Source organism: Primulina huaijiensis, chromosome 10 (assembly GCF_012295235.1).
Source record: "Primulina huaijiensis isolate GDHJ02 chromosome 10, ASM1229523v2, whole genome shotgun sequence".
NCBI lineage: Eukaryota > Viridiplantae > Streptophyta > Magnoliopsida > Lamiales > Gesneriaceae > Primulina > Primulina huaijiensis.
This window is the reverse complement of record NC_133315.1, coordinates 13,294,428-13,349,563: the sequence shown is the minus strand read 5'-3', so window position 1 is coordinate 13,349,563 and position 55,136 is coordinate 13,294,428. Positions and strand designations below refer to the sequence as shown.

At 36.9% G+C, this 55,136-nt stretch overlaps 2 protein-coding genes across 2 annotated transcripts; one reads left to right on the top strand and one right to left on the bottom strand.

Moving 5' to 3' along the window:
* Window positions 1-15,985: 15,985 nt before the first annotated feature.
* LOC140986206 (uncharacterized) lies at window positions 15,986-44,461 on the top strand. The gene is made up of 15 exons (XM_073454276.1): window positions 15,986-16,345; window positions 17,233-17,375; window positions 17,919-18,008; window positions 19,942-20,004; window positions 20,765-20,851; window positions 20,985-21,134; window positions 21,225-21,385; window positions 26,811-27,045; window positions 28,526-28,636; window positions 29,006-30,064; window positions 30,180-30,443; window positions 34,713-34,898; window positions 35,019-36,173; window positions 42,391-42,741; window positions 43,426-44,461. Exons 1-15 carry the CDS (start codon window positions 16,081-16,083, stop codon window positions 43,765-43,767), a joined length of 4,662 nt encoding a protein of 1,553 aa, XP_073310377.1. The 5' UTR covers window positions 15,986-16,080; the 3' UTR covers window positions 43,768-44,461.
* Window positions 44,462-47,953: 3,492 nt separating this feature from the next.
* Window positions 47,954-48,860, bottom strand: LOC140986372 (small ribosomal subunit protein bS1m-like). Its single transcript, XM_073454586.1, has one exon. The coding sequence runs from the start codon at window positions 48,757-48,759 to the stop codon at window positions 48,151-48,153; it is 609 nt and encodes a 202-aa protein (XP_073310687.1). The 5' UTR covers window positions 48,760-48,860; the 3' UTR covers window positions 47,954-48,150.
* Window positions 48,861-55,136: the final 6,276 nt, after the last annotated feature.

Genomic DNA, 55,136 nt, shown 5'->3' with positions numbered 1-55,136 from the left:
AAATTAAATAAAGGTGTTTATTTAATTTATTAAATTATTTAATAATTGTGGTGGTTAGTGATAAATTATTAGATATATGATTTATCAGTTAATTAAATTTGTTTAATTAATTGATGTTAATATTTGATATTAAATGCATGAAGGATGATTGAGAGCCTTGACCAATGTATTGGTGTATGTTAGGATATTTTACTGTTTTATTCGTTTTGTCAATATTTGATATTATTAAAGTGGGCCTGGTTTATGGCCCGTTCCCACCCCCATGAGATGTATCCCTTATGTGCCATGACTATTTAAATGTAATTTTTAGAAATAGTGGGAGATCAAGACTGGAAGATGGTGGACCCGATGCTCAAGATGAAGACATGTAAAATATTGGAAGCACTTGTAATAGTTGCATTTGCATCTCTGCATTCACCTAGGTTTTGGACCTGGATCCATGTATGGCTCACATGGATCTAATAGAGTTGGCGATCGATCATCCTTAATTATTGTTGAATGTCATATTATGATATATGCGATATATAGTAGTATGCATGTATGTATATTATTAAATAATATAGTTGCATGAATTCGACAAACATACAAACTCGTGGCACGCGATTTTTAAATTAAAACGATGAGACAATTTTAAAATTGAAATCCCTCATTTTGAATATGATTCAAAATTTATATCAAATCGTAAAAGTAAAAATTAAAAGAGTTTAATTTTTCCGTGTCTTCCATCAACCGTGGTTGCATGTTGATCGCTACCCGCGGACAGTGTCTGGCTCATATTATTGGGGAGGCTTGAACGCCGGAAAGCTGTGACTTCCACTGGACATATGATATGAATTGAGTGGAACTCCCATAATTTCGGCTCATATTATTGGGGGAACTCGTGGCGACCGTCCACTACAATTCAATATTGATGGGTTGGTTTGACACGTGAAAATAAACGGCGTCATATTATTGGGTCTTTATTAAACGTGAGGCAAAACACGCAGAGGTTGCATAGGGATGCAATTGGACTCTACCTTTTAGAAATTATAATTGGCTGATATTATTCGAGATTATAATTGGCTAATTGGACTCTACGTGCCCACTAAGAAAATATGATTTCCCTCTTTCATCAGAGGGTGGTGGAAATGTCAAAATAGTGGGAGGGAAAGTTATAAAATAAAAAATCCATATTTTATATCTTAAAATTATTTTAAAATAATCAGCAACCATTATTCTGTTTCCATATCAGTATATTTTTTATTTCGTCACATAATCCAATTTTGTTATTAACAAGCTAACCGAATCTAATTTTCAAGACTGGTTGGGAAAGTTGTTCTAAATTCGGAGAAAATGAAATACACACTAGTGTCAGTCCTGCTGAACTGACAAAACATGCAAAATGGTAGGACCATAGTATGTAAGCTAAAATGTCACATGCTCGCTTCTATGTCAAATGAACTATATGAACAGTTTGAGGAAATGTTGAATGCTGCTGACATTCGAATACACATGCAAAAGTTGCATGGTGCATGAAACTCGTACAGTGATGCACACCACTTTTAAAAGCTCATGACTACACGCATGCAAGATGGGGCTCTGGCCCATGAGCGTGGTGTACATATGACTGGGCTTATTGAGAATGTGGTGGGCCTGGAATATGTGATTCCTAACGAGTTACTTGATGACATTAATTTGTTGTTTTCTATTCCTCATTTGACGGGGTTATGGTGAACTTCAATTTGAATAAGATAGATGATAACCTTGAAGAGCTAGTCGATACGCTTATAACTTATGAGATCACCATAAAACAGAAAATTGTTGTTTTTCTAATGGGCCTCTCGTCAGACGAAAAATGACCCACAAGGTAAGGGAAAGAAATGTTCTGCCCCTCACAAGAAAAACAATTCCAATAAGAGGCAAACTCTGAAGGACACTTAAAGGGCCAACAAATCCTGATAAGTCAGAACATATTTATTTCACTGCAAGAATTCCGGACATAAGAAATTGTATGCGCCAGAAATATTCTGGAAATGATAAGTGAATGTCCAAGCAAACAAGATTTCAACAACAAACAAAAGAAAATTAGATGATCCAAATCCCGCACAAATATGGCACGCTAGACTAGGTCATATTTCTCAAAGAAAGATACACAAACTAGTGGGAGAAGACATGTTTGACAAGTCAGACATAAATTCTCTACTTACTTGTGAGTTCTGTCTAAAAGGAAAATGACCAAGATTCCATTCAATGGAAACTGGAACGTGCACATGGTCTACTGGATTTGATCCACACAGACGTTTGTGGCCCGCTAAGTGTTAGCACAAAATATGGGAAATCCTACTTCATTATCTTTACTGATGACCATTCGAGGTATTGGTAAGTTTATTTGATGAAACACAAATCTGAAGCATTTGAAAGGTTCAAAGAATTTAGATATGAAGTAGAAAATCAGCTAGAAAGAAGTATAAAAGCACTTTGATCTGATTGAGGTGGAGAATACTTAAGTGCTGAATTTTTGGGTTATCTAAAAGTGAATGTGATTCTCTCACAGTGGACTCCACCAGCAACACCACAATTGAATGGTGTTTTTGAACGTCGAAATCGAACATTGATGGACATGGTTCGATCCATGATGGGATTCACTGAATTACCTACATTGTTTTGGGGCTTTGCGCTTGAAACTGCGGCAATGTTGTTAAATAATGTCCATAATAAAGCAGTGATAAAACATCATATGAGATAGGGATGGAAAAAACTCCCAAATATTCTTACATGAGAATATGGGGGTGTCCTGCTTACGTGAAGTAGACAGTGGGAGACAAATTGGATAGTAGATCTACTTTGTGATACTTTGTAGGATATCCAAAGAATTCTGTTGGATATTATTTCTATCATCCCAATGAAGCAAAAGTGTTTATTTCAAGAAATGCAACCTTTTTGTAAAAAGAGTTTCTATTAGATAGAAAAGACAAGATGATAGAACTTAAAGAAATTAAAGATACTATGTAACGCCTCATATTCGACGACTGTCCTCACTGTACCAAGACGAGTCTTTCCAGCGTGCTTATGTCCTCACTCACACGCACCCTAGGAAACTTCTCAGGAGGTCACCCATCTCAAAATTGCCCCAAGTCAAGCACGCTTAACTTTGGAGTTCTTATGTGATGAGCTACCGAAAAGAAGATGCACCTTCGTGGTATGAGTAGTACATATCAAACCTTTTAAGCCCTCTTCAACTGTACAGTCCATTACATTGAACAGTCTCGGAATCCATCTCCTTCCGGTGTAAGATCGGTTCATTCATGTTCCCTCCTCCTAGAAGCCTGCCAGGAGCCGCTCATTGTCCGTGCAACCTCATGGCACCGGCGATCACTCCCTGCCCTCTTCGGCCCCGGGGTGATCGCCGGTGCCATGAGGTTGCACGGACAATGAGCGGCTCCAGGCAGGCTTCTAGGCGGAGGGAACATGAATGAACCGATCTTACACCAGAAGAACGGGGATTCCGTAACTGTTCAATGTAATGGACTGTACAGTTGAAGAGGGCTTAAAAGATTTGATATGTACTACTCATACCAATAAGATGCATCTTCTTTTCGTTAGCTCATCACATGAGAACTCCAAAGTTAAGCGTGCTTGATTTGGGGTAATTATGGGATGGGTGACCTCCTGGGAAGTTTCCTAGGGTGTGTGTGAGTGAGGACATAAGCACGCTGGAAAGACTCGTATTGGTACAGTGAGGACAGTCGTCGAATCTGGGGCGTTACAGTTGGTATCAGAGCCGACCTCTCCTAGTACGGTGTGGGTTCGGGGGCGAACCAAGCGGAAGCTGCTGGGCATGTGAGGCCCGGGGCCGAAGAGGGCAGGGGGTGATCGCCGGTGCCATGAGGTTGCACGGACAATGAGCGGCTCCTGGCAGGCTTTTAGGCGGAGGGAACATGAATGAACCAATCTTACACCGAAAGGAGATGGATTCTGATACTGTTCAATGTAATGGACTGTACAGTTGAAGAGGGCTTTAAAAGATTTGATATGTACTACTCATACCACGAAGGTGCATCTTCTTTTCGGTAGCTCATCGCATAAAAACTCCAAAGTTAAGCGTGCTTGACTTGGGGCAATTCTGGGATGGGTGACCTCCTGGGAAGTTTCCTAAGGTGTGTGTGAGTGAGGACATAAGCACGCTGGAAAGACTCGTATTGGTACAGTGAGGACAGTCGTCGAATCTGGGGCGTTACAGTTGGTATCAGAGCCGACCTCTCCTAGTACGGTGTGGGTTCGGGGGCGAACCAAGCGGAAGCTGCTGGGCATGTGAGGCCCGGGGCCGAAGAGGGCAGGGGGTGATCGCCGGTGCCATGAGGTTGCACGGACAATGAGCGGCTCCTGGCAGGCTTTTAGGCGGAGGGAACATGAATGAACCAATCTTACACCGGAAGGAGATGGATTCTAATACTGTTCAATGTAATGGACTGTACAGTTGAAGAGGGCTTAAAAGATTTGATATGTACTACTCATACCACGAAGGTGCATCTTCTTTTCGGTAGCTCATCGCATAAAAACTCCAAAGTTAAGCGTGCTTGACTTGGGGCAATTCTGGGATGGATGACCTCCTAGGAAGTTTCCTAGGGTCAGTGTAACTGAGGACATAAGCACGCTGGAAAGACTCGTCTTGGTACAGTGAGGACAGTCGTCGAATCTGGGGCGTTACAGTTGGTATCAGAGCTGACCTCTCCTAGTACGGTGTGTTTCGAGGACGAACAAAGCGGAAGCTGGTGGGCATGTGAGGCCCGGGGCCGAAGAGGGCGGGAGGTGATCGCCGGTGCCATGAGGTTGCACGGACAATGAGAGGCTCCTGGCAGGCTTCTAGGCGGAGGGAACATGAATGAACCGATCTTACACCGGAAGGACGGGGATTCCGAAACTGTTCAATGTAATGGACTGTACAGTTGAATAGGGCTTAATAGATTTGATATGTACTACTCATACCAATAAGATGCATCTTCTTTTCGGTAGCTCATCACATAAGAACTCCAAATTTAAGCGTGCTTGACTTGGGGCAATTATGGGATGGGTGACCTCCTGGGAAGTTTCCTAGGGTGCGTGTGAGTGAGGACATAAGCACGTTGAAAAGACTCGTATTGGTACAGTGAGGACAGTCGTCGAATCTGGGGCGTTACATACTCCCTCAACTATAGAAGTTGAACACATTTCCCAACAACCAGTAGTTGAAGTACAAGCTCCTAGAAAATCTGATAGGGTTATTAGACCACCTGCAAGATATACAATTCTTCATGAACAAGGCCATGATGAGCCTTGTGTTAGATGTGATCCAATGAATTTCAAAGAAGTAATATCTGATACTGATTCAACCAAATGGCTTGAAGCCATGCATGCAGTCAGAAATGGACTCTATGTATTCAAACCAAGTCTGGACATTAGTAGATCCACCTGAGGGAATCGTTCCCATATGATGTAAATGGATCTACAAAAGAAAGCTTGGGGCGGATGGGAAGGTAGTGACCTTCAAAGCAAGATTGGTTGCAAAAGGTTATACTCAAAGGCAAGGAGTTGACTATGAGGAAACTTTTTACCCACTTGCTATGTTTAAGTCCATTAGAATACTACTAGCCTTAGCAGCATGGTACGACTATGAGATATGGCAAATGGATGTCCAAGAAAGGATACTTACCAATGTGTCATGGTGTTACTCTATCTAAAGCCATGTGTCCCAAAACTGATGAAGAGATAGAGATGATGACACGTATTCCATATGCGTCAGCCATTGGTAGTATCATGTATGGTATGATATCGACTCATCCTGATGTTGCTTACGTTTTGAGTGTTACAAGCAGATATCAGGCGAACCCTGGTCCAATTCATTGGAAGGCCGTGAAAGACATTCTTAAGTACCTGAGAAGGACTAAGAACTTGTTCATGGTCTATAGGGGTGGAGAATTAAAATTGGAAGGCTACACTGATTCTAGCTTCCAATGTGATGTAGATGATTAGAAATCGACCTCTGGTTTTGTATTCATGCTTAATGGTGCAGCTGTCTTTTGGAAAAGTTTCAAGCAAGACACCGTTGCGGATTCCACCACTGAAGTTGAATACGTTGCTGCATCAGCTGCAGCCAAAGAGGCAGTTTGGATGAGGAATTTTGTCCAAGAGTTGGGCGTTATTCCTAATGGAGTTGATCCAGTCCCGGTGTAGTGTGACAACACTGGTGCTGTTGCGCAAGCAAAGGAACCAATGTCTCATCAAAGATCCAAATATATGCTGAGGAAGTTCCACATCATTGGAGAGATTGTGGGAAGAGGAGATATATCGGTTGAAAGAGTCTCATCTGCAGATAATGTTGCTGATCCACTTACATAGCCTTTGCCAGAACCATTGTTTGAGTAGCAACGCGAAACAATGGGATTAAAGTTTATGGGTGGTTGGTTCTAGGGCAAGTGAGAGATTGTTAGAGTAGATGCCCTGCAAGCCAAGGGTTGGCTAGGGAACTTATTGACTCAAGTGTAATAAACAATCTTTATTTTAATATAATTTACTGTTTAATTGTTTCGTTATACTTTATCTGTATACCCATGCAAACAGCATATATAAAGTCTTTGATTATGTTTTAATACAAATTAATCGTAATTCGATGTTGAAACTCATTTGTAAACACTGCATATTCTAAATTCGTTCCTAGTCGATTCAGCCGCCTAAAACATGGATAAATGTCGCTTGAGCTCGAGACTAGCATCTGTGATGTTGTGTACTGCGTTTCTTGGTAAGGGATAGAGATGTCCAAACATACAGATGGGTAGTTGCGACACATATAGGAGCCAGTGCATTGTAGTCGGGGATTCACTGCTCACCTACGGGTGTGGATATCCTATGTGATCTGATGTAATAATAGTGCATGGAATCTCTGGCCAGAGTATGAGATTTACGTTGGAAAAGAATGGGGATATCCACTTACATAGCCTTTGCCTGAACCATTGAGGGTCACACAAATACTGGATTATTTTGTCCCCGTTGAGATAATAAATTCAATGAGTTGAATTTATAGAGAACATTGAGAGAATAAATTCAAGGAGTTGAATTTATATTATGATATAGTAAATTCAAGAAGTTTAATTTATGATAATTAAATTTTAAGAAAATAAATTCAAGGAGTTGATATTTATGAGATAGTAAATTCAAGAAGTTGAATTTATGAAATTTGGAGAGAATAAATTCAAGGAGTTGAATTTATAAAATTTAAGGATTTAATTTATTAAACTCAAAAGTTGAGTTTATTAAATATTAAATTAAATATAGTGAGAAGTATGTTTAATGGGCTCGTAGGAGTACAAGTCCAACATACTAAATAATTAAAGTTGTTAATGGACTTTGATTAATTAATTAAATTAGTTGGACTAACCCAATTAATTAATCAAGCCTATTAATGTTAATTATGATAATTAGGTCATGGAATTTTTTTTATTTAAAAATTTTTGACCTAAAATCATAGCCTCCACAAAAATTGGATTGTGAGATTTTCGAGACTTATAGGATGCAATTTTTTGGAATCATTAATTAACTTAATTAATTTGATTAATTAAGTAAAGTAATGATTAGAAATAATAATAAGGATTTTTTTCTTATTAACCAAGAGGCATCCGAAAAGTTTAGAAGTGAATTTCAATTTTTTCGGCTTCTTCCCAATTTCAAAAGGCGCTCTCAAAATCCTTTTTCTTTTTCAAGAAAAATTCGGCTTATAGTACTGAGTCAATTTCTTTTGTGTTCTATATATACGCAAAACATCTTCTAATTTTCTAGTGCAAATTAGAAGAATAACAAATAATCCGATCATGGACCTGATTCGAAAATCGAAGAACGTTCGTAGGGATTTACAACAAGAGCTACGTCCGCTAATACCGGTGTAGTTGGAGCCAAGTGATTTAATTCACAAATGTATAATTTTCTAACTCCTTATGATTATTTATTTAATCTAAACCATACGAGTGCTCAAACATATATTTTGATTGTCAAAATAAAATAAAATTTTAAACTTCCGCTGCGTTTAGGCACGTAGAAAACCGAGATCCGACATAAGATCCATGTAATCTACTACATGCCTTGGATTTGTCTTGTATACGGTTTTGTGCACCTTTAGCGTTATAGGATATGTGTTTCTCATTGAACAGGATGCTTGAATCGTTTTATCCATCCATTTCGAACAGTCCACTCACTTCCCTCCCCAAAAATCCAACCTACTTTTGCTCGACTGAAGCTTTATCGACTTATTTACATTTTTTTGTACTCTGTTTTCAGCTGCAAGTTTCATTTATTTTAGCTACTATATTTTTCGTGTAACAATATTTCCATTGCTCTATGCTCATTCTGGGAGGGAGAGGAAAAATGGCCGAGGGGCATAGAAGTAACCACATCTTTTAGTAAATGTGGCTAATTGTCAGAAATTTAGGCCAACGAGAGAGATGGCAGGTTCCCACAAAAAAAGGCCAACTAAGAAAGGATTATCACTTACTAAGCCCAGGGTGGGTTGGACTCAGCCATGGGACCGCCTCAATTAAACTACATTAATCTTGTAATAAATCAGGTAAATATGAAATGCCTGAATTTACCATGAGATTTTCCCTAGTCTTTGCCACAATATGCTAGTTTTGTAAACTAAAGAAAACAAGATATTATCGATAAAATAAAACACATAACCAAGAATATACAGGAATAGGTTCAACATAATTTATTCCAGTTGAATAAGGCCAGAAACCCGCATCCAAGAATTGGCAAAAACAAAAAACAAAACGAAAAAAAGTGGGCTAACTCACCCGAATTTAAAGAGCCTTAGGAAGACAAATGAAACATCCACTACTCGTTTTCTTAAAAAGTACTAGAATTTTTTTAAAACCCTCATGAATTGGCCGAACCATACATATATATATAAAATATTTTTGACATCATTTTAAAAATAAAACATACCAACCAATATTAAAAATCCAAAGGACAATAGTTCAAAACGTAAAATCGTCCAACATTTTACAAACCTAAAAGCAATATTTGAAAATAAAGCCAATACTATCAACCTCTCAAAACCCTCTCAAAAGCATAAATAAAAGTCGTAAAAAATTTTAACATAAATCATAAACGTAAGTTTAGCGCGGAAAACTAGCGCTGGTCCTCGGGTTATGTGCATCTTCTGAAACGTCTGCCTTTCTTTTTCTTAAAATGTGCTAAAAATTTTTTTTTTTTTTTAAAACCTCCCTAGCATCGGCCGAACCACAAAAATTACATAAAATATTTTGGACATCATTTTAAAATAAACACAACCAACTATATATTTGAGAAATACAGCCCATACTATAATCTCTCAAAAATCACTCGAAAGCATAAATATAAAGTCGTAAAAAAATCTTTAACATAAATCATAATCGTAAATGCGGAAAGCTAGAAACGCTGGTCCTCGGGTCGTGTGCACCTTCAGTCCAGCAAAATCAACCATCAAGACCTCTCATCACATTAATATCATAAACACCTGCATCAATCACACCTAGTGAGTCTAAAGACTCAACACACCATAATCTTGATAACAAGTAATACGTATAATATCACATGCAACAGTGAAAAATACTTGTACTTAAAATATCGTTTTCATGAAGATGCATAAACTTCAAACATGACATTTTCGTAAACATTTTCATGATGCATAAAATTTAAATAAAAACATTTTCATGACATGCATAACATAAACCTTAACCTTTTCCTTTTTTTCCTCAACATGACATACCATAAAACATTTTTCATGATCATAAATATTTTCCTTTTCTTTTTTCCTTTGTTGAATTCAGATCGTTAATTGTGACTTTCCTGACATGACATGACATGATCGATGGATCCATCTACATATAACCACAGTACTGGGCAGCGGGGACATCAGCGACGCTCTCACCGGTCAACTGAGCCTTGGCTTAACATGATCGAATAGAAATACGATCGTCGGGGCTCCCTCTGGGGTCTTCTCCTATAAATGGGCTCCCTCTGGGGCCTTCTCCCCTCACGATATTCCCATTCTTCCTCAAACCTCATAACCTCATATTCGCAATAATGGAAACACGATCGTCGGGCTCTCACTGGGACCATCACCCTCACGACATCGCCATTATTAACGAATTAGTCACAATCACTTCACTTCCTTCAACATTTTTCATTCACATCACTTTATGAAAATCATGACTAACATAACATTTTTCATTTTTTGAAACCAAGCATGCAACATGTATTTTAAATGTCAATCTTTAAATCATAAAAATCCATGGACATTTAAAAATCATAATTTAATCATGAACATTTCATAAACATTTAAAAATAATCATAAGATCATAAAAACAGCATTTAGGGCACTGCCATGACGTTTACTAATTTCTAGGTATAAAATGACAGTTTTACCCCTGGACGTAAAATTTCCCGTTTTTGACTTTTTCTTCATTTCATTGACTCTAACATGTCCCAAATATTTATTTAAGCTTACATGAATTTTCTCATATTTTTATTTAGCCTAAATCGAGGACTTTTAAATTAATTTTTAAATGTGACATATTAATGCGTTTTAATCCCGAATTAAACCAAACCTTAATATAAAATTCTCAAATTAAAATATTAGACTTATAATAATTATTTAAGCTTAACCCTAATTTTTCATAATTTTATAAAGCCTAAAACTAGGCGTTTCAATTAACTCGTTAATTAGCGTTTCGTGCGCCGATTAAATCCCGAATAAATCCAAAACTCGTTATTTTGATCCCAAATTTTTAACATAACATTTTTAAGATTTATTCTACCCTTCCAAGTCATGAGCCACCCCCGTGGACCCATGAATTCAATTTTAGCCTTTAAATTTTCATTTTTGACACCTTATCGAACACACCGAGCCATCTCCTAATTTACCCGAGCCACGCCCGAGCCACCTTGAGCCAAAACTTAGCCAACCCATCTAGGGACCCTACTATGAAAGCCCAGCCCATAAAACAAGCCCTAGCCAGACCCAAACAATTCTGAAACTTGACCCATGTTCTGTACGTGTGTGTGAGTGTGCTTCCTTGCATGTTTAGGACTCCTAACCCAACTAGGACTCTCCCAGCCGAGTCACCACCGAGCCCACCTAACCTTGACCATCCCTGGACCACTCCCAGACCAAGCCCAGACCAACCCAACCCCTGGACCGCGAGCACGAGCCGCCTGAAGCCAACAGAAGTTGCGCGCCACTTTTGTTCTCTCATGGGTTCCACTTTTCCCTCGAGCCAGCAGAGACCCAAGCCACTCCAGCCCCTACCCCAACCATTGACCATCTCCATTAGACCCTATAGGACCCACCTAGCTCGCCCTTTAGGCCAGCCGCAGGCCCCCTTCTTCCCGATCAGTTTCTGTGCGTGCCATGGGGGAGAGTCCCACTTCACGTGGACTCTTCCCCAGCCCATAGCTCGAGCCATAACCCTCCTAGGACTCTTCTTAGGACCTAACCACGACCCTAGCCCAGCCCCAAGCAGCTCTGGTCGAGCCCCAGCCCCCATGAACAGTAATCAACTCCTACAACAAGCCATGCATGAACTTGTTCTAAAAGACCCTCGGCCCTCTCCTGCTTTCTTCCCCTTCGGTTCCAGCTTGTTTTGGTGTATTAGGACTCCATAAAACATGTAAAAACACCCCCTAACCCTTCCTAATCATGGCAGCCCCTTTAGCAATACAAAAACATGATTTTGGCAATAAAAAACACAAGTTTAGGACACCTGTGCATGAAGTTACGAAAATTCCACTTGTGTGCCATGTTTTTCTTTTTAAAAATATGCTTAAACAATTATTATGGTGTGATGATGTTTGAAGGGAAGAAATATGCGTGCCTTTGCATTTTAAACACACGATTATTTGTTGACGATTGACGAAGAACGGGGCAAGAACCTTGGCTTGAACTCTACCTTGAAATTCTCGATTTTCTTCTTTAAATTGTGGTGTGTGTGAGCCGTGCACTTTGAGGAGTTTTGGGAGAGAAAAATATAAGATTTGAGGCGTGTAGCAAAGTGTAGGGTTGGGGGTGATTATCTTATTTAAATACTAATTAATTCCCTAAATAAGGCTTAGGCCTATTAAGCTAATAAATTAGGCCCAATAGTAATTAATTAAAATATTTAAAAGATTTAAAAATAATTTTGATTAATAAACCTTGTGAATTTATTAGCCGGGTTGTCAAAACGTTCGTATTTTTGTTGAAAATCCAACACCGATAAAAATTACGGCCCGGCGTATAAAATCACCTAAAAACCCCTTATTTTCAAAAATAAGAAAAAGTATCACCCATATTTTAAATAATTAAAAACAATTATTTAATAAAATCATTTTCTATTTTTCAGCCATCGGTCTCCGTTCCTCGATCGCAACTTGAATATTCCTTAAAAAATACATTTTAATGCAACCATGTAAAAAAATATAATTTTAAACATGCAATTATGCACAACATAATTAATTAATACAATTAAAACATTTAATTAAAATACAAAATAATTTAATAACTCAAATGCATGTGGTTCGTGTGGACCTTAAAATTTTCGGGGCGTTACACCTTCATTTCAGTCAGATCAACCATCAAGACTTCCACTACCATCAACATCAAACTCACCTGCATCGATCACACCTAGTGAGTCTAAAGACTCAATACACCATAATCTTGATAACAACATAATACATATACAGATCACATGCAACAGTAAAAATACTTGTACTTAAATTAACTTTTTCATAATCATGCATAAACTTAAACATATTCATATCATCATCAACATATTCATATCCATCATAAACATACACATATTCCTTTTCGTTGAATTTAGATCGTGAATTGTGACTTTCGTATTCGTATTGGGGGCGATGGATCCATCTACATGTAACCACAGTACTGGGCGGCGGGGACATCAGCGACACTCTCATTCGTCAACTGAGTCTTGGCCTTACGTATTACCATATCATCGTATTCGTATTAGTCACAATCCCTTCACATCCTTCAACATTTCATATTTTCATCACTTTATAAAATCATGCATACAATAATTGTTTTTTCTTTTAAACCAAGCATGCAACATGTCTTTTAGTGTCCATATTAAATCATAAAAATCCATAAACATTTAAAATACTCATTTTAACGTATAAAAAGCATTCAGAGCACTGCCATGACATTTACTATTTTCTAGGTGTAAAATGATCGTTTTACCCTTAGACGTAAAATTCCTCGAATTTGACTTTTTCTTAATTTCATTGACTCTAGAACATTCCAAATAATTATTTAAGCTTAAATTAAATTTACCACAATTTTATTTAGCTTAAATTCTAAGCTTTCTAATTATTCAATAATTCTTAATTCAAGGAGCGTTTAAATCTTGAATTAAATCAAACTTTAATATAAAATTCTCAAATTAAAAACTTAGACTTTTTATATTTAATTGGCCCTCAAACTTAGACTTTTTATATTTAATTGGCCCTCTTGAACCATGACTCGACCCCCGTTGAGCCATGTTTCAAACTTTAGTCCTTGAAGAAAACCCTAAGTTCGAACCAAGCCCTACCCTCGAGCCATCTTCGATTTTCACCGAGCCATGCTTGAACCATCCTGAGCCGACCCCTGGCCAACCCCTCTAGGAACCATCCTAAACCCTTAGAACCCTTAAGACTTGACCCTAGCCCCAAACCGAAGCCACAAAATCAGAAGAGAAACTGCGGCCGAGAACTCCTCTTGGCATAGGACTCTTCAAACTTGCTAAGACACTAACCAACCGAGCCAGCCCAGACCCAGACCCAGACCCTTGTGCACCTTATTAGGACCCTAGAGACCTAGCCTAGCCCAGCCCTAACCCCCTAGTTGAGCCACAAGACCCCTTGCACAGCCGCTGAACATCCGCGCAGCTTCACGGGTGGAGTCCTAGCTTGCTAGGACTCCTTCCCAGCTTGCTAAGACTCCTTCCCAGCCACTTGACTCAAGTCCTAGCATGGCTAAGACTCCTTTCTTGACCCTACCATGACCCTAGCCCAGCTCTGGTCGCAACCCAGCCAATCCATGCATGGATTTCCCTTGAACCCGAGCCCTATGACATAAAACCGAGAAGATTGGTTCCAGCTTGATCGTTCTTGTGTGCAGCGTGTTTCGTGTGTCCTAGGACTCCCTAACTCGTGTAAAAATGACCCTTGAACATTCCCTAATCATGACAGCCCCTTCATGAAGATATAAATCATGTTTTGGATCAAAACCAATCTTTAAAAATTCATATTGATGCATAAACGAAAATAATAAAAGTGCAACTTGTTTTTCATGAAATTCGTATTCAAATACATATTATGGTGTGATGGCCGAAACTTTTTCCTTCGAAACCCTTGTGTGTGCCGTGAGTTTTGAGTGAAAAGAGTCCTTGTGCAATTGGGGTAGGGGGCGTGTGATTATATGCAAACTGGGTAGGGTTTTAGGCTTTTATTTTTTGATAAAATACTAGTGTGCAAGCTTGGGCCCATTAGTAAACTATACTAGGTCCAATTAGCCCAATTGTGCATATTTAAAATATTTCGCGTAGGAAAGTTTATGAAATTATTAGCCGAGTTGTCAAAACGTTCTTATTTTTGTTGAAAATCAAATACCGATAAAAATTACGTCCCGGCGTGTAAAATCACCTCAAAACTCCTTATTTTCAAAAATAAGAAAAAACATCACCCTTATTTTAAATAATTAAAAACAATTATTTAATAAAAACATTTTTCATTTTTTCAGCCCTCGGTCTCCGTTCCTCGATCGCAACTCGAATAACCGGTAAAAATACATTTTAATGCATTCAAGTAGAAAAACTACTAAAACATCATATAAACATAACAACATAAATAATTTGGCAATTAAAATCAATTAATTAGCTATTTTCCATATTCCCTGATTTGCATGTAGTTTGATTACGTCATCTTAATTTTAGACCTTACAACAAAGACATCAAGGCCACAGTTATCAAGAATCTCCTCTTCGGTAACGCGAAGGCGATGCTAACCCACTCCCTCGACGGCAGAAGTCGTCAGGGGAAGAAGCGACGATGGAAAGACACGTGTTGGTTCTGCGAAAAGCTGCTAGCGTAGTATATGGGAGCATTTTAGGGCTGCTTCTGAGTAATGAAAAACGTGTCCGAATCAACAAAGCTATGACTATTTAATTGAGGCTGAAACCAGCAAGCTCTCCACATTCATCTCTCACTTCCATGCAAAACATCGATACATTGATTTATACTGACCAATATTGTGAGAGAGGAGAGGAGAGGAGAGGGAGGAAACGTGGTGGAATCAGAGGAAGGCCACTCGGCTTGACGTGATTGCATGATCCACGTATGGGCATTTGGCTAACTGTTTTAAAAAATAGAAATTGGGCACCAATATTCTTTATTAATGCGGATGCCAGTGGACGACGGTGCTTGAACACAGTTTTTCCACGTAAGATTTGGGAAATTATATTTTTGGTCATTATATATTTGTATTTTTGTGATTTTAGGTTGTTATAATTTTAAATTTTAATTTTAGTTATGCATATTTCGATTTTTTTAGTAATTTAGTTATTTTTTATAGGAGTTGTAGATTCAACATTATACGTGATGTAATCGTCGTATAAGTTTCAGTTTGTGTCAAATTGAAAAATGATTAAAAAAACAAAGATAACGAACTAAGATTGTATTTTGATAATATATGATTAAAATTACAAAATGGAAAAAAAAAAACGATAACGAACTCCGACTGTATTTGACAACGTAATTGACTAAAATCTCAAAAAGACATGATCAAAATGTAATTTTCAAACAAAATCAATGCCAAAAAGAAAATATGGAAGATAAAATCTGTGAAGATATTTTATATATATAAAGTAATTTGTATGTTCGGTATTAAGAAATTTCATATAACAAAATTTAAAATTGTATTAAAATTTAATTACAAAACATATAACAGCCAAGTGTTCCGATTAGACTTGAATTATCTTCACAGGGTTTATCCCAGAAACCCTAGCCCCACTCGATGCATCTAGATGCAAAATCCTAAAATCTGCTAATTCCTTGTAATATGACGAAGATTTACGGTACGGGGGTGTACGATTTCCGGCGCCACCGGGTGGCGGAGTACCCAGAGTCTGTGGACGCCTCGCAGCCGCACGAGTCCGACAAGGGACCCAACTTGTCTGGTTCCATTACTCTCAGTGAGATACAAAGGGACCGTTTAACCAAAATAGCGGCTGCCAATTGGGCGGTAAACGTGGACTCAGGCCTCAAGAAGCCCTTCAGCGAAGAGCTTGTCAAAGAAATATACTCTTCTGAGTTAACCGTCAAAGGTAATTTGACTCGGTACAGTTCATGCGCGGTTTATTGCTGGCTGTTTCTCATGCAGAGGCATGAAGATTACTTTTTGGGATAACAAAATTTACCGTTTGTAAAAGGGAGCTAGACTGGTATATTATTATGATCATTTTAGCCACGAATGGTTGTAACTTTTTCATTTGGATGCAGTTTCATATAAGACTGCTGAAATATGATATTTTTTGTTTCATGTGTTTCTGTCACTGCTTCAAATACTCTACTTTGTTAACTGACTATTTAGTTTACTCTTTGTTTGTTTTCTTATATATTATAAAAGCACCATGTGTGCTTTTTTTGAGGAAATAGATTAGGTGAAGCAAAAACTAATTGCGAGACATGGAAATTCTTAGAGCAAATACTACTGAGAAGAACCGTAGAATGTGGTCTCTACTTCATTTGGTTGTTTTGCATTTTTAAATGGGTAAAAGGAATTGTTGAGTGCGATCCCAAATTGTACAAAGTATTTGATGAGAATTTGCAATTACCAGTGTTCCATAAAATACATTTTCTTTAAAAGTTTGATTTCGTTTTCTTTCGTTTACGTTTTCAAACATATTTCGTGGCCTTTTAAAAGAAATGTTGTTCAATAATTTGTTGACACATTTCTCATTTCCCAGAGCCCAAAATTTAGGCCTCCTCTGCTGGAACTGTACAATTGAAATATGTTGAACTTCTAACATATTTCACTGTACCCTGGCCCCTGGGGTAGTGTTGTGCCATTTTTATGGATGTTTTAACTTTTAACTTTTAAGTACAAATTATAAGTTTTCCTGTAATCAGATACTCATGTCTGTGCATTGACTAGCCATAGTTATTGTGTTGTTATATAATGATTATAACATTAATTATTTTTTGAACTTAGGAGGTAGAATGCCAGTACCACTGCAGAGAGTTATGGTATTGGAAGTGAGTCAATACTTGGAGAATTATCTGTGGCCAAACTTTGATCCTGAGACTGCTTCTTTTGAGCATGTGATGTCGATGATACTTATGGTTAATGAGAAGGTACATATATAGGGATTTCTTTGTTGATACATCATTTTGGTTAACCATTTGTACAATCATTGAACATTTTTTGCAGACACGTCCTGGATGTAAAACAATTTTAACGAGTTGTGTGTACACGATTCCATTTTAAGAAATAGTGTTAAAATAATATTTTTGCTAGCAGTACATAGGTGAACTTTATTGATGTCCATAGTGCGATGGACATTTACTTTGATAACGGGAATACAAGAGTTAATTTGGAAGAATGTGGCATCTCCGGCAGAAGTGTTTTGGTTGAACTGCAAGTATTGGGTATAATGTATTCACTTGTCCAGATAATTTTTTTCCCTTTCTTTTTTTCCTGGAGCGGGGAATGAGTCTCGACTCTCGAATAAGGTTCTATTTGGCTGCCGGATTATAATTTCATTTGTGACATGCCCCTTTTAACTCTGACATGCATTAGGCCAAGATGAGATTCTTAGGCTTGTAAGAAGGAAAACATGCCTTGTCCATGATCCTTGGTTAGGAAGGACTTGAACATTTTACACTTTAAACTTGCAGTTTCGAGAAAATATGGCTGCTTGGATATGCTTCTATAATAGGAAGGAAATGTTTAAAGCATTCATTGAGAGGGTACTTCGGTTGAAAGAGGTATGCTGCACTTATAACTTAAAAAAAATGTTTTATTTTCCTGATTTTTCATTCATTATACCAATATTTTCAGTGTGATGGTATGTTGATTGATCTTTTAATTTTGTATTTTGTTACTTTTTTCGGCTACATCCAATGAAAATTTAATTCCGTCAATATCTTATACCAAAATGCTGTGAATTTACATGATAGTTATAATCTATAGATTCTTTGTGATTTTTGCATATGATGCACCTACTAGGAGAAAATGTTGGAGATGGTTTTATGTGCTTTATAATATATGTTTACTCAGTTTATTAGCCAATAAAATCCTACAAAACACTTGTATCTTAGTTGGAAATTGGAATAGTGGTTTTTGAAATGAGAGGCAGGAGTATGTACGATGAGTAGGTTGAACAATTGGTCTGAGAAAGACATGGATTTGCATAGAAAGGCACGCTTTTTCTGTCCAACATCTAAAACCTCTCTCCAGACAGTCTAGCCTTTTCTAAGCTAAGTAACAATGACATATTTTCTCCTCTTCAGCAATAGGGGCTATGATGTAAGGATGATGATAAAAAAATCAGAAGACCTATTAGAGAATACCTCACCCCTTCTAATCATCCTCCCAAAACCATCACCCACTGTCCAATTAACATGCTTTTTGAATATGTTGTGTAAAACTCTAATTGCTTTCCAGGAACACGTAAAAGAAATTCTTTGGGAATCCCCAGCCTTCAGTCCCGCAAAAGTCACCCTATATTTTGATGGCTATAATCCTATGTCAAAACGAGTTCTCGTTTGAGGGTAAACTCTACAGCCATTCGCAAAGTAGCGCTTTCCATGAACATGTAAAAGACACTCTTGAATTTGTTGTGTAAAACTCTAACTGCTTTCCGTGAACACGTAAAAGACATTTTTTGGGCATCCCCGGCCTTCAATCCTGCCAAATTCACCCTATATTTTTATGGCTATAATCCTATGCCAAAACGAGTTTTCGTCTGAGGGTAAACTCTACAGCCATTCACAAAGCAGCACTTCAGTGCAAGCATGGAAATTCGTTATACCCAAATCTGAATTCTCCTTGTTTTTTTTTTTTTTTGCTTTGCAAACTTGTCTCCCATTATCCATATTACTGGATTTTGACTCATCTTAGCTTCTCCAAAGAATATTTTCCGTAAAAATTTCTGTTTTAACTATCACACTACAAGGCATCTGAACATGGATCTTCAATTCATCCTCAAACCAACTAACAGTATTAGTTGCAAAACATCATTGAACTATCTCCACATATTGCTTAAATAGTTTGTGAATGAGCCAACGTGTGGTCAAAATGCGTATGTTATTTTGTTACTTTTTATCTGTTGTACTAGTGGACCAGTAGTTTTGAGTGCATGACTTCCAAAATCTGCTGCACTATGGAGAAATTCCTGTAATTGCACCTTCATCATAAAAGCTACTTATCTTGAGGTATAAAGATGCCTTTACCGGTGGTGTTGAAGCTGCATTGTTAGATAGGATAACTTGGTAATTGCGCTATTGAAGTTGCATTGTTAGATAGGATAACTTGGTAATTGCGTTATTGAAGCTGCATCTTTTATAAGCTTTCCTTACCCTCTGTTGGTATCCTTTCTTCTGAAAATGTAGTTTGCCTTTGGAACTGCCAGCTTTTTCTTACCCGACGCTTTTTCATGTTTTTTAGTTGCCTACTCTGGTATCTGCTTCCTTTTTTAGTTGCCTACTCTGGTATCTGCTTCCTTTTCTTTTACTTTTGTGGTCATGAGTCTTTGTGGCCATCATACTGTAGCTGTGCTCGTCTTAATTCCCTAAATTTGGTATGTGGACAAAGAGGCAGTCATCGTAAATGCATTTCTTAATATAAATCTGAAACCTGCAGTTTTTTGCTTCCTGATCAGGTAGAAAAAAGTTATAATATGCTAATGTATGCTTGCAGGGAAGAGTCCTAACTGTTGCAGAGAAGACAAATTATCTACTTTTTATGATAAATGCCTTTCAGGTATTGTGTTCTTTGATATTTTCTTTCCTTCCGAAATCTGCGTTGCAATTCACTTCCTGTTATTTCTGAACTTGATTTCATGCTAATGAGTGAAGTCCTGTTTGAAATGACTTCTTCTCTAATTGTTTCTCACAATTAATTTTTGTTTTATACTTTGATTCTTGAATTTTGGATGTTTTTGTAAATATGATGAGTCGAAATTTATGGTGTTTATTTAATTGAATTTGTGGCTAAGCATTATGAATCGTTTACTTACTCACTTTAAAAGGGGCTGTGTTTTATTTTTTTCTTTTGTTAGATTGCTGTTTTATACCCTACTATGCTTTAAACTACCTGTTCACCATCTTGACTATAAACATATTTTGAACGTCTAAACAAATCTCATATTGCTCTCTCTTATGTCAACCTCAAGGGATGTGTGTAGTATTTAACATTTATCTTTGACCACAATATTACTTTGAACTAAATTTTTCATTATTTCCGAGAAACATGCTATTATTATAATTATGTTATACACTCTAAAATATACAATGATTGAATTTTAAAATGATTTTGTCTAACTATTTCAGACATGATTAGGCATCTACAGTGAAAATATAATTTCCCAAAAATGAAACCAACATATATTATATTTTCCCAAAATATCTTCCGACAGTCTTCTCCCAAAACTCCTAAAACAAAACCAAACATTGTGATTATATTTCTTGTAAAATGAAAATAATTCTAATGCTTGCCATTTTCTGTTGCATAACGATGATAGAGTCTTGAAGATGAAATTGTAAGTGAAAAGATTATGAGATTAGCGAGTCTTGAGTGCTGGCATAGCCTTTCATATGGCCGTTTTCAGGTATGCTCTGTTATATTGTTTTGACTGACTTGGGGAAAGGGGTCACATAAGATTTTCAACTTTTTTAATAAATTCAATGATATTTTATAATTTTATCATGTGTTCTGCTTGTCTGTGTTTCAATGGGCAATAGATGGAACTTTGTCTTAATGAATCTTTAATCAAGAAATGGAGGAGAATTGCAAAGCGGGCAAAGGATGCAGCTAAACGAGGGGAACCTTTTGATCCCACAACAATGGTAGAAGCAAGATTCTTGCGTAACCTCATTGAGGAGTTTCTAGAAGTATGCCTTGCTCTGTATCTTTTGTGATCTTTGATTGAATATTCAAAATACGAGTAATGCAATTGTCTCTTCTGTCAACTTGATTGTCAGGTACTTGATTCTGAGGTTTTTCCTACTAAACAACGAAATGATAAGGATAACGAGCTGGTTGATATAACTGGGATGAATGAAGGGGATGGCGCCAGTATTTTATATTGTGAGAGGTTTATGGAGTTCCTTATTGATCTGTTGAGCCAACTACCAACTAGAAGGTATTGTTTCACAGTGGAATGTTTCTATCATATAAGTTTCCCCCTTCATCAGGCTTGATAGAAATGATTGCGCTGATCTTAATTTAATAGCAACCCGTATTTTCTCCAGTTGGATTGGATGAGTGGACTAAATCAAATAATTGTTTTGAAAACTCCATGTCATTTGTAAAAGAGAATGTAAAAATAATGAATCGTTATTTTATTTCCTATTGTGCTTGATATCGCTAAGACACGTTGGGGGCCAGTACCTTTCAGATTTGAAAACGCGTGGATGACACATCCACAATTCAAAAAACTTGTCGATATTTGGTGGAACAAAGAGGGAAACCAAGGGTGGGAGGGATACAAATTCATGCACAAACTAAAGGTGTTAAAGGCTGAGGTCTCCAAATGGAATAAAGAAGTGTTTGGGAACGTGGGAGTGAGAATTCAAGACTTAAGCGACAAGATTAAACAACTGGATAGGCGTGAGGCAGAGGGATTATGGTCGGGAGAGTTACACGCCGAAAGGAAGGAAGCAAAGTGTGAGCTGGAAGAATTGTCCTTTAAACAATTTCAACTCAACAGCCAAAAAGCAAAATGTTTATGGCTCAAAGATGGGGACCAGAATTCCCATTTTTTCCACTCTTTATTGAACAAAAGAAGGAACAGAGCACTGATAGATAGATTGGAATTAAATGACGGCAGAGTGATTACGGACAGAGGCCAAATTGAACAAGAAATTTTGGAATTCTATGCGGCTTTGTTCAGGAAGATGGGAAGTGATGGAGCGAATTTTGAGGAGGAAGGGAGAGGCCTTCACGGTATAGACTGGAATCCTATACAGAGGACATACGCAGATGAGTTGGAAAAACCATTTGACGAGGCAGAAATTAAGAAGGCTGTGTTCGAATGCGATGGTAATAAAGCTCCGGGACCGGATGGATTCACAATGGCATTTTTTCAGAAAAATTGGGATACAGTGAGGGAGGATTTGTTAAAGGTGTTTGCTGAATTTTTTAATAATGGGATTGTCAATAGAATCACGAATGAAACGTACATATGTATCATCCCAAAAATAAAATATGCAAGACGGATCAAAGATTTCAAACCAATCAGCTTGACTACGAGTTTGTACAAGATTTTGGCTAAGGTTTTGACTACGCGACTGAAAAAGGTCATGTGTGATACCATTGCGGAGAATCAGTCTGCTTTCATTAAAGGTATACAGATATTGGATTGTTGCCTCATAGCGAATGAAATTGTTGAGGAATATCGACGGAACAGAAAAAAGGGTTGGCTCCTCAAAATTGACTTGGAGAAAGCTTACGACAACGTCGACAGCCAATTTTTAGATTTTGTGATGTTTAAAAAAGGATTTGGAGATAGATGGAGGAGGTGGATAAGAGGATGTGTATCTAATGTGAACTTTTCGATTTTTATCAATGGAAAACCACGTGGGAAAATTAAAGGAGAGAGAGGATTACGACAAGGTGATCCATTATCACCATTTCTGTTCAATATTGTCGTTGATGTGCTGGGGAGGATGATAGACAAGGCAAGGGAGGATAAAAAGGTCAGGGGGCTTGAAGTTGGGAAACATAAAATTGAAATATCACATTTACAATTCGCGGATGATACCCTTTTCTTCGCAAAAACCAGAGAAGATGTGATGGCAATTGTGGATTTAATAAAACTATTTGGAACCAACTCAGGGCTGAAAATAAATTTGGGAAAAAGCGTGGTTTTGGGATTGACTTGCTTGGATGATAAAGTAGACGATATAGCAATAACTTGTGGGTGCAAAAAAGGAATCTGGCCAATCAAATATCTTGGATTACCTTTGGGAGGAAATCCCACAAAGCTGGATTTTTGGGAACCGGTTCTTTCTAAAATGCATACCAAATTAGCAAGCTGGAAAAAATCATTCCTATCAAGGGGGGGAAGATTCATCTTGATAAAATCAGTCTTATGCGCTATGCCATCATACTTCATGTCATTGTTTAAGGTTCCGAATAGTGTGGCAAACTCAATGGAAAAAATCATGAGGGACTTTCTATGGGATGGTGCTGACGGTGAAAACCATTGCCATGTGGTTAGATGGAAGCAAGTATGCAAACCAAAGGAAAAAGGAGGGTTGGGGATGGGAAATGTTTGTCTAAGGAATAGGGCTTTACTTGGTAAGTGGTGGTGGAGATGTTCAGTTGAAAAAGAAACATTGTGGAAAAAAGTGATTAGGAGTATATACGGCTTACAGGACAACGGGTGGGATTTGGGTTTGGCGGAGAAGGGGACATTCAGAAGCCCTTGGAAAAGTATATCTCGTTCCTACCAGGCTTTCCATCAACTAGTTAGGGGGGTGCCAAAACGAGGTAATTTAATTCGATTCTGGGAGGATGTTTGGGAGGGTGAGTTATCGTTTAAATTACGTTTTCCATCTTTGTTTCGAATTTCCAGTCTTGTTAACAAACCAATTAGTCATTTCGTACAAATCGTCATTCTTGGGGGTAGTTCAACTTTTATTTGGGATGTGAGATTTCGAAGAGATTTTACAGAGGGTGAGCTTCTTGAGTTTACAAATCTGTTGACAGTTTTAGATAGAGTCAAATTGCAGGAAGGGGCTAATGACATTAGAGTGTGGTTGGGGGACGCTTCGGGGATTTTCTCGGTGAAATCTTTTTACGATTCTTTCTTTCAAAACTCTTGCTCTACATTTTTTAATTTTCACAAAAGCATTTGGAAAGTTCCTGTCCCACAGAAGATCAGGATTTTTTCATGGATCGTTACCTTGGGAAAGTTACCGACATGTGATTACGTGCAGAGAAGGTGGAAGAATTGTGCTTTACGACCACAGTGGTGTTGCCTATGTCGAAAACATGAAGAAAGTCAAGATCATATACTGTTACATTGTTCATTCGCAGCAGGTATTTGGAATAAAGTGCTAACAGAGCTGGAATTTCAATGGGCTGTGCCAAGACAAGCAAAAGATTTATTTCATGACAACTCGTGGTATCCGTTTGAGAGAAAATTCAGAGAGTTTTGGTTTATTATCATTCATGGCATATTGTGGACAATTTGGTTGGAAAGGAACAAGAGGATATTTGAAGATGTTTCGGAGTCAACTGATCAAGTGTGGGAGAGAGTTAAATTGAGGGTCGCCACTTGGACTGTCAATATTCTTCAATATTATCATCTAAGTGTTTCCGATATGTGTAGGGATTGGAAATTAGTATGGTCTTGAGTTTTGTGTTTTGTTGCGATTAAACAGGTTTATTCTAAAACTGTATTGTAAGATTGTAGCGGATTACTCATCCGCACATATGATGTAACTAATTCCTAAATTAATAAAATTTTTTTCTAATAAAAAAAAAAAAATTTAATTTCTGCGCTTAGGGTAGACCCTATTATGCAAATGAATAAAAACCTTGGTACACTCATCGGTCAATTTCAGAATACATTCGATTGCTAGTTCGGGTCATGTGAAGTGAAAAAATGGTGTATGGAAATTCTTTGCTTCTCATCCCAAGTATGTTTCATCTGGATCCTATACTAGCCAAGATATGACTACTGTTAGAGACTAAAACTATTAAATATCAGCACCTTGTGTACAACTAATTTTTATTGTGATGAAGGGGTAAGTTTTCTTGGGTTTTATCTAATGTTCGAGTTACACTTCCCTTCCCCAGAAGATATTTTTTTATAAATCACCTCTTCAACAGCTTACACATCACATGAGGTGATTGTTGACACAATATTAAACCCAATCATCAGTGAAAGTCATAAGTTTGAGTCTCACATCCAGCCATTGATAAAAATGAGTCTAACCTACGCAGTTTTTAAAAAATGGTCTTGTGCATGTCGCAGGCATGTTAGAAACCATAAATGTTGAATTTCTCACCTGTCTGACTGTTGAATCTTTTGGAGGTGGTGGTGGTAGTTCATTAAATCTTGGGCAAGATGGTTCCAATTCACTTTTTGAGATTTGAATGATGATTCTTCATTAATGCACATTGAATTGAGAAAGAATCATTAGTGAAATTCCCAATTTTTATTTAATGGTTGGAACTTGGAAGTTTGTATATAGATGTGAATGGCTGAATAGATTTATAATGACAGATCCACTTAATTTTCTTCCTTGGAAACATCCTGACCTGATTTTGGTGTTTCCTTCAGTTCATGTGTTATTTCCACAATAAAAAAATTAATTATGATGGGTTTGAAAATGATGCCTGGAGTGCTGGTTTATGTATTATTTATTCGATTTTCAGTTGTTTCGATATAAAATCCTTTAGTTGTATGGAAATAGGAGAACAATTACTATACTCTTAGTTATTTGTGAGATATGTTGCATTGGATATTGAGTGTCCTTCCTATGTAAATTTACTCTGATGAGTTAGCTTCATTAATATTCACATTTACTGTATTGATGTGTCACAAGTTAATTTAACCGTTCTAGTGTGTTATGTTTATATTGGGGAATGATGTTTAATATCTTCAAAAGTAGGTGATATCTGGTCTGAGTTCTCCTTATGGCTCTTGTAGGATCAATGTGGGATATGATCAGCAAATGATATCAGATGTGTTATTTTCATTTGTTTACATTTTATGTGTAGGGTACACATTAAAAGTGTGAAAATAAACAATCTTTGTTAATTAGCAGTCTCAGGCAAACGGTTTCTTTTCAACCATCTAAATTATGCTTTCTTGAGGGTTAAATGGCGGGAACTTGGCTTTTATCAATTAATTTTTTGTTGTCTATAGTCAAGCTTGGCACATAAATATTCCATTGTGGTCATACATTGAGCTTGGATAGTCTGGAACTTAGAGCCTAATAGATACCCATCATTTTGTGCTTCCTTGAAATTGATTTTCTGTTGACTAGATCAATGGCTAGCCCATGAGAAACTGCTGGATGTGTTAACTGGCTGACTTGCCTTGATGTCATGAATGCTCTTCAATATTTTATACTGAAGTTGTGGCAGTTTTGTGAGCAGCATGTAAAGTTTTGTGGCAGTTTTTCATAATGATAATAATTTTGTACATTAATATCTTATTCCATCCACAAATCATCTCAATGACAAACTTATGACAATATGTTTAGCTTTTGTTTGTGAGAATGTAAATGTTGCAACGCTGTTCTGATACTATTTTATAATATTTACCGTGTTCTAATGATTTGGATTGAAATTTCCTGTACTACATGATATCTTGCAATTTTGGGACTCCCAACATTAGCTATATATTGCTCTTTAATCTATTACACTCCATTTTCAACATGGTGCTCCTATGTAAGTGGCATTTTGGGCCTTAAATGGCTGAATTTACTTTTTACTGCAGTGTTTCTGTCAAATACTTTTTCAACATCACATGATTTTCATAGTAATGTGTGTCTATTTACTTAGCAGTTCCATTATCCCGTTTTATTCTATTTCTTTTTTATGCTCAGATTAGTCAGGCCACTTGTTGCTGACGTTGCTGTTGTCTCCAAATGCCATTTAAGTACTTTGTATAAACATGAACAAGGGAAGCTCTTTGCGCAGTTGGTTGACTTACTACAGTACTATGAAGGTTTTGAGATTGATGATCAAAAAGGTAGACAAATGACTGACGATGAAGTCCTTCAAGCTCATTATAAGCGCCTTCAGGCTTTCCAAGTTTTTGCATTTAAAAAGATTCCAAAGGTATGCATGCATACTATGTGAATGGAAGGAATTGTTGTTATTTTTTCTGCCCCCAATGAGGCAAGAATAAGAGGGACGTCGCACATACAAATCGTTTGAAAGGAATTGTCATTGTAGGAAAAGTGGTTGAAATGTTTTAAAAAATTTGAGTAGTTGTATTGTCATCAGTTATAATTTTTTGTACTTAGCAATTACTCGATCATACAATTAGTAATAGAAACGGTCAGATGTTCAATATCCACGAGTTATAGGCATGTACAATTATTGAGAAAGGATCGTTGGGGAGCAACAATTGCTCTTATAGAAAGAGCTATCAGAAATTAGAGTTTGGATTATTTTGAAGTTTAAAATATTTGACTTAGACTTTTACCATTAGCTATAACACAAATCATACTAGTGAGTATTGTAATTGTGGAGATTACATGATATCTAATTTGAAAACTGACCTGTTCACGCTTAACACTGCACATCAATGAGATTTTATTGAGTTCCTTGGGTTTAGTAGGATTGCGATTGCGCAAGCCATCCTATTGAACCTCGTTTTTTCAAAGTTTGTTGTGTATAATAAGATTACGAATACAATAAAATTGAAAGTATAAAACTTGCCATTAGACTCTATTTCCAATCACCAAATCCCAATCCCAACATTGAATCAAAAGCAGCAGCAGCATCAATGTTGTGTTCTTTCTTTGTTTCCCTTAATGTGTTGCTGCTGTTTAGAATTTTTTTTTCTTTTTTTTCTTCCCGGGTGTTTTGAAAGGGAAGACAACTTTTTGGTGTTTTATCACTTGTACATGGCTTGAAAGATGCATTTTCCTGAACCATTGTTACATTATTGAGGTCATCATCTTCATGTTTTTTAGATTGTTCTAGAAAGTGACAATCTTTTAATTTCAGCTAAAGCTTATAGTTGATGCAATGTTCCAAAAGTAGAGGAACATCCATTTAATTACGTCTTCAAAATGATTGATCTATATTAACTGATTGAGGAATTGTGTGTTGAATTGAGTCCGGGCTCCTGAAAATTGGACCTGAAAACTTCTTCAAAAAATCTTCGTGAATTGTGAACTATGAGAAAGTGACCTGTTTTGTCTTGTTCCATATAAATAGCATTATCATGCTGATAAGCAACATGCCTTTACAGCTTATAAGAGAAATTCCATTATCCAGTGAAGTCTTTATTCATATCACGAAGATGTGAAATACAATATACAATATATTATGTTGAAGTTCTTTTTGTGCTTAAATTTCATATATTTATGTGTGTTTTGATGATATATTGAATTATAAATTTAAGACCTCAATTCATGTATGTTGTTGTATCTTCTTGTCAACAAATCCTCAAAACAAGTTAAAAACATCTTAATATTGTCAATCCTGATTTGAACATGGATGCTCATGGAAAAAAACAAATCACTTCTTTTTTTATTTTGGGAAGATATACTCTTAAATGAATAAATATTTCATTTTCTTTTTGTAGTTGCGAGAACTTGCATTGGCCAACATCGGTGCTATTGATAGGCGTGCGAACCTGGCAAAAAAGCTCTCAGTACTTTCTCCTGAAGAGCTAAGAGATTTAGTCTGTGGTAAGGTTAGTATGGTTGCCAATCATCTCTCATGTCACATATCACCAAGTACAAGATTATCACTTCTTATTTTGTACAATCATCGGTAAGCTATCATAAAACAGATGGTAGTGTTGTTTATGCATTTTAATATATAAACTGCCCACCCAAGTGGTTTTTTTACATTTTTAACAGAAGTTGATGTTTGAATGAAAAAAGATGCTTCAAAAAGCACTTACACGACAAAAGAGGCTTCCGGGCTTTTTCTTCTCTTTATTTTTATAAAATTGAAAAAGCTCATTTTTCAGTTCATGTGTAATTTTTTCATGCTATTACATTCATTTTAAGTAGTCACTTTCTGATTTTTCTTTTATTTTTTGTTTCTGAAACTGCAGCTCAAGTTGATATCTAAGGATGATCCATGGTCAGAAAGAGTTGACTTCCTGATAGAAGTCATGGTTTCGTTCTTTGAGAAACATCAGTCTCAGCGAGAGGCAATAAATGCTCTTCCGCTATATCCGAATGAACAAATAATGTGGGATGAAAGTCTCGTGCCAAGCATCAACTACTCTGGGGAAGGCTGTTTGGCACTTCCAAAGCTGAATTTACAGTTTTTAACTCTTCATGATTACCTTCTTAGAAATTTCAACCTCTTTCGCCTTGAATCAACTTATGAAATCCGTGAGGATATTCAAGAGGCTGTCCCACACCTTCTTGCTTGCATTAATAATGAAGGAGAGACTGCTTTTCGTGGTTGGTCAAGGATGGCCGTACCTATTAAAGAATTTAAGATAACTGAGGTCAAACAACCAAACATTGGGGAAGTTAAGCCATCGGCGGTTACAGCTGAAGTTACTTTCAGCATTTCCAGCTATAAAGCACAGATAAGATCAGAATGGAATGCGCTTAAGGAGCATGATGTTCTATTTTTGCTGTCCATTCGCCCTTCATTTGAACCTCTAAGTGCTGAGGAAGCAGCCAATGCATCTGTTTTGCAGAGGCTTGGTCTTCAGTATGTGCGTGGATGTGAAATTGTTGAAATACGTGATGAAGAGAGAACTCTCATGAATGATTTTACAGGGAGGATCAAACGCGATGAGTGGAAGCCTCCTAAAGGAGAACTAAGAACCGTGACTATCGCACTGGATACAGCACAATATCATATGGATGTTTCTGATATGGCAGAAAAGGGTATCGAAGATGTGTATGGCACTTTCAACATATTGATGAGGCGGAAACCAAAAGAGAACAATTTCAAAGCAATTTTGGAATCCATAAGGGATCTAATGAATGAATCATGTATTGTTCCTGATTGGTTGCACGACATATTTTTGGGTTACGGAAATCCTTCAGCAGCGAAATGGACTAATATGCCAGACCTCCTGGAAGTTGTAGATTTTAAAGACACCTTCCTTGATGCTGTTCATGTCAAAGATAGTTTTCCGAACTATCAGGTTTTTGTCTTGTACTCCCATGATATGAAGCGCTCTTGTCCATTATAGTAGTAATATTCAATGAACTAGAATGCTAATCGTACCTTTTTCACTTATTCTTGGTAATTGTGTTCAGGTTTGCTTTACAAATTCAGATGGTAGTATGAGCATGCAACCTTGTCCACCCTTCCGTATTAAGTTTCCAAAAAATTTTAACGGCAATCTCCATTCTCTTTCTGGCAACGAGATTGCTAAAGTATCTTCAACGGATTCTGCTGCTTCGGCAGACGCTGATTCTGATAAAGAGAAGCTTCTAGTTGAGGCTTATATTCCTCCTGATCCAGGTCCGTATCCCCAAGATCAACCGAAGCAGAATTCTGTACGGTTTACTCCCACACAGGTGCTTGGATACTTTCGTTGCTATGGTTTATTCTGTTAGTTATTGATCTTGCCTTTTGCCTTTTTTCTCTCTTGTTCTTCCACATGACGTAACCTCTATTTTGAGGTTTTTTCCTTTTATTTTGGTGGTTTCTGAAACTCTTGTTTATTTATGGAATTTTGATATTATTAAGTTGTGTTGTCGTTCTTTGATAAAGATGGACAGCTTTGGAGAAATCTCCATGCTTCTTTGAAGTTTACTGTTACCATGCATGCATCTCATTATTCATGCAGTATGGATTCAGTCATCGTCCATCATTTACTTTTCCTTCTCTTTTTTTTGCTTACGATGTTTGCCTTGTAATTTAGAAATCTTTTAAGGGCTTTTGGTTCTTTGTAAATAAGGCAAGTAAACCATGCTATGTGCTCGTGCTGATTGTCTCCTGCCTTCTCGTCCTTTCCACACAAAAATAAGAGGATGAAAATATTAACGAATGAAGTGGATCAGTGAAGTAAATCAATTTCCTTCTGAAATTTTATTTTACTGAGTTATGTTGACCTAGTTTTGATCAAGTTATGTTGAAACTTTTGAAAGAGTGCCTTCCTCAGTGTTCTTACCCAATGCGAATGGTATTGTCCTTTGATGCTGGGTTTGCTTGAACTTCACATCTTGTGATAATTGATTTTTGGGCTTGTATTGCTATATACACATGCTCATCTGTATAAACTTTTAGATGTATGTCTGAGAATTTTTTTCGTTTTTTCGTGTTCAGCATTAATTTTTTGTCTAGCATATTGTTTGACTTGTACTCACGTTGAAATTTAGAGTTAAGACCTACAACAGCGTTGATCACCAATATTTTCTACTTAAATATGGCATGATTTGGGAACACTGATTAAAAAAAATTATAATTTAGCATCCTAAGCTTCTGTAAGGTTAGCAGGAGCTGTGGTTTTTTTTGTTTCTGGATTTCATATAAGTTGGTGGTTTGATGATATTGTGTTAAAAATTTCTTATTGATACTGTTTATTATAATTTGCGTAATTCACATAATTGGCCTTATCTTTTGATGGGTGACCGACGATTTTCGTTGAGAATAATTCTAGCAAGTGAACTAGGTCAATTAACATGATGAGTTCAAGTATCGTACCTAACGGAGATCAACTTTTAAAATACTAAAATATGAATTATTTTTTTTAATTTAGGCTAATCAAATTCAAGATGAAATAAATTAATTAAAACTAAACTAAACAATTAAAATAAATTAACTAAAGCAAAAAAACTAGAGACGAGAAAAGATTTATACGAAAATTCAAATTCTTAAAAACTAATAAGAGGCACAACGGTACCAGAGTAAAGTTTTTAATCCACGTGTAAAATTCATATTCAAATTCAATAAATTAATTACTTAATTCACGATGAAATTCCGAAAATTATTTATTAAACTATTTCTCGAATTAATAAACCTAATTAAATCCAACTGACCAATTTTTCATAACTGAATTTAATTAGATTCAACCGGATTAAGTCGCTGTGGAATTTCAAACCTAAAGTTTCACATTAAAACCGAATAGCCGAATACTATTTCTAGTTAGTCTAACCATGTGTTGATTGATGTATTGAATCAAATATTAATCTATCGTCTTCCTGTTTTAAATTAACCAACAAATATGCAATTTAATTGGTCATATTAAAAGAACACATGATAAACTACATCAATCAATGAATCAAAATAAATAATAAAATCTAATCAAACTCAAAACATCAAAAATAACTTGTTTCGGTCTTATCTGACCTTAGTCTATAAAAGTCTACTCAATAAATTCAAAACAAAAGTGAAAACTCGTGTTTAAATTCATAGGAGAATACATAATGAAGAAAGAATAAGAGGAATTCTCAATGATTTTAGCGTGTTGAGGTCTTCTTTTTGAGAATTTGCAAAGAACAGAGTATCATCCGCAAACTGTAAATGCGAGATTTCGATTTTTTCTTTCCCTACTTCAAGCACCCTTACTTCATTAACTGCCCTTGCCTTATCCACCATCCTCCCCAACCCATCGACGACTAGATTGAATAGAAACGGTGATAATGGATCCCCTTGTCTTAATCCTCTCATCTTTTTTATTTTCCCACACGGTCTTCCATTAATAAAGATTGAGAAAGATACATTAGAAACACAACCTCTGATCCACCTCCTCCATTTTTCACCAAATCCTTTTTTATGTAGCACAAAGTCTAGAAAACGCCAGTCAACATTGTCATATGCCTTTTCCAAGTCGATTTTGAGCACCCAACCTTTCTTTTTTTTTTTCTCAATATTCTTCCACAATCTCATTCGCGATTAAACAACAATCCAGTAGAAGATGAAGTTGATGATATGGCGACAATGTTTGGGGGCAAAAAAGATAAATGGCCGATCGGATATCTTGGGGTTCCGTTGGGAGGTAATCCAACGAAAATGGAATTCTGGGAATCTGTGCTCTAAAAAATGTGCAAGAAACTAGCAAGTTGGAAAAAGTCGTTCATTTCGAGGGGGGGATGTCTTACTTTAATAAAGGCCGTGCTTTGTGCGATGCCATCTTACTTCATGTCTCTTTTCAAAGTTATTGATGAGGGATTTTTTGTGGGATGGTGATGAGGGCGAGAATCACTGCCACGTGGTCGGATGGAAATAGGTGTGCAAACCAAAGGATAAAGGAAGTTTAGGATTTGGGAATATTTGTCTCAGGAATAAAGCTCTTCTTGGTAAATGGTGGTGGAGATGTTCGGTGGAAAGGGGGTCGATGTGGAAAAAAGTTATCAAAAGCATCTATGGGATACAGGACAACGGGTGGGACTTGGGGTTGGTGGATAAAGCGACATTCAGAAGTCTTTGGAAGTTCATCTCTTGGTCTTACCAGGCTTTTCATCAACTTATTAGGGTGGTGCCTAAACAGGGAAATATCATTCGATTTTGGGAAGATGTTTGGGAGGGAGGCGTCTCGTTTAAAATCAAATTTCCGTCCTTGTTTCGTATTTGCATTTCTTCTAACAAACCAATCAGTCACTGCATAGAAGTCGTCAATAGTGGGAGTAGTTCTTCTATCATTTGGGATGTGAGGATTAGAAGAGATATTACTAAGGGTGAGTTAGGGGAGTTCACTACTTTGCTGGGGGTCTTAGAGACGGTAAGTTTGCAGATGGGTATTGAGGATTATAGAGCTTGGTTGGGGGATCCTACAGGGTCGTTATCTGTTAGTTCCTTTTATAATTCCTTCTTCCCTATTTCCAATTTCCCTTTATTCAGTTTTCTCATAATATCTGGAAAGTACGAGGCCCACAAAAGATTAAAATTTTCTCGTGGATCGTGGCCTTGGGGAGGTAGCCTACGTGTGATTTAGTGCAACGAAGGTGGAAGGCTTGTGTTTTGAGCCCGCACTGGTGTTGCTTATGTTGAAAAAATGAGGAGAATCAAGATCATCTACTTCTGCATTGCTCATTTTCTAGAGGTATTTGGTTGAGAGTTCAAAAAGAATTGGGATTTCAATGGGCATTTCCGAGGCAAGCTAAAGATCTTTTTTATGCGGATTCGGGGTGTCTCATACACGAAAAATTCAGCAAATTCTGGAACTTTATAATTCATTACACATTTTGGTCCATATGGTTGGAAAGGAATAGAAGAATAATTGAAGATGTTTCGGAGTCTGTTGATCAAGTATGGGAGAAAATAAAATTCAGAGTTGCATCCTGGACAACAAACTTGCAAGAGTACAATCATTTATGCATTTCGGATTTAGTGAGGGATTGGAAATTTGTTGGCACATGAATATTGTGTAATGATGTCATAGAATTGTGTTTTTTGACATTTGTGTAATGATGTCAAAGAGTTTGCGCTTTAAGTTAGTCTTCTTGTAACGTTGTTGCGGATTACTCATCCGCGCAATTGATGTATCATCAAATTATTATAATAAAATTAGTTTTCTATCAAAAAAATAAATAAATAAAATTAGACTTTTTTCATCTTTTGTTCGAATCTACAAATAAGATAAAATTAAATTAATAAGCACAAAATAAAGAATGAAAATTCAAGATAAGCACGAAAATGAAATCCCTAAAATTCGATAGGATTTAGACTTATCAATGGCCTAGGTTTGTGCTGAATCATGCAGCATGTTGAGACATTTGCTTACTGCTTACATTTCTCGTGTAAAAATCTCGTGTTTTTGTGCAAAAATATTGCGTTCATGGCTAGAATTGACACTTCAAACTTCAATTAAAATTTCATTGTTTCTTTGATGCGTTATTCTGCAGATTGAGGCAATCATATCAGGAATTCAGCCTGGATTAAGTATGGTGGTTGGTCCACCTGGTACGGGAAAGACAGATACAGCTGTGCAAGTCTTGAATGTGCTTTATCATAATTGCCCTTCTCAGAGAACATTGATAATTACCCACTCAAATCAGGCTTTGAATGATCTTTTTGAAAAAATAATGGAGGTAACAAAGCCATTGAGAGGATCCCCTCGGCAATGATAAACTTTAATTGCTCATATTCATTTTAGATGATATTTTCGTTTCATTTTTGAGTTTCTGTTCACATTGTGCTCATGGTTTTAGAGGGATGTACCTGCTCGATATCTACTTCGACTTGGTCAAGGTGAGCAAGAATTGGCAACTGATCTTGACTTCAGTCGCCAAGGCCGTGTGAATGCAATGCTAGTTCGGCGATTAGAACTGCTTAGTGAAGTGGAGCGACTTGCAAGATCTCTACAGCTGCCTGAGGATGTGGCATATACATGTGAAACTGCTGGATACTTCTGGTTGCTTCATGTGTACTCTCGCTGGGAACTATTTTTAGCTGCTTGTGTTGAGAATCAAGACAAGCCGTCATTTGTTCAGGACCGATTTCCTTTTAAGGAGTTCTTCAACGATACTCCTAGGCCAATTTTCACGGGTCAGTCCTATGAAAAAGACATGCATGCAGCTAAAGGTTGCTTCCGGCACCTGCAAACTATGTTTCAAGAGCTTGAAGAGTGTAGAGCATTTGAGTTGCTCAAGTCAACAGTTGATAGATCTAACTACCTGATGACCAAGCAGGCGAAAATAGTGGCAATGACTTGCACCCATGCGGCTCTTAAAAGAAAAGATTTTCTGCACCTGGGTTTTAAATACGATAACTTGTTGATGGAAGAAAGTGCTCAAATCTTGGAGATTGAAACTTTTATTCCAATGTTGCTCCAAAGGCAGGAAGATGGCTATGCTAGGCTTAAACGTTGCATATTGATAGGTGACCATCACCAACTGCCTCCTGTTGTGAAAAATATGGCTTTCCAGAAGTACAGCCATATGGATCAGAGCCTATTCACAAGATTTGTGCGGCTTGGAATTCCATATATTGAGCTCAATGCACAGGGCAGAGCTAGGCCAAGTTTAGCAAGACTTTACAATTGGAGATATAAAGATCTTGGTGATCTTCAGTTTGTGAGAGAGAACGCTATCTTCCATAGAGCAAATGCTGGATTCTGTTATGACTATCAGTTGGTAGACGTTCCTGATTACCGTGGGAGGGGCGAGACTGCTCCATCACCTTGGTTCTATCAAAATGAAGGAGAGGCTGAATATATTGTAAGCGTGTATATGTACATGCGATTACTTGGGTATCCAGCCAACAAAATATCCATATTGACTACGTACAATGGTCAGAAACTTTTAATTCGTGATGTTATCAACAGAAGATGTGTCCCATTTGACTTCATCGGTCCACCTCACAAGGTAAGTTATATATCCTCTTGTGCATTAGACTTGCGATTGCTGAAATGTCCAGAGTGTAAATTGGCACCATGTTGTTTAATGTATCTGCAGAATGTTGGATAATTTAGGATCCTAGTATGTAATGCATTTTACATGTTCATGCAACTTGTGGTTATTTAATGACAGCACATGCCAGGTCACAAAGTAAAATCAGTATAGTTATGGTTTCTGAATGGACTTGAATGTTGGATGTATTAGACTGCAAACTCTCTGTATTGGTTTATTTACTGAGGTAGAAATGCTTGTACGTAGTGCACTTTACCCTTTCTTTCTTGTTTTTGTTCCCCCTGCCTTCATTTTTATGTCAATTGTGATGTAGAAGCTACTTGGTTGGTCAATATTTTATTAGAATAATTGTCAAAAATCAGATAATAATTTCTTGTATTATTTTCCAATAGCTACATGATATTTATACAATATACCAAATTATTTATAATGGAAATACTAGATCTTAATCCTAGCAATTCTCTGATTTAAGGAAACCAAATATATACCTATATCAATCTAAGATACATAATATCAATTAGAGATCTACAAGATATTATTTATACAATCTTCCAACATAGTCACAATATCTTCAGTTTTTTAACTTACCCCCTCAAGCTGGGAAGCAGACATCTTCCATTCCCAGCTTGAAAATAATCCTTTGCAATACTGTACTCTGGAGTTCTTTTGTGAGCACATCGGCAAGTTTGCCATTCCAAAGAACAAATAGAGTACAAATCAATCCACTATCTAGCTTCTCCTTTATGAAGTGTCTATCCACTTCAACATGCTTCGTTCTGTCGTGTTGAACTGGATTATGAGCAATATTGATGACATATTTGTTGGCGCAAAATAATCTTATCGGCAATTCCCATTTAATTTTTAAGTCATCCAAAATTATCTTGATCTATAAAAATTCACGTATTCCCAATGCCATTGCTCTAAACTCGGCCTCTGAACTCGATTGAGCCACAACATCTTGCTTCTTGCTTTTCCACGTCAGGAGATTGCCTCCTAGAAAAGTGCAATATCCTGAAGTTGACCTTCTATCAAAAAGAGAACCTGCATAATCAGAGTCATTATATGCCTAAAGGCTTAATCCAATGTTTTTCTTGAATAAAATGCCTTTGCTTGGGTTAGGCAATGCAGTACCTTATTGACTGTATGTAGGTGTACTCTGGGATAATGCATAAATTGACTTTTAGCCCCCACAGTGTGTGCAATATCCGGTCTGGTATGAGCAAGATAGATAATATTACCAACCAGCCTTTGATACATCTCTTTGTCGACCACGGGTCCATCATTGTCATCACCAAGTTTGTGGTAGCATCTATTGGTGTGGGGGCTGGTTTGCAAGCTAGCATCCCAGTTCAGACAATAGGTAGGGGACATACTTTTGTTGTAAGATAAAGATCCCTTTCTTGGAATGAGCTACTTCTATTCCAAGAAATACTTCTATCTCCCAAGTACTTTCATCTCGAACTCGTTTGCCAAACAGTTCCTAAAAGCTTGCTTTTCATCTTTGTTGTGTCTGGTCACGATTATGTCATCCACATATACCAACAGGATTGTGACTCCCCCTGAGTCGGAATGTTTAAAGAACAAAGTATAGTCTCCTTCGTTTTGTCTGTATCCATAAGTAAGCATTGCTTTGGTGAACCTCCCAAACCAGGCCCTTGGTGATTCTTTAAGGCCATATAATGCCTTCTTTAATTTGTAAACTTTAGAGCCCTCGAAATCTTTTTAGAATCCTGGAGGAACATCCATGTATGTTTCTTATTCCATGTCACCGTGAAGGAATGCATTCTTTACATCAAACTGCTCTAAGTTCCAGTTAAAGTTTTTTTTTTTCAAGTTTTAGTTAAAGTTGGCTGCTAAAAACAATAGGATTCGGAATGTATTCATCTTGGCAACTGGAGCGAATGTCTCTCGATAATCAACACCATAGGTTTGTTTATAGCTTTTTGAAACAAGTCTAGCCTTGTACCTTTCCAGTGAGCCATCAGATTTGTACTTTATTGTAGACATCCTTTTGCAACCCATAACCTTCTTTCCTGGTGGGAGATCAGCAATTTCCCATGTTTTGTTATTTTCCAGCGCTAGCATTTCAATTTTCATAGCAACTCTCCAATTCTTATTAGATAATGTCTCAGATAAAAGTATTATGTACTGATCATGGTCCATTAGGCTGAACCACCATGGGCCTCGGCCCATACCCATGCACCACTACTGATCATGGGTCGTTAGGATGGTCCAGGCTCATGCCCATGCACCGTTACTCATAGAATATCCCACTCCTGGAAAGTGATTTCTTTCGCCTCCCCTAACACTTGAACCCAGGACCTCCAGGCTTAAGTACCTAGATTCTTAAAGTGTTGGTGCCTCGGCCCATGCTGGATCATCCTAACGACCCATGATCAGTAGTGGTGCATGGGTATGGGCCGAGGCCCATCGTGGTTCTGCCTAATGGCTCATGATCGTTACAAAAAACCCAACTGGTACCAACACTTTAAGAATCTAGGTACTTAAGCCTGGAAGTCCTGGGTTCAAGTATTGGGGGAGGCGAAAGAAACCACTTTCCAGGAGTGTGATATTCTATGAGTGACGGCTCGGCCTATGTTGGACCATCCTAACGACTCATGATCAGTAGTGGTGCATGGGTGTGGGCCGAGGCTCATGGTGGTTCAGTCTAATGGCCCATGGGAAAGCCCGTGAGGGAAAAGACTTATTAAGGGAGCCCAAGATTGGGATAGACCATGGTCGTTACACATTAGGAATGTGAATAGTGTTTAAATTTACTAGGAAAGGTCTATGTGATACTGTGAAATTTTGAATGGTTACAAAATTGGCAATTGGATAAAGAGGTTTTTAGTGCATTCCCTTGTTCATTTTCGAGCAGCAATAGGTAGATCATAATCACAAGAAATAGCATTTTCTGGACATACCTTATTTTCAGAATTAGGTTTGGATTCTTGGATTTGCTCATCGGCAGCTTCGGGCCGTTTTCTTCTTGAGTATACACGGTCAAGTTGCTTGCTGTTAGGAGACTTGTTCGAAGAGTGACTTGGCTCAACAAAGGCTGGAACGGAAGGAGTTGGGGCTGCCGGAGTGGCTGAAGGTAACTCAAGTAAGAAAGAATCTCTATCCTTATCTTCAAGAACAAGTATTGCTTCTTCTTGAAGATATGGTTGGGCAAAGTATGATGCATTTTCATCAAAAGTAACATTCCATAGAAACAAAAAATTTCTTGGTAGCCGGATGATAACATTTGTAGCCCTTTTGATGAATACCCAACAAAGATACACTTAAGAGCTCTATGATCTAACTTTCCCTTGTTATGAACATGAACAAATGCAGTGCAGCCAAAAATTTTTGGGTTGATGTGAGGATCCTTGTCAAGGTTAGGAAAAACTCAGACAATACCTGGATTGAACTTCTAAAACCTACCATTTTTTAAAACAGACGGTTTATGATGTATGCATGTGTTAGTACGGCTTCTCCCCAATATTTTTTTGGAACATTTTTATGAAAAAGAAGAGCTCGGACTGTAGCTAGCAAATGACCATTTTCCTTTCCGCCACTCCGTTTTGTTGTGGGGTATATGAGTAAGATGATTCATGGATAATTCCCTCCTTTTCGAAATAGGAAGACAAGGTGTGATTGAAATATTCTCTTGCGTTATCGGATTTAATTTTTTTGATTTTTTCTCCAAATTGATTCTGGATCATAGAATGAAAATTTTGAAACACAGTACTAACATCAGACTTATTTTTTAGAGGGAATATTCATGAAATTCGAGTGCAATCATCGATAAATGAGACAAACCATCGATGTCTAGATCTATCTGGAGTAATCGAGGGTCCTCAAACATCACTATCTTTTATTGCTCATTCGAAAGTTCACACGTTTATGTTTTGCAAACTTCGCAATGAAGACGCTCATTTCCTAACCCCACAAAAAACAAACGAAACATAGATTTTAAAACTCAAAAAGATGGATGACCTAATCGGAAATGATGAAGTCAAATGCTATCTTTATTTGAAGATGACCAAAAAGACGGAGACACTTTATTCCTAACGCTGTTCAAGTTGCCAATATCCTCAAGAAAATATAGCCCGTTTTCTTCCCCGGCACGTCCAATCTTCCTCCCTGAATCCTGGTCCTGAAATACACAATGAGATTTATGAAAAAACACATTACATTTCAGGTCAGAGGTAAGTTTTTTTTGATAGAAATTAGGCTGGTGGATAATCTTGGCACGTGAAGAACATTGTGAAGGGTAATTGTGGGGTTGATTTGGATACTGCCTATCCCAGCAACAATAGTAAGAAAACCATCAGCAATGGTTATCTTTCGATTGCTTGGACAAGGTATGTAGTTGTTGAATTTAAGTAGGGAATGGGTCATATGGTATGTGGCTTCTGAATCGACAATCCACAAATTTCTAACAGCTTTATCTCAGGAATTTAATCCTAGAGAGATAAGAGACTTACCTGAATGGGCTAAGGAGCAAGTACCACTGTTTTTCTCTTCATTCCCAAGGAGTTTTCGAAGTCTCTTAAACCTCTTCCTTGCCGAGTTCATTCAGTCTTGGGTCACCTTCTTGACTTGGCTGGTTAACCTTAAAGTTGGCTTGGTTTATGTTTCTAGTCTGTCCCCATCATTGATTTCAGTCCTTGTTTCTGCCATGTAATTTCCAGCACTTGTCCTTAGTGTGTCCAATCTTTCTACAATAAGTGCACCATAAATCTTTCTTACCCTCTCGGCTTTCAACTTTTGATATTTCTGCCCTTCCATACTCCTTTAACTTGATGTTGTTCTAGAATCTTCGCGACCATCACCGACCCCTCTGAATTTTGAGGCTCAAGCATCACACTTCTCCTACTTTCTTCAGCCTGAATCAAAGAGATTGTTTCTTCCAAAGATGGTTTCTCATCTTTTCCTAGAATTTGGACCCTTACTTGATCGAATTCTGGGTTCAATCCAGCAAAAAAATCATAAACTCGGTCCTTAACAATGAGTTGTTTTAGAGTTGAGGCATCTTCTGGAGAGTTCATCACAATGACCCGATAGTAATCAAGTTTCTGCCAAAGATTTTGAAGTTCGTTGGCGTACTCAGTGATCAGTTTATTTCCTTGCTTGACTGATCCCACCTTTATTTGGATTTCGTAAACATGGGCAGTATCACGAGCCTTCGAATAAGTTCATTTGATTGACTCCCAAATGGCCTTTATAGATGTCAAAAACATGGGAGTCGCTAATCCTTGGATCCATTGACTCCCACAGTCACGACGTGACCATAGAATCAGCTTCATCCGATGCGTCGAAGCCTTCTTCTCTTGTTTTGGTTCCAGTCCCAAGAAGGTGACTGATTATCCCTTTTCCCTTCAAATAAGTCCGCACAAATTGGGACCATTTCAAGTAGTTCTTTACATCCAAATGATAGTTCGTCTGAATGTTTTGCAAGTGGCCAGTCGTTGGATTGAGATTTACATCCTCCGATTTGGCAGATTGTTTCACAACTACATTTTTTTTTGAAGCTTCAGAATCAGAGATGATTAAGGAATGAAGAGAACGATAGAGCTATCGGGTAGAAAAAAATGTGAATTTAGAAAAAGGCAGGCTCTGATACCATGTAAAAAATCAGAGAATAATTTATTGTATTATTTTCCAATAGCTACATGGTATTTATACAACTTATTAAATTATTTGTAATGGAAACCCTAGATTTTAATCCTAACAATCCCTTCTTATTTAAGGAAATCAAATATACTCCTATATCAATCGAAGATACTTAAATCAATTAAAGATCTACAAGATATTATTTATACGATCTTCCAACATAGTCCCAATATCTTCAGTTTTTTAACAATAATCTATCATTGTTGTGTCTGTTTAGAATATATCTGCAGTTAGAAGCATTCTCTTTTTCAATGCAAAATGTTATCAGTCGACTCGTATTGTGAATATATTCTAATTTTCAACAACTTGCTTGAACTTAATATGGGATGGGGATTGTCTTTAAGCAGCGAGCTGATGCTAAATTTAAACAATGCGGAATCTGGGAGATTTAGCTATATGAGCATTCAAACTGATGGATGATCGGGGTCCTTGCCACTCTGCTTTCTCTTGCAATCCGCTCTTGGTTGTAATTTTTGTTAATTATCGCTCATGATCACGTTTTATACTCTAGGTAACCACCGTTGACAAATTTCAAGGACAGCAAAATGATTTTATCTTGTTATCTCTTGTTCGTACTCGCTTTGTGGGCCATCTTCGTGATGTGAGAAGATTGGTTGTCGCAATGTCACGCGCTCGATTGGGGCTTTATGTTTTCTGCCGACGTTCGCTGTTTGAACAATGTTATGAATTGCAGCATACATTTCAGCTTCTTCTTCAGAGGCCTGATCTTCTTGCATTGAACCTAAGCGAGGTCGATGCATTCACTGATCGTCATGTTGAAGAAACAGGTCCAGCCCAGCTTGTTAGTGGAATCGAAGAGATGGCCAACATTGTGAATTACAAGATACATCAGGTCTATCAGGTACTGTCCTCTTTACCTCAGTTCTAGATTACATTGTTTGGTGCCTTTTTCCTCATAACATATATATCATTTATTCTTTACTATTGATATTGTAACTTAGAAGTGTGATAGCCACTATTATCCTATGTTTAACCGTACAACTTACAGTAGGGAGTCCAAGAAACAAAACTACTGCAATCTGTGTGTGCTCTCTTTTCCCCCTTTTCACCTGGATGTGCCCCACAAGTTCTTACATCTTTAAACTATACTTTACGACCCTGTCACATACCCTGGTTACGATTGCCCACTGTTTTAGTTACCTCTGACATAAAGCATTCATGGGCAGTAACATGTGAGCTATATGGAGTATTCCTTTTTTTTTTTTGATAGGAAACTATTTTCATTAGAATAAATAAAGATTACATATTATGTGCGGATGAGAATTCCGCAGCACAGTAACAAGACTACTAATGTAATGAACTCCTCAAAGAGAGCAACATACAATACTCATGCTCATACAAAATTCCAATTCCTCACTAAATATAATATGAAACACTTAAATGATTGAATTGATCCAAGTTGATCGTCCACGATCACGGCAGTCACTCGAAACTTTATTAATAATTTTTAAAAAACTGTGTATTTCTATCTTTTTGATCAATTCCTTCTTGACCCTTCAATTAACCCCTTATTTGATTTCACCAGGAACGATTAATGAGTCACCACTTAAAACAATTTCCTGCCAACCCACCAGAGCAAGACTTTGTGGGCATTAATGCGCAAGAAGAAAATGGCCTACTGGATTCAGAAGTTTCTATGCCGTCAATGGATATAGATATTCATGGTTTGGCAAATGGGGCTGAGAAGGATATTCTACCTGATGGCAACTCAAATGATGTATCAAGTCCAGAAACTTATGCGAAACAGGATGGGGATAAGCAAATACAGAACGATTTAAATATAGAAGCTGATGTGGATATGCAAGAAAATAATATAAATGGAGAAGCACTTGAAAGCAATCTTTGTGAGAACTTGATGGATAAGTAGACAAACATCAATATAAGTCCTCGGCTAGGCTGGTTTCGCAAAACGATACCAAATTCTCTCCAGAAATGATGCAGTTCTATCTAGTGGAAACAATTTTCTTTCAATCAGTTGCTGAAGGTGATCAATGCAACTACACAGTAGAATGGCGTGTTGTAATATGCAAGAGGTTGTGCTACATTGGGAATTCAATCATGCAAAACGATTGGGATTGCAACGTGGATCTCTTTTAGCCACCACTTTATCTTAGCTTGGTAAAGATGTTTTTGTGCTGTTGCTTGGAGAGGGATATTTAAGATCATTCTAGCTACGAACTACCAGAAAGATCAGAATGTGTAAACCTTCTGTCCTTGACTTGGCGCTGCTACATGCCATGAATGTTAATCTGGTCTGCATTGTCGTTTCGTCTAGGAGATGATATTATCAGGTTAACCGCAACATTCGATGACTAGTTCCTCGTCATCTTTTGTTGAGTTTTGAGCAAAATATCTTCTTTAGTCTATTCGTGAAGCATCATATTAATATAAAAACGGGTAACCTGCAGTTCGCCCTGAATTTATAGATGTCATATCTTCAAACTTGTTGAATGCTGATTGCTGTCATTGTATGAAACTCCACATTTCCATTGCCGATGGGTTAATATTTGGAATCTATCAAACCCTTGGCCTAACTCCTAATGCACATGAATTTATGATGATTTTGTTTCTTATTATTTAATCTAGATATTGCATATTTCCGTCATTTCAACTAATAGTAGAAATAGTTATTTATAAATTTTCCCAAGAATGAAACCGGTGTTCATTTTTTTTTGTTTTTTTTTATGGTGGTGTGTTGAATTCTGACGCAAATTATGATTTATCGTTGCTAAATTAATTAAGGTGGGGTCAATGTTATCGAACTTTCGATCAATCCCGGTATTCAGAATGTTATGGATGATGATGCCATGGTCTCTTTTGTTCCCATTGGATTTCACGAGGAGGAGAAGGATCCGAGATAAAAAGGAGGTTTTTATTCATGAAAGACGAGACAATCTCTAGCATTCCGAACTTGTGAAAAGCATGATCGAAGATTCGAACAAAATGATCTCTCTAACTTGAATTTAGACACGGATTTCAATAAACATGTTATCAGATCTTCCAACTGGAACAAAATGATCTCTCTAACTTTGATTTAGATATGGATTCCAATAAACATGTTATCAGATCTTTCAATTGGGCGGGGATTGGGTCTGGCCATCTTGGTCAAGTGTGGGATATATGATGTAAGACATAGTTTGGTACACATGAGATGATAAACGTGTGATATATAATATAATGATAAGTTAAGGATATATAAGATGTATGATATTATATTTAATGTTTGGTATGGTTTTAATAAGAGTTATTAAATTTATATATTAGATTGTAATGACAAAATTAACCTTATCAAAATAAATTTTATAATTTCAAAGTTGTTGTTTGAGTTCATATTTCTTATATGTTCATGCGTCGACAGTGCTTGCATGATTTATTTATTTTTACCTGATTTATATATTATATAATATGATAATTGAGTCCTTTATTTTGTGAGTCAAGTCAAATATCAATTTTTAAGGTTAATCGAGCGATACTAATAATTTTATTGAGATTTATAAAAATCATTTATATAATTATCTCGAGTTCATTTATATAATTATCGTATTATATAATATATAAAAATAAATAAAAATATTTATTTGATGGGGCGGTAAAATGAGAGAACGATAGGGTTTAAGATTTTTATATATCGAGGGCAATTAAGTTATTTATTGTGTTTTTATCATCCAATTAAAATTATCACATGTCATAAAAGAGATACATTATCCTTGTGTAAAACTATTTATCACAATATCATGGGCTTTCTAAAAAGATACCAAACATATGATAAATAAGATTATTTATCAGTCTCTCTCTTATCCCATGTACCAAACTATACCTAAGGGTGAGATATATAATATAAAGATAAATTCAAAATATTGAATGTTTGATATGATTTTAATATCAAGATAAATTTTTATTTTTGTATTGCTATCAAGATTTTTTGCACATGTAGATATGGTTGGGTCTTTGGGTTCGAATATTGGGTATTTGATTAGGTATTTTTTTTCCTAAAATGTCAGGTTTGGGTTTGTACCCAAATTGGACGGGCTGGTGTCGGACGATAAAATTATACCCGACATATATTCAATATTTTTTTAGGTTTAAAATTTTATAATAACTAATTAAATAAATATTACTCCAAAAAAAATAAGGAAATAAAAGAGACAGATCGATAAATATTACTCGAAAATTTTTGTATTTCGAAAGGGAGTGCATCCATTTTTTTTTTAAAATGTTTTCAACTTTTAGAAAAAAGGTAAAAATGAAAAAGAAGAAAATTTTAGATAAGCGACAATTTCGGGTCGGGTTAGGGTAGTAAAAATGACTACCCAACCCGGAAAACCCGAACCAGACGTCCACTCTCGTAAATTCCAGAACTTTAACTTTTTTTGGGTAAAAAATAAAATATAAATTTGCCATCTAAATATTTTTTATTCATCTGTGACAAAAACTACTTTTTTTTTTTTTCTTTATATAGAGGTCATTGTAATTTTTCAAATATATGATGGAGGGGCTATGTAGTTAGAAATAAAATTAATCAACATTTAAATCTTTCGAGATAAATTAATAAGACGAAGCAACAAAACAATTATAAAAGAATAATGCTATATGTACAACCAAATTCATACAACAATTCTTAGAATACAAAAAATTCAATACAAAAATTCTACTTATCAAAAGTTTACGATAAATTCAATACAAAATCTCACGATATAATATCAAAATATCACGATATAATTGTTGTAAATATCATTATATGATATTTTGGTTGTACCTATAATATTATTCTTATAAAAATATACAAGCATGAGATGGTTAACTCAGTAGCCAAATTTGGTTAAGAAGCCAGCGAAAGCTATCCTGTCATGTCTTCTTCAAATGAATGATTCACAATTTTACTCCCTTTACACATTTAAGAATTTCGATTCTGAATTTGGGTTCAATAAAATATAAATTTTATTTGTATGATCCCTGAGCAAAAGTTCGAAATAAGAAGAATATTAACGAGTTTTTAATAACCTAAGACACCATTTCAAGTGACATATTATTAATCAATTCTATCATATCTCTTTTTTATTGTCTAATTATTTATTCATCAACTAATTATTTATCTTACATCAATCAAATCATTAAACTATTTATATTACATTAATAAAATAAATTATAATATTACCTTTAATAAATAATATTATTAATTTTTTTAAATTATTAAAAAATAAAATGATAATTTTTCATCTTATATCAAATTTACTATATATATATATATATTATCATATTAGATTATTTATCTTAACATTATTATCATATCTTTAACTTCAAACGAATATCTTTAACTTCAACTGATGCCTTAACGAGGAGAACTAGTAAGCAGGATCCCAAGATTTGGTTTAGAATACATGTATTTTGGATAATTTGTATGCATCCATTTAAACATTTCTGTGCCAAGAAAATGCTTGGAGACTTTGTCAGTAACCAGTCTTGATGTCTAGCGTTTGCACAATCATTTGCGTGCCAAGTAAATGTCTAGTATTTGGATGATCACGGGTTGTTACAATAGGATCTAAAACCCAAAATCTCATAACAAACTTGTTCCTGAACGTTTGGATGACACATTGGATAGGGAATCGATGCCATCACTGATGGCAGACGGGCACTTTATTGGCTTGAGATATGACAGATTTTGTTTGGCTTTTTCAAACTTATCATAAGAACAAGAAGCCCTTTCAATTTTCATTGCCAAATCTCCACTAAATTTTCAAGAAAGATCTCCAAATCTTTTGAACATTTATTTTTACAAAAACAAATTGAACAGGGCAGATTAAACCACAACATCAAATGTCCAACGGTGATCACTGTATGTAAGAAACGAACCATCTAACACCAGCATCATGAAACACCTTTTCTGCTTTTTTTTTTTTTTAAAAAAAAATCAAGAATGAACTTGGATTAAATGCTTAGATTAGAATCAATCAGAGCAATCAAACATGAAACACAGCGTACTAGGTTGAGGTAAGCCTGATCAACCAGTAAATGGGAAAGAGTTAGGCCATTGAAAACATATTGGAACATCATTTAGAACAATCAAAGCTTTTTATTTCATCACAAGGAATATAAAAATTCGAGAAAACCGAAAACAGAGAAACAGTTCAGCCAAGAAAAGAACAGAATCTAGTCATTATAATAAAATCCAGGATCAAGAAAAATAGAGATCAGTTGTAATTCTAACTTTAGAAAAAAGATGTAATTTGCAAAGAAAATAGCTAGCTCATCAAGCCCTGACAACCACAATGTTGCTGGGGTTGATGCTCTCAATGTAGTATCGATCACCAGAGTTCTGACCAACAAAATAAGGACGATTAGGAAGAAACGCGAGATAGCCCGCAATCCCCACGGAATATCCTCCCTTCACTTTCTCCGCCACGAATCCTTTCACCCGACCATTTTTCTGATGTATTTTCTTCATCTCCATCCACGCTCTGTACTTTCGGAACTTCCGCGGCAGGAGGAGCTTTTCTTCGCCCTCCACGGAATCGTCCTGCCCCATCGCCTCACCGAACCGGACGGCGGCTCGCTCCTTCGTCCGAGGATCTCCCGTCACTAAATCGATGAAGCAGCGCTCCAGCATCTGCATCTTCACTGCGGAATTGCCGGAAGACGGGTTGAGAAACCCGACCCGGTTCGAGAAACTGGTTTTCTCGGGGGATTTTGGAGCTCCGATCAGCTCGTTGCCGGTGCAGATTCTTGGCGGGCCCACCCCGGCATCGATGAGGTAGGTTTCATCCCTCAAGCGCACAACTTTGGCCTGCAGTGCATTCCCGCTGCGCAAGAGGAAGCTGGAATTGGATCTCGGGAACAATCGGCTCATACACCCGCTCATCTTGTTGGGTGGTGAAGTGAAGGGCTTTTAGGGTTCGGTTTCAGTTAGAGAGCTGCTTGCTACACAAGGTTTCAATTATGACTCCATTTTCACATGTAGGGATGCACAATCAGCTGGTTTTTAATCAAATATTTTGATTTGTATTCACATATATTGAATTCCAACTAAATTTGAATGTGTTTGAAATATTTCGAGTTGAATTTGAAATCAAATTATATTATTTGATAGTTGGTAATTTGCTTCCTCGCTCGCTCCAATATTTTTAGTTAAAAAATATTATTGTCTATTATATAAATATTATTTATGGTATTTATCTTCGAATAGCTAATAAACATGTTCAAATATTTTGATCCGAACACGAATTGGAGTCCTGAAACACCTCACTGGAAAGAAGCCATCAATACAGAAATATATTACATTATGCAAAATCATACTTAGGATGTAAGGTCCAAAATACGATAACATAATCAACCTGCATACAAATCTAAGAAAAATTGAAAATGCCTAATTAAATTATTTTAAATGCTTTAATTAAATGTGGCAGACATGTTTACATGTTTAAAGTATGGATTTTTGTTAGAATGCATATATCAGTACTTTCAAGGGTTATTCGAGACGTGACAGAAAAACGGAGATTTGAGACTGTAAAAGAAAAATATTTTTATTAAATGATTGTTTATAATTATTTAATATATTGTGTATTTAATATGTAAATTTCGAAAATAGGTTCTTTTGAGGTATTTTTGCATGTCGAGTCATATTTTAAACCTATAATTGATTTTTGACTAAAATAAAAACTTTTTGGAGACTCGGTTTATATTTTCGAAAACTCTCCTAAACAAGATATTTTTCCTAAGTACTGATGGACATAATGAGCCTATTGTACTAGAATTATTGGGCTTAGTTGTTTACCCAAATATTTATATCAAAACTTTGACTTCCAAGCCTTAATCCTCCTACAAAACTCACACCTAAACACAAAAATAAACTAGGGTTCTTCTTCCCCTAGCAGCATCCACACACATTCACGTTTAGGGATTTTCACACGTTGATTTTGCAGGCAAAAAACGCAACAAGAGTTCCCCGTTCTGTCGGCAACGCTCCTTCGTGTCGAGACTCGAATATTCGTGCGTGAATCACGTAAAGGCTCACCTTATTCCTTCTTTTCTCATCATTCATGCCATAATACGTGCGAATATATATGTTTGCATGAAAAATCTGATATCCTTTTATTATTTTCTTTTTTATGGTATATATATGGAAAAACTTGGTTTTCTTGCCATGAAACTCATGATCTAGATGTCTTGAAGGGGCTGCAAGGTTTTGGGAGTTAGGGGCTCGAATTACAGGAGGTTTAATGCTTCTTAGATGCACGATTCAGGTCTGGTATGGTGCAAAGAAGGAGGGCCGACTAGTTTGGCTTGAAGGGGTTAGGGCTCGGTGAGTTTGGAAGAAATAAGAGAGGAGGCCGTGTAGGGGCTGTCCAGGCGAGGTGCTGAGCTCGTGAGGCACGAGCCACGAGCCACGATGGTCCATACAGGGTCTGGACGAGCGGTGATAGGTAGGCGCATGGCTAGGGCTCGACCTAGCCATGCCGAGCGCGATCAAGTTGAACCATGCACGTCCTCGTGCATGGCTCGCTAGGGTTGGTCCAGGAGGGGTCCTAGGGTTCGATCATGGTCCTAGAGTGATTTCTTAGGGTCTGGTCTCATTGGTTTGGGGCTAGGAGCGAAGAACTTGTGATTGGTTTAGGGCTAGGGTTTGGCTGAAGGGTGCAGAAAATTCAATAGGGTTCTAGGCATTACTAAGGGTCCTAAATGGTTTGAATTGGGTTGTATGGGGGCTAGATATATGTTATTAAGCTATGGTTAAATTTTGGGAAAGTTTGGTTAAGATTCGAGATGACTCGTGTTAAAACCGGGACTTCACAGACCACCTTGTCCTAAATGTGGCAAACCCCATGGTGGTGAATGTATGCAAGGTTCCAATGTTTGTTATCGTTGCAAAAAGCCAGGGCATCTCGTCAGAAATTGTCCAGGAAGTTCTGAGAAAGTACAGGGACGCCATTTCTCCATGAATAAAGAGGAAGTGGATGCAGATACATCGATGATCATTGGTATGTTCTTGATTTCTGGTATCACTGTTATTGTTTTACTAGATTCAGGAGCCACGCATTCCTTTATTTCGGAATCGTTTGTAAGGAGACTGTGCATTACAACAAGTACAACAGAGACACAACTCGCCATAGCCTTACCTTCCGGGCAAGAATTATAGACCGATTAGATTGTGCGAGGGTGTCCAATATATGTTCAAGGCAATCATATGTATGCTGACTTGATAGTTCTGAGGATGACTGATTTTGATGTGATATTGGGAATGGATTGGCTCTCGAAGTACAGAGTTACTATTGACTGTGGCATAAAGATGATCAAATATGCACCAGTAAGAGCTGAACAATTCACAGTAGCAAGTGCATGTATATCCTTACCTCTTCGAATAATCTCTTGTATGAAAGCTTGTAAATTACTACAGAAGGGGTGTCAAGGATACTTAGCATCTGTTTTAACTATTGACTCACATGTTCGTGAATTAAAAGATACAGATGTTACTTGTGAATTTCCAGAAGTATTTTCTGATGATGTAACAGGCTTACCTCCAGATAGGGAGATCGAATTTGTGATTGATATTGTGACAGGAATTCATCCGATCTCAAAAGCTCCTTATCGATTAGCTCCTATAGAAATGAAAGAATTGAAAGAACAGTTACAGGAGTTACTTGATAAAGGGTTTATTAGATCGATTTTTTCACCGTGGGGTGAACCTGTTTTGTTTGTGAAGAAGAGAGACGGTACCCTTCGTCTATGTATTGATTTTAGGGAGTTGAACAAAGTAACAATTAAAAACAAATATCCACTCCCTAGAATTGATAATTTGTTTGATCAATTACAAGGAGCTGCTATCTTTTCGAAGATTGATTTGCGACCAAGCTATCATCAACTAAAAGTGAAATCAAATGATATCTCAAAGACTGCCTTCCGAACGAGGTATGAGCATTATGAATTTCTTGTAATGCCATTTGGACTAACGAATGCACCAGCTGCTTTTATGGATTTGATGAACATAATTTTCAAGTCATTTTTAGACAAGTTCGTGATTGTGTTTATAGATGATATTCTCATCTATTCAAGAACTGTAGAGGAGCGAGAACATCTGAACCTAGTGTTGCAGACTTTGAACAATAAACATTTGTATGCCAAATGGAAGAAATGAGAATTTTGGCTTGAACAAGTAGCATTCTTGGGTCATATCATCTCAAAAGAAGGCATATCAGTGGATCCAAGTAAGATTGAAGCTGTTAATAACTGGCTACTACCAACTACTGTTACCGAGGTACGTAGTTCTATAGTTCTCTTGGGTTAGCTGGTTATTACCGTCGGTTTATAGCTGGATTTTCTAAGATAGCATTGTCTTTGATTGCTTTAACACGAAAGAATGTGAAATTTATATGGAACGAAGCATGTGATCACAGTTTCCAAGAGTTAAAAACAAAATTGACATCAGCACCGGTCCTTTCGATACCTGAAGGACCAGGAGATTTTGTGGTACACAGTGATGCTTCGGAACAAGGTTTAGGAGCAGTCCTAATGCAGCACGGGAAGGTCATTGCTTATGCATCAAGAAAATTGAAGGAATATGAAAAGAATTATCCCACACATGATTTAGAACTGGCAGCAGTGGTATTTGCTTTGAAAATATGGCGCCATTATCTGTATGGCGAACGGTGTGAAATTTACACGGACCACAAGAGTTTGAAATATTTATTCACGCAAAAAGAACTGAATATGCGACAACGATGTTGGTTGGAATTAGTGAAAGATTATTATTGTGTTATTAATGATCATCGAGGTAAAGCAAATGTTGTTGCAGATGCGTTTAGTCGAAAATCCAGTTCTATTGCCACAATGCAAGTACAAGAACAAATCTTATGAGATTTACAGAATTTGAAGATTGATGTTATGCCAAAGGGAACTGCAATCCAATTATCATCTCTCATGGTTCGACCCACACTTGCAGACAGGATCAAGGCCGAACAAAATGCAGATAATGAATTACAACAACTGAGACAGAGAGATAAAGAAAAAGGAAATTTGAATCTTGAATTGAATAGGGAAGAAACATGGACATATCGAGGGAGACTGTGTGTGCCAAAACAAGGAACGATAAGAACTGACATTCTTATTGATGCTCATGCTACACCCTACTCGATCCATCCAGGAGGCACAAAAATGTACAAAGATTTGAAACCATTATTTTGGTGGTCGGGTATGAAAAAGGACATTGCTCAATTTGTTGCGCAATGTCTAACTTGTCAACAGGTTAAGACTGAACATCAAAGATCAGCAGGACTCCTGAAACCACTACCCATTCTTGAGTGGAAGTGGGAACACATCACAATGGATTTCATTCTTTGTTTGCCAAGAACACAAAGAGGGTTCAATGCTAGACGGGTTATTGTGGATCGACTCACGAAATCAGCTCACTTTCTTCCGGTGAAGACCATGTACACGATGAATCAATATGCTGAAGAATACATCAAAGAGATAGTGAGACTTGATGGCATCCCAGTGTCCATTGTATCTGATAGAGATCCCAAATTTACGTATGCATTTTGGAAGAGTTTACATCATGCTATGAGAACTCGATTGTCATTTAGTACGACGTTCCATCCTCAAACTGACGGGCAATAAGAACGAGTGAATCAGATATTGAAAGATATGTTGAGGGCCTGTACTATTAATTTTCCAAGCAGTTGGGACAGTAAACTACCTTTGGCTGATTTTACATATAACAATAGCTATCAGTCAAGCATTGGAATGGCACCATATACTGCATTATATGGTAGAAAATGTCGCTCTCCGGTACATTGGGATGACGTAGGAGAAAGAAAATTATTAGGCCCTGAATTGGTACAACAGACAGCTGAATCGGTAACTAAGATCAGAGAAAGAATGCACACTGCCCAAAGCCGACAGAAAAGCTATGCTGATGTGCGACGTCGTCGATTGGAATTTCAGGTCGGTGACCATGTATTTGTAAAGATATCGCCATTGAAGGTCATTTTACGTTTTGGTAAGAAGGGAAAATTGAGTCCAAGATATATCGGTCCATTTGAAATCTTGGAAAGAATAGGAGACAGGGCCTACCGAGTTGCTTTACCACCGAATTTATGAAACGTTCATAACGTTTTTCACGTTTCTTTGCTACAAAAGTATTTGGCTAATCCTTCTCATGTTCTTCATTAAGAACCGTTAGAGCTTGCATCGAATCTCTCATATGAAGAACGACCGGTCCAAATCCTCGACAGGAAATCAAAAGTGTTACGAGACAAGGAAATACCCTCGGTGAAACTGTTATGGCGCAATCATGCAATGGAAGAAGCAACTTTGGAGCGAGAAGACGAGATTCAACAGAGATATCCTGAACTATATGGTACGTCAAATTTCGAGGACGAAATTCTTTGAAAGAGGGGAGAATTGTAGTGCCCGGTTACTCGTACAAATGATAATAATGCATTTATGTCATTTAATACGTAGTTATTTAGCTCATTATATTTTACATGTTGATTGATGTATCGATATTGAGATTGAATATGATTTCTAGATTGTCCATGGTGTATTGAGAATGAATATGTGTTTTAATAGTGATAGTAAAAAGTGTAGGTAGAAGTAGTGTAATGCAGTTGGTAGGAAATGAGATGAAAATATGACAGTTTTTACGGGTTTTAGCATAATGATTTGAATATTGATCCAAATTGTGTGAGGTCATAACCATTAGAAAGCTAAGATATAATGCTACAACTTTCATGTTTTGGATTTTGTCCAAATCATTGTGAAAGACAAGCCAAAAGTGCCACGAAATGTGTCGTGTATATCGTCATTCCTTCACCGACACATGTTGGGAGAATAAGCATAACTTTTTATTCAGACTTCCAAATGACATGAAACAAGTTGGAGATTCAAGCCAAGACATAGGGCTACAATTTTAGGTTTACCAATTTTTCAGATTATGAAAGGAAGAAACATTTTTGGAGCAATTTTTGATGAAACAGTGTGCAGGGCTGAAAGTTGCTCGCCCGAGCCGAAGAGAATGTCCGCCCGGGCGGACATGCACAAAAATTTTAAAGTTTAGGGCCGAGAGTTCCTCGTTCGGACGGTAAAAGACGTCCGCCCGGGCGCTGCCTCATGTATAAAAAGATAAAATATCGACTTTTCCAAGAATTCCTACCATTCCCCACTTCATTTACAGCAAGAACACGAAGCAAAACAAGAAATATTCCTCCCAAAAGCTCCGTTCTTCATTCCTTTCATCATTTTGAA

Coding starts and splice junctions, on each gene's coding strand:
- LOC140986206 (XM_073454276.1), top strand. CDS start 16,081: ATGACGAAGATTTACGGTACGGGGGTGTACGATTTCCGGCGCCACCGG. Junction 17,376..17,918: donor TACTTATGGTTAATGAGAAG/GTACATATATAG, acceptor TTAAACTTGCAG/TTTCGAGAAAATATGGCTGC. Junction 21,135..21,224: donor TCATTGAGGAGTTTCTAGAA/GTATGCCTTGCT, acceptor CTTGATTGTCAG/GTACTTGATTCTGAGGTTTT.
- LOC140986372 (XM_073454586.1), bottom strand. CDS start 48,759: ATGAGCGGGTGTATGAGCCGATTGTTCCCGAGATCCAATTCCAGCTTC.